Source organism: Carlito syrichta, unplaced genomic scaffold (genome assembly GCF_000164805.1).
Source record: "Carlito syrichta isolate Samal-C Ts95f unplaced genomic scaffold, Tarsius_syrichta-2.0.1 Scaffold316501, whole genome shotgun sequence".
Classification (NCBI taxonomy): domain Eukaryota; kingdom Metazoa; phylum Chordata; class Mammalia; order Primates; family Tarsiidae; genus Carlito; species Carlito syrichta.
Window position 1 is genome coordinate 1,078,480 of NW_007260597.1, and position 72,089 is coordinate 1,150,568.

The window sequence follows — 72,089 nt, forward strand, 5'->3', positions numbered from 1 at the left end:
ACACAACTCCTATATTACAACAACACTAGATAAAAATTAAGAAAGGAATAAGGCAGATGTAGTGGCATGAGCCCGTAGTTCCGGCTACTTGAGAGGCTGAGGTGGGAGAGGCTTGAGGTCAGGAGTTTGAGGCTGTAGCACGCTATAATCCTGTGAATAGCCCCAGCACTTCAGCCTGGGCAATATAGTGAGAACCTGTCTCTAAAAAAGAAAAAAAATATTAACAAAGGTAAGTTTATGGTAACACACACATACACACAGTGGCAAACTCTTACAGACTATTCTAGTGTACTAACTGCCACTATTACAATGCTCCCAAACTTTTAATCTTTTCAGAGCCATCTGTTATAAATCTGACCTTTTACTTGAAGCCCTGACCCTTTCATTTGCTCTCTCTAGGTGGAGATAAAACAATAAGTCATTGATTAGATCATACACACCAAAAATAACCTTTTCATTCCTGTTTAGTAGCCTTGCTTAGCAGATTATATTCAGCAAGTGCTTGAAGACTTGGAGTTTAAAACTGAGAAATCTGAAATTAAAACCAAAAATTGAACAGAATTGACTTTGTAAATTTGATTGTGTGCTATTTCAACATTCTGATTTTTGGAATCTTTGTACTATGATACAAACTTCTCCCTATGAATTTCAGACTTACTGCCCTGAACCATTGGTTGTGATTGGTATTCTGGCAGCATCAACTGTCATGTTATAGAACTGCTACAAAGATTTTATAAATCTAATATCAGGTTTAATTTCTTTGGCATGTTCACAAAGATTTCATTCATTAGGTTCCTGAGAAGTTTAGGTATACTTACATTTCAAAAGCCTTCAAGCTTCTTTAAGTAAGAGAAGAAAAACCTTTCCAAATTATTTTCACCTTCATGAGAGTGAAGTGATGGAGAAAATACTTATAAAACAAAAACTCAATTCTGCCACTTCTGGTACCATCATAATAAGGTTGCTTAAGAATATATATATATTCTTAATATATATATATTGCCAACATGATGGCTCATGCTTGTAACCTCAGCACTTTGGGAAGTGGAGGCAAGAGGATTGACTGAGCCCAAGGGTGCAAAACCAGCCTGGCAACTTGGTGAGACCTCATTTCTACAATAAATTTAAAAAATTAGCCAGACATGGTGGTGCACACCTGTGGTTCCAGCTACTTGGAAGGCTGAGGTGGAAGGATCACCTGAGTCCAGCAGGTCAGGGCTGTGGTGGCCATGAGTATGCTATTGCACTCCAGCCTGGGTGATAAGTGAGACTTCAACTAAAAAAAAAAAAAAGAATTTTTTTTTTACTCAAATTAAATATTTGAACCAAATCACATAAATAATCTGAAATGAATATAAATAAACAATGTTTGTCACTATTTTGATAAGAATGAGCACCACACAAAATATTTTTCATGCATTCTACACTACATTACTGTGGGTTAGTGCATTCTCCATCCTCAACAATGAGCCAATCAAAGTCCTTTTCTGCCCAAGCAGAACTTGCTATATTAGAGCAGAGGAGCAGAAATAAATAAGTAATCGAGTAAATCTATAATACCAGATAGTAGCAATTACCATAGAGCAAAGTATGGTAAGGGATAGAGTGGGTGGCAGGAGAAGGTTGCTATATTATGTTAGTTGGTCAGAAAATGTTCCTTTCATTGATGATAATTTATTGTCACTAATAGATTCTCTGCCTCTTTTCCAGTTATCTAATGCTGTGAAACAAGCCTTCCTAAAACTAGATGTCTTAAAGTGATGACAATATTGATTTTGCTCATGAATCTGCAATTTCTGTAGGGTACTAGGGGACAGCTCCTCTCTGTTTCATTTTGGGACAGCTGGAGCAGCATGAAGACTGGGGCTGGAATCATCCAGAGCTCATTCACCCACATATCTGATGCCTGAGCTGAGAGAACTCAAACACCTGGAGACTGGAACAGCTGGGACTCCTCAGGCATCTCTCTTCATCTTCATGGAGTCTTTCCACGTAATCTCCCCAGTATGGTGTCTTCAGGATAACCAAATATCTTGAATGTCATTCAGGGAGAAGTTTTAACCTAGTCTGCAAAGTCACATGGTATCCTAGTCTGCAAACTCTGCCATTCTCTATTGGTCATGGCAGTCACAAGCATGACCAGGTCCAAGAAAAGAGGAAATAAACTACTTAGGAAGGTTTTAAAACAGTATACAGGACAAAAATTTTGCTGTGGCCTTTTTAAACAATGCCACCGGATCTCTCGTTACTTAACATGAAAAATAGTGAAAACAGCTTTAATTGAGCACAGACTCCTAGACCTCTTCTCAAAGGACAGAAGGGAGGCTTCAGGTGTCAGTTCTGCCTTCAAACGTCTGGGTTATACCATCTAAATAGTAATTGCTACTCTCACCCTTAACAGATTCATGATGCCAGCATTACACAGAATTCTTTTAAAATGCATTCCTTTTAGCACATTTATGAGAAAAATGAACAACAGTAAATGTGTATAACCTTCATGTGGACTATACATGAGGAAACCAGGTTTGTAGTGACTCACCTCATTTAGCTCAACTTGAAAAATATACCACACTGACACACCACCACTTTTAGACTGGAAAACACCTCAACAAGTGGTTACAAAAAGGATATAATAAATGGTAACAGCCCAGTGTTCAAAAACATTAAGTATGGATCCCATCTGGTCTGTGGAGTCACTCAAGGTTTTTAGAATCTTTGTACTATGATACAAACTTATGCCTATGAATTTCGGACTTAATGCCCCAAACCATTTGCTGTGATTGGTATTCTGGTAGCATCAACTGTCATGTTATAGAACCCCTACAAAGATTTTATAAATCTAATACCAGGTTTAATTTCTTTGACATGTAGAAGAATAAAATGACTGCCAGACATTCTTCCCATGAGGTCTCCAGTTCATTCAGAAAGGATGGTGGTAGCACACAGGACCCTGCCCCTTCAGAAACTGGAATCCCAACCTTTTTTTGGCATCAGGGCCTGGTTTTCTCCCAGACAATTTTTCCAATTTGGAGGAAGCAGGTGAGTGGATGGAGGAATGTACATTAGCCTCATTGTTAATGTTAATCTGTATTTGCAGCCGTCCCCCACCCAGTGCTGATGTCACTGCCTCAGCTTCACCTCAGGTCATCAGGCATTAGCTTCTCATAAAGAGTACGCAAACTAAATTCCCTCGCATGTACAGTTCACAATAGGGTTCGTGCTCTTATGAGAATCTAATGTCACTGCTGATCTGACAGAAGACAGAACTCTGCTCTCCCACTGCTCATCTGCTTTACAGCCAGCTCCTAACAGGCCACAGACCACTACCACATTCTTTCCTTATTAAACTTTGTGTAACAGAAGTTCTCCTGTGGGAAACTTCTGTTCCTATATCTCTCCATACTTGAATGGTCCTCAACAACGTGACGTCAGCCCCTCAAAGACAGCCTTTGCCAAAGCTCATCAAAGAAAAATAAATACTTTACTGAAGATCTCATGAGCACATGGGGAAAAGAATGGGTATACAACATAACAATGAAAACTGCTTTACCTACCAAGAGACAACTATCATCTCTCTCCTTCCCTCTACAGTCATACACCCTTTAAAAAATTCCCTTTACAACTTAGATTAGCTGAGATTTCTTCCTGTTTACAAATTCAAACACATCCCAACAAAACTATAAGAGATGTCTAACACAATATCTATCATTCCTTGAGCAGTACCTTGGAGAGTCCCATTCACACTGAATCAATCCAGACTGAGTCCCCGGGTCCCCTGATACAGTGGTTCTCAAGCTGGGCTGCACACTAGCATCACCTGGGATGCTCAGGCTCCACCCAAGATACACGGAATCCAAAGTTTGTGGTGGTAGATACCAGGCCCCATACAATCCTGATGCAAAGAGCGGGAAGTCAACAACTCCTACCTGTGGGGACCTCTGCTGCTTTCTAATACTTCTACCACTACTTCTTTCTCATGTTCCTTTTACTTGGTTCCACTCTCCCTGCCCATTCACCCATATTGTCTCTCCATCCCAGGTAGCAGCCAGAATAATTCTGTGGTTAGAATTTTGTGGTATTGGTTTTGAAAAGCATTTTTTTCACTGGCGGCCCAATGATTTCTACAATTAATAGGACTAATACAACTTCAGCATGCTTCACATAAAAAGTAGGGGAACACTGCAAAGAAATATGAATGAATCATTCAGAACACATGGAATTGTGCCTTTGTGCACGATTGCTGTTACAAACAGAAACAAGCATGTTAGATTTAGTTGATATTTCCTCTTCCCTAAATATGAGAGGTTATTTGAATGTCTGTGTATTTTTGAATACTTGTATATATTTTCAAACACAAAGTTATTTCCTGCATTAAAAGCACCCAATTTGCATACCCAAAAAATTGTGTACTTTACAGGCTGCAGTGATTCCTTAAGATAATTAATGTAAAGCCTTTAGCACAGTGCAGGACTAAGACTCAGATGAGATGAGGATGTGCCTGCTTCAGGGACAAAATTTAAGAACTAAAAGCCCAGTTATTAAGACAAGTGATCTTTCTTTGTGCAATATTTTTTGAAATCAAAATTAATATAAAAGCTCCCCAAAGAATAAAATATTTCTAATAAAGACCAATACAATCAATAACAGCACCATGCTGAACCATTCCGGAGCTTGAAACAAGAAAAAATAAATAAAATAGATCCTGCTTATATTTGGACTATTGCTAGCTTCTTATCATGAATTTCTTGCATTTATGTGATTTTTTTTTAATATTGCTTTAAGACATTGTCCTGATTACTGAGCCTGTCTGTCTCTTTTTATAGTGTCCTCTTTAATTTTGCACCTGAGACAGGTGACTCCCTCCCCTCACCTTGGTCACCCCCAAAACAGTGTCTGGCACCTAATTGCTCCTCACTAAATGGTTGATTTGTCAAGAACAAGTCATACTTTCCCACCTCTTGCTCAGTCTCAGATGTTCCATGCCTTTCAGGCCTAATGGCAACTAGCTGCCACACCTAAACATATCCTTTTTTCCCTTTCTTCTCCTGCAGGAGGACTGGGCACTCATAACTTAGAGTGCAGTTAACTTCACCTACATAATCTCTTTCCACACTTAGATTTCCTCTTTAACTCTTGCAAAATGTCCAAAAGTTTCCTTCCACTTTCCAGAAAACTCCGTCTGCTTCTTTTTTTCTCTAATTCAATCTAATTTTCATCAAATGCCAGAAAATTTTAAGAAAATATCATTTTGCCTAGTCACTATTATTGTGTTACTATTACTTGTGTTGTTGTTGAATATTTAAAGTGCTTCATTTACAGTGTAGGTAGTTTTGATACTATGAGAAAAACACTGATCTTGGTGTCAAAAGTTCTGGATTGAAACTATGACTTTCCACTCAATACTAATTGTATGATCCTGGACAAGATATTTGGGTCCATTATGTTTTCCTTTTGAAAGCTATTTGTTAAACTAAAGGATTATACATTTGTGTGCTTTATTATCATAATCAGAAATAATATTAGAAATTTAATGAGACTCCCTGGTCTAGTTTTAGAATCTGGACATTGATATTTAAATAAATTCTATACAAAATACATCTTGAGTTACATAAAAATAAGTTATGAATTCTGAAAAATAATTTTTACGATGTGAAGATTTAAAAATTGTGTATATTATATAAAGCAAGTACATAGATTATATATTGCATGATTGTAAGTTATATGGTATTGTATCATAGATATTATTTTCTACAGACAACGTTTTCCATGCCCCCTCTGCTTTAGTGGCTCTCAAACTTTAGTGCTTGTTTTACTAAAATGCAAAATAAATTGCTGGGCCCTGTTCTCAGAAATTCTAATTCAGGAGTCTAGACTGAGGTTTGAGAATTTCAATTTCTAGCAAGTTAAAATTTCTTTAACTATCATTTCTAAATGATATAGATGCTGTTGACCAGGAACCACACTGTGAAAACCATGGCTCTAGTACAATGAGATTGCAAAAGAGAGAGAAATGCAAATAAGGCAGAGAGTTTAATCCTGCATTACAGTAACCAGCAGCAACAATCACCCGTAACAAAATATCATCTTATAGTTTTATGAGTTGGTAGCCAGATTTTAATTGAATTGATTTTTTTAAACTTGTATAAATAATTCTCACCATCATATAACTCTTTGGGCACCATTACATTATATGAGATCATGAGACACAATTAAATAAGCAGCTTTCTTTTTTTATTCCTTTCTATTGCAGATTCCAAACTTTGATTCTGAGTTCTGATTCCAGAAACTTTCTTGGCTTTGGCATTGGCCATTATCTTTATCTTCTTACTCTGCCAACCTGCTCTTAAGCTGGCCCAGTTTCAATCTGGGCAAAATGCCCTGATGAAGCCAGGAAGCAGAGTTGATTGTTACCAAGAAAACCTTGCCCTCTTTGTCTATTCCTGTAATCAGGCTGGAAGGCAATAGCTGGAAACTTCATTTTTCTCACAGAGTTAGAATATTCAAAGTTATGCCTGAAGTTTCTTCATTTGAAACCAATGAGTATCCAGTCACACGCATTAGTGTTTTCTTGGAGCTCAGTAATATTTGTCCAGCATTGCCCTCTAGTGCTTGTGGGCATGTTTCTAATGATGCCTCTCATCTTCTGACTAGGACAGTTGGAACCAAGTTAAATTATTTAGAGGAACATGTCCTTCCATAGAGGAAAAGTTGAAAAGCTAAAACCTAAGCGGTATGTATACTTCTGACTTGGTCAACAAAGAAAGACTATATATATATTACACACACACACACACACACACACACACACACACACACACACACACACGATGCCTATCATCAGCGTCCAGACACTTCTGATTACGATGAACTAAAAGTTATACATAGATAACATCTCTTAAAATGTGTATACATTTTTCACTTTTTTTGGCACCTCTGGTATATATATGGGATATTCAGCTTCCCTTGATTTTTATCCATTTTGACAGACTTTTGACCCATCTGAGAAGAAGTATAGGACAGGTTATTCAAATGAAACGATTAAGCCACATGTTTTTTCTTTGTGCGACAAGTTCCTTGGGCTATGCAAACTTGTTTTTATATATGTATTCTAAACTCAAGATAAGGCAAGTTGCGTTTTCAGGATATGCTGAAAAATTGTCTTTCAGGATCAGCTAAAAAACTTTTCGATGGTTATTTAATTGGGTGTGAGAAGCTTGTTATTAATTTTAGAAATGTCTGAGATGTACTCTGAAGCTTTTCTACCTGGAAAAAAAAAAGAAAAGAAAATGAAAGAAAGACAAAAACAACAACAACAATCTTATGTGTTTCCTTTTTAATGCTTTTCTTACTAGACTGTGCAGGTAGCTCCCTGCACAGCATGGCTGCCAAAGGTCACGGACAGTGTCTGCCATACTCATCTGTTCATGTGACAGGAAAAATGCCCTCTTTGTTCTGGCCTGAAAAGCCAAAATTCAAGTGTATGACCTCCCTGATCTCCTGAGTTGTTGTGGTTTTTTTTTGGAGACAGAGCTTTTTTGTGTTTCTAATTGGGTTAGAAGTACAGCTATGGCTTCTGCTTTGCTTGAGAGCAAACAGACAGTGAGATTTTCCAGTTTGCTCTGATCAGCAGTCACATCACAGGGGACTAGTAGTAGATGCTATAAAAGGATGGTCATTTCTCTGAATAAAATTCTCAAGGAATAAACCCTAACTTGTCAACTCTCCAATTTAATATACATCAACAAAGAAAGCACATTTCTTAAAGACTTCTCTTGACTTTAAAATTAAAATCCATAGGAAATGATAAAGCCTGAAAGAAAACACACCCAAATGTATTTTAAGTGATGAAATTACTAGTTATTTTCTCTTTATATTTTTCTTTATAACCTAAATTTTATATAAAAACATGTTTAATGGCTTTATTGAGGTACAAATCATACACTCTAAAATTAATTCATTTTAAGAAGACAATTGGATGTTTTTTAGTAAATTATAAAGTTGTGCATTCATCCCCACAATTTAATTTAGAACATTTCCATCAGTCCCAAAAGTTACCTTGCCCATATTGGCAGCCAATCTTTGTTCTCATTCCCAACCCCTGGGAACCAACAATTTTTTTTTTTTTTTTTTTGAGTTGGAGTCTCACTCTGTCGCCCAGACTGGAGTGCAGTGGCCACTCCCAGCCACCACGGCCTCGACCTGCTGGGCTCCGGCGATCCTTCCGCCTCAGCCTTCCAAGTAGCCGGAATTATAGGCATGCGCTACCACGCCCGGCTGATTTTTTGATTTATTGTAGAGATGAGGTCTCGTTGCCCAGGCGGGTCTCGAACCCGCAGGCTCAGGCAATCCAGGGAACCAACAATTTTATATTTGCCTTTTCTGTGTGAAATCACACAGTTGGTGGTCTTTTGTGTCTGGTTTATTTCACCAAACACAATATTTTCAAGATATATGTATGGTGTAGCATGTCATACTTCTTTCTTTTTTTGTGACTGGATAATATTCCATTGTTAGGACATCATATATTTTGTATGTTAGTTCATCTGTTGATGGACATTTGGGTTGCTTTCATTCTTTGGCTGTTATGAACAATGCTGCTATGAATATATATTTTCATTTCTCTTAGAGTAGAATTGCTCAATCACACTGCAACTTTATGTTTACAAGTGTAAGAAACCGTTGGACTATTTGTTGTAGTGGTTTTATCATCTTACATGAGTAGCTGTATGAATGATCTAGTTTCTCTACATCCTCAGTAGCATTTGATGTTGTCACTATTTTTTCATTTTAGTTTTTCTGATAAGTGTGCAGTGATATTTAATTGTGGCTTTAGTTTGTGTCTCCTAAATGTCTGAAGTTGTTGTGCATTTTCTCCTACTTTAGATCATTAGTGTATCTTCTTTGGGAAAATGTTTATTTAAATATTTTTTTCATTTCAAAAACATAAACTTTATTTGGGGACAATTTTAGATTTACAAAAAGTTACAAAGATAGTACAGAGATTTCCTGTATACCTTTTACCCAGTTTCCCCCATTATTTACATCTTATATAAAGTTGATACATTTGTCACAACCATGAAACTGACACTGATATTCTACAATTAACTAAACTCTAGACGTTATTGGTATCGCAAGAGTTTTTCCATTAATTTTGTCTTTTTGTTCAGGGCTCAACCTAGGGTACCACAATGCTTGGTGCTGTCATGTTCACTAAGTCTCCTTTGGTCTATGTCAGTTTCTCAGTCTTTTATTGTTTTGTATAGCCTATAAAACCTACATAGTTTTTTTCTAAGGTTCACTAAATTTATTTTAAAAATCATAAAACATTTCTTACAAAAGAGCATTACATTCTGCACACTGCTCTGAACAGATGCCAGGGACATGTGAACTATTGTTATTTTTCTTCTCTGTCCCACCCTCCAAATGTTACAGTGACCACAAAGCAAGATGTTCACAATAATTACTTGAGGGGAGTTTTTTCAAACCACCAACAATGATCAAAAATAAAATCCACTCATTCTGCTGCTGTTTCAAAATTTCAGTATTAGTTTTTGCACACCCTTCCCTTCCCCACCAAACCTGTTTGTAAAGAACTAAAATGTTACATCTGATGAACAGCAAAGATTTCACTACATCTCAAATGCAGAACACCTATGAAGCAGAGGAATGCTGGCATTTTAAACAGAAGCAGATTAAAAAAAAAAAAAAAGACGCAGGACTCCTTCAGTTCTCCACTAGTCTTAGAAAAGCTTTCCAGAATACTGCTTCATACTATAAAAGAGAAAAAATATCTTGCTTTAGAATCCTTCAACATCTGCACACTGCTCAGCAGCAAACACTGTGCATTCTATATCCAGTACTGTGTTCCTGTAACGGCAATGATCCAATCTTCAGATCCTTCTAAAGGTTCATCCATTTTGACCAAAGTTGTCGACTCCTGATAGATTTGTTTAATCCACTGGCCACATTTGCCAATTATAGATCCAGCCAAATCTTTGCGAATAGTTACTTGAGTAGTAATAATAGGCCCACCAAGATCACCATATGAGCCACGACCCCCTGCATAGGGATAATCATATTCAGAGTCACCTGTGGTTCATAACCCATCTGCCATTCTGATGGGCTCTGTGTATTTACTGCACAGTCCCAAGTTTCATCAGCACTGAATGAACAGTAACGGTCTCCTGGTCGTCCTCTTCTATCACAGGCCATTAGATCTCCTCCTCTAGGTGGTGGTGGTAGAAGAGAAAGATTCTGAGATCTGCTACCACCCTGGCCAACTCGTCCAGGAGGAAGGAGGTGGTGGTGGTCCTCGATGAGGACTCATATCATCATAATCTCTAGATTATTCTAGAAGGAGGCATAGGATGCCCACCCTGACCAGGAGGCATTCTGTCAAAATTACGGCTTCCCCGCATCGGAAATCACACTGGACACCCACAGCGACCATCTAATATTATTGTAAAACCAGTATAGTCATAGGTTTCATCATAAAAAATGGTATCATAAAGTTGTGCACATTCTTTGATGGGAGACTCAGATATAAGATCAAATATGATCTTTATGCACTTTACAACCCTATCAGGTTTTACTCTAATAAGAACAACTCTGTCAGTGGAACGAGGACAGCATTCCTGAAAAAGCTTGATTATTTGAGTGTTCTCTCGAAGTTCTTTGATTTTAGCACCTTTGACCCTAATAACTCCTCCTGCCAGTCTCTGATGAATCAACAGTCTCAACTCGCAGTCAAAATCACTTCCTTTATAGTGTTGGTAATTTAAGCATTCCACAGTATCAGATTCGAGGGGAACCTGGCTGGTTGCATTGGGTGATGGCAACTGCAGACCCTCTTTCAAGGTAGGGATGATTTTCTTCAGAATTTCTCCCATTGTTTCAATATCAGCACTGATACTCAATATGTGCTCAGGGCCACTGCTGTCTGGGACTGAAACACTGGCATTGTAGTCTGTATGGAGAACCTTAATATTCTTGCCTCCTTTTCCAGTCACTATCTCAACACACTTGCTCTGAAGTAGAATGTGCGATTCAACCATCTCATCAGTGTTTCTAGATCTTTTCAATGCTTGTTCCTCTTCCGTATCCTCTGCAGGGTGTTTCACCATTAGTCTCAGTGTTGGGGAAGGTTTTCTCTGGCTCTTCATTTCCATTTTCTTCTGTTAAATGGACACACCAATAGGATGAGGCCGCTGTCCTTTTGCTGCTGAACCACCTCAGCTGATCAGATATAGACCGTAGATAGCCTTAAGGGGTACTAGCCAGGAATCCTGTAGAATATTTCCGCTGTCTGGGTGTGTCTGATGTTTTTCTCTCATGATTAAATTTGAGCTATGAGATTTTAGAAAGAACATCAAAGATGAATTTTTTATTCATTTCTAAATTGGATATTTGTTTTATAATTATTGCATTGTAAGTGTTCTTTGCATATTATACACAAGTCCTTTATTAGATATATAATTTGCGAATGCTTTAAAATTATAATTTTGCTATGCAGTTAAAACACATAATATAAACCCACTAAAAAAAGCAAACGCAGAAAGTTTGTATCAACCAACTCAAAAGAGTGAGGTGAATAAGATGAAAATAAAGTATTTATTCTATAGTCAGTTAGGATGCAACTACCACCTTAAAAAACATTATCTTCCACAAACCCTTAGAAAGTCATATATTTCATCTCATGGTATATTCAATCCACTCAGATTTTCCTGCCAGCATTGAAATTGTTTTCTCTTTCTTTAGCTGGGACTCAGATAAAATTTAATTGCCTCTGGGGGTCACTTTGTACCAAAATATGTATCTTAAATACTTTAATATCACTTAATGTGACATAATATTTGCACCAAGAAAGCTTGGAAATTGGGAGGTTTAGAAAGGCTATAGGGTTTGCATGTCACACCTCTCAAATATTCCATTCATTGTTCATTGACTCGCCCCTTCCCTCTCCCTCTCCCTCCAACAGAATTTAAGACATACACTTGAATTTGTCCAAGTTAAATACTGCAACCATCCGCAAGAAAATTTTATAAAATTGTTTAAGGGGGAAAAATACCTATAAAGTTCAACCATGCTTATAGCAGCAATCATTAAGTCAGCTTGCCCTTTGGGACCTTCTTGTACCTAGTGGCTGCTTCCAGGATAGCATAGGCCTTGTCACAAGACTCTTGTACTTTTTCTATTTGGTAGATAAAATCTAAGATACTATGAGATGATAAGCTTTCTGTTTGAGCCTATCTATGTTCTGTATATAAACAAGACTATGGACACGAGCAGGTCTGTAGGCCTAGGAAGAAGCTGGACTCATGAAAGAATGCAGTTGCCACATTCTGATGATTTCATTCCCCATGCGCCAACCAGTCAATGACCCCCAATTTTCCAGCTGCTTGCCCTTCATAATTCCCCTTAAAGACTCTTGCCCAGAACCCCTCCGTGAAACAAACTTGAAGCTTGAGAACTCCTCCCATGTCTTCACTTTGTGCTTTGTGATGATTAAACTCTTTCTCTGCTGCAAACCTGCTGTCCGTGTATTGGTCTGTTGCTGCTCACTGGACATACCAAACTGGCAGTCCTATAACAATTCTGCATATATGAGGCTATATGAGAATGATTTGTAATCTAGAAAATGCTACACACTAATACAAGAATGTTTTAATATTTATTACCATTTTCTGTAGGTTTTATGGATTGAATTGTGCTCTCTGTTCCAAATACATATATTAAAATTCAAATCCCAGGTACCTCAGAATGTGACCATATTTGGAGATAATGTCGTTACAGAGGGAATCAAGTTAACGTAAATTCGTTAGGATGAGACCTAATCCAAATTGACTGGAGTCTTTATAGGAAGACGAAGATTGGACACAGAAATGTACAGAAGGAAAACGATGTAGAAAGATGGGGAGAAGTCATTTACCTACAAGCCAAAAAGAGAGGACTGGAACAGATCTCTTCCTCATAGGACCAACCCTGCTAATACCTTGATCTTGGACTTTTGGCCTCCATAACTGTGAGACATAAATATATTTTGTCTAAGCCACACAATCTGTGGTACTTTGTTTCAGCAGCCCTAGTACACTGATACAGTAGGAGAATGACTTCCTCAGTGAAAGTGTTGACATCTACACAAGCTAGAATGGTGGGTAGGGGCAGAATGCATAGAGCAGAATCTCTGAGGACACTGACTCAACCAGCATTTTCTCAAATTCGATGTTCAGAAAGTTGGTGAATAATCCTATCTGGGTAGTGGCAGAAGGGATGGTTTGGGAAATATCCTTGTTTTCTCCGTGGAAATGATTTCACTCCCCTACAGTCAGAACAGTGTCTCCCTCTTTCCTTTTTTCCTTCCCAGTTTCCTTTTTTAATTCATTGTCTCCATGAATATATCAAGATCTTCTGTGATGCACTAAGTGATTGCCATTAAGAGAAATAGGAAGGTAAGGAAGGCCCTTATGGTATAACTGAGAGAATTTAGTAGTTAGTGGGGAGGTATGGAGAGCACACATTAATACTTACAAATACTGCCTTCCTACATTTTAATATATGATTCCTTGATAGCACAAATTCTTGAAAACTGCTGCAGAATCGTGTGCACAATACACATAGTTGCTTATTCCCTTTTTTAATGTTCTAATCATTTGTTATTTTTATTACACGTTATTACCACCAGTTAATGGAAATGTTGAGATGAAATCCACTTAGAGTATTATGACAGTAAATGTCAAAAACACTTTTAACAAGTTCACATTTCCCTATATAGAGTCTCCAGCGCTGTACCAATACACCAAATCAACTTTTAATAGACAAGAACATTTAAAATGTATCCCGCTGTAAGGAAATCTCAATAAGTATACACAAAAAGAACAAAAAATCAGTTTTCCAAAAATAAAAGTGTGGCAGATGGCCATTCGCTCTAAGATAGAGCTAGCTGACAGATTCTTCTAAATATTAAGCACACTATAATATTTAAATATTCAATTTAAGATTAAAATCTCACTCAACTTTTCGGGAACTGGCATATTTTGTTAGGCTAGAATCACCTCATTTGGGAATATCTTGTTTTAATCATTCAACAGATAATGTATTGAGATGATTTGGGCACTAACACCGCCAGAATAGGCCTTTTGGGATTTGATGGGAAAAAGATAATTACTACACAGTTCTTGCCCTGTAGTAGTCTACAGACAATGAAGAGATGACCCAATAAAGGAAAGCTAACTAGTAGCATAATGTGGTGCTAAGTAGTGATGGCCAGTAAGACATAGTGGATAAAGCAAAGGTTTGAAATTTGAAAGTCTAGATTTGACATTCTAGTCCCCTTTTACAAGCAAATGTATTCATACAGAGTTCACATACCATATAATTTGTCCATTTAGAAGAGTCGGTTCAACGGTTTTTGTATATTCTCAGAGTTGTGCAACCATGCCATAATCAATTTGAGAACATTTTCTTTACCACCCAAAAAAGCTCAAGCCTGTTAGTAGTCACTCCCTATTTCACTTCAACCCCTTTTCCTCCTCAGCCCTAGTAACCACTAATTTGCTTTCTATCTTTACATATTTGCCTTTCCTGAACATTTCATATAAATGCATTCAAACAATGTGTGGTCCTCTGTGACTGGCTTCTCTCACTTAGATATGCTAGCGTATAGCAATGATTTCTTTTTATTTCTGGGTAATATTCTACTGTATGGATACACCACATTTTGTTTATCCATTTTCCTTTGATGGACATTTGGATTGTTTCTCTATTACTATTTTTTTGTATCTGCTGTGTGATCCTGGACACTTAATTATAGCAATTAAGAGCCAAGCTCTGTCTCTTACTGCCTGTCTTCAAAACCTGATGCCAATATTTGTTAAATAAATGTTTGTCCTCAAACATGTTTCTTGAGCTGCTTGTACCACATTTTTCTTATCTATAAATTAGAGATGATACTAGTATTACCTTGTGGAGTTGTCTGGAAATTTCATTAGTTAATACATAAAAAAACCTTTGGCAAGGTCTTTGTTCCATTGTATATTCCCAAGAAATGGTAATGACTATAACTGTGGTCTTTTTAATATTATGACCCTTTCTAATTTTGTTATCTCTGCATCTGAAAACTTTCTTCAATGGACTGTTGGGAGAATAAGTAGATTAGGGTATACAGAAACATTTGGCTCAATATCTGGCATATAGCAAATATTCATTAAACAGGGTTTGGAAAAGAAATAGCTCATAGTAGACTGGAAAGTCAGGATGAAAACCTTAAATTTGGGGTCTGGGTATTGAATTATATGTTCATCTACTGAAGAATGACAATGTGAAGACACAGGGAGAAAAAGAGTCTTCCGTAGAAGTTGAGCCCCTCAAGGATTATAACAATTCCCAGAGTGGTGAATTTAGTTTTGCCCTTTTTTTCCAAGTTCTGATAGTGATCTGATGCATTATACAATGACCAAAGGACAAGGAGCAGGACAGCAAGCAGAGATGAGTCAAGTACAACTGGGTTGGCAAGTCATTAAAGAAAAAGAAAGCACATGCAAACATCCCAAGTTCCAAAGACACCATAGCAGCCAGAAGGGATAACAGAATCTCATATTGCTTGGAATATTGTGAATTTTGGAGGTAAGTTTTCTGTGTTTCTTTCCTGCTCCACCCAAAACAATAAAAATAGCATAATAGGAACAGCCTGGGTGGCCAGGTTGTGGTCTAGATGCTATTTCAAATTCGATGCAAATCTTGGTAAGTTCTTTTTGGATCTTAAATCTTTTTCTAATTTGTAAAAACACAGGGTTGAGGAAGAAGGTATAAAAACCCTCTCTTTTAGCCCCTAAAATTGAACTGTTGATCTATTTTCTATTTCTAAGTGTCCAAAAGGCTTTTAGAAGTGGAGTGTCAATTTATAGGCCCAACTGTGGTGGTGGTAGTGATAGCAATAGTGGTGGCGGTGATGGTGGTGGCTGCTGTGAACATGGTGAGGTAGTAGAACAGACACTTGATGGTAGGAAAGCCTCCAGCTAAGGGTTTGTGGGCAAGTTATCTAGTGTATGGAGCCTTGGTTACTTCTGTTAAATGGAGGAATACTACTGTTTACCTTATGAGGTTGTTAGGTGGTGGGGCATGTATTAAGTGTTCCATGTTATTTAACATTATGAGCCATTGACATGGAGAGATCCAAAGATAAAGCTCCCAAGTTTTAGAGAGTTTCTGTCACCAGTCTTTTTCCTTAATAATTTTCTCCTTTTTCTTAATATTTCATGGGATTGACAAGGAATTTTAAACATTAAAAAAATGTGTTGGTTTATATGTTGCAGTTTTAAATCACAGTCGAATTTTGAGGTGATCACATTTAGCCAATTGCTATCATTCTTTCATTTTTACCATGTTACTAAATTTTATTTGCTAATGCTTTTAGTTATTAATATTGTATTAATATTCAAAAATGAGACTAGTCTATAACTTATTTTATGTTTTTTGGTGGTGATACGGTGGGATAAACAGTAGCTTCTGCAAAAATATCCAAATCTCTAGAATCTTTGAATACGTTATTTTACATGGGAAAAAGAGCTTTGCATAGTTATGCAAAGGTGGTTAAGGTTATTTTTCTTGAGATGGAGAGATAAACCTGGTTTAGCTGAGTGGGCCCAATCTAATCACACAAGCCTTTCAAGGCAGAGTCCCTTTCTTGACTAAATTCAGAGTGAGGTTGAAGAAAGTGGTTGGAGAGATTTAAAATATAAGAGAGATTTGACACAATTACTGGCTTTACATATAGAGGAAGGAAGCCACCAACCAAAGCATGCAGGTAGTAGGCAGTTTCTAGATGCTCAGCTGCCAGCTAGCAAGGAAATGGAAGCTTCAGCTCTATAACTACAGGAAATTGAATTCTGCCATCAACCCAAATGAGCAAGGAAATGGACTACCTCCTAAAACCTTTAAAAAGAAATAGCACTCTGCCAACATCTTGATTTACCCTGATTTTTAAGACTTCTGAGCAGAACAGTGAGATAATAAATTTATATTGTTTAAAGTCACTAAATCTGTGGTAATTTGTCATGGCAGTAATTAAGAACTAATACAGGAAGCTATCTCTGTTAGGTTTTGAAACAAAGGATTTGGATATTTTACTTCTTGTATCACTCTCTGCAACAGTTTAAAAAGTATCAGACATATGTTCTCTGATAATTTAAAATAATGTACTGGGATATTTTCTGGTATCTCTGGAATAAGCTTCTAGAGAGTGTTTTCAAAATTATTATTTTCTTTTCTATAATGTTTGAATCAATATTGTTACCTCATGTTTACAAAAAAAAATGAACTCCGTTAAGTTTTTTAAGTGTTCTTTGAGTTTAAAAAATCACTCTCATATTTATTTTAATTTCATCCTTACGTGTGATCATTTCCACTTTTCCCTCTTGATTTTTTCTTTTATTCTTGATTGGTATAGTTAGAGATTGATTTGACTATTTTATTGGTATATGAAAAGACTGAGTTCCTGATCTTTCAATCTATTTACTTCATTGCATTTCTAATTCAATATTTTCTGCTTTTATCTCTATTTACTTCCCTTTTTCAAAAGGCTTATTTGCCCCTCTTGAGTTAAATGCTTAATTCACTAACTTTCATATTAGTCTGTATATTTATATATGTTTGGTGCATAAAATTTTCCTCTGAATGTCACTTTAGCCATATGTCTTAACTTTGATATGAAGTACTTTTATTATCATTTTAAAGTACCGATTTGGTATTTTTTAGCTTTGAATTCTTCTGTAATTTAACAGTTATATAAAAGAGATGAACTCCAAGGGTTGATTTTTTTTTTTTTTTTTTTGCTTACTTCTATTTTCTTACTTATTTCTAGTTTTATTATATTTTGATGGTCATATTATATAGGCATTAAATGCAGATCTGTGCTTTGTTAAAATTATATATGTATGTATATAAATTCAGTCATTAACGATATTACTCTAATCCTCTGAAACCTACATTAGATTTTGTACGCTTTGTTTTTCATGGGCTTTCAGAGTTGAGTGAATTTTTCCTGTAATCCCGCACCTTTGAGAGGCGGAGGTGAGTGGATTGCCTGAGCCCGAGGGTTCGCGACCCGCCGGGGCTACTTGGTGAGGCTTCATCTCTACAATAAATCAAAAAATCAGCCGGGCGTGGTAGCGCGCGCCTGTAGTTCCAGCTACTTGGAAGACTGAGACGGAGGGATCGCCGGAGCCCAGCGGGTCGAGGCTGCGGTGGCCGGGAGAGGCCACTGCACTCCGGTCTGGGCGACAGAGTGAGACTGGTTTTTTTCTTCTATTTCTTTCAGTGAGTGCTTTTATTTCTTTTGTTCCCTCATTACCTGGTCCATGAAATGGGGGATGACTTCTGGAATGGTGGATTAAAGAGCGCGATGGACCCTCTCCTCAGAGAAACAATTACAACTGGTTAAAATATTAAAATTTACTTTTAAAAAGTTATTTAAAATTTTTTTTTTTTTTTTTTTTTTGAGTTGGAGTCTCATTCGGTCGCCCAGACTGGAGTGCAGTGGCCACTGGGCTCCGCTCTCCTTCCGCCTCAGCCTTCGAGTAGCCAGAATTACAGGCATGCGCTACCACGCCCGGCTGATTTTTTGATTTATTGTAGAGATGAAAACCCGCGGGCTCAGGCAATCCACTCACCTCAGCTTCCCAAAGGCGCGGGATTAAAAGTTCTAAAAATTGTTCTAAGTGCATACAGCAAATTAAGACACAATTAGGAAAAACTGCGAAATTTTGAGAAGATGAAAAACTAACAGCAACCAAAACAGTAGGGAACTGGAATAATGATATACATAGAGATCAATGGGCTAGAATTTAAAGTACAGAAATAAAACCTCACATTTACATTGCCAAATGATTTCGACAAGGTTCCAGGGCAATTCCATGGAAAAAGAATGGTCACTCAACAAATAGTGCTGGAACTACTGGTTATCCACATGTGAAAAAAAATGAAATTGGAACCCTTTCTCACACCACAGTAAAAATTAACAGAAAATGAATCATAGCCCTAAATATAAAATCTAAAATGATAAAACTCTTAGAAGAAAATATAGGTGCACATCTTTGTGACCTTAGGTAGACAAAGTCTTCCTAGATACCAAAAGCATAAGCTACTCCCCCAAAAGATACATTGGACTCTATCAAAACTAAAAACTTCTGTGTTTCAAAGCATACCATCAAGGAAGTGAAAAGCAACCCACAGAATGGGAGAAATGATTTACAAATCATATGGCTTGATTTTCTTGCCCTCTTCAGAGAAAATCTCAAGGCTTCTGAAAGTCCTTTATAAACTTTCAAGAACACCCACAATAATTTCCAAAATTATCTAGTTTTATCCACTTTATTTGTTCTGTATGGATATTTCCAGAGAAATGAAATACTCCCCAGACAGACTACTAGTGTTTTACACCCCAGTGCTTCTCCAGCGTCGTCATGCAGACCAGGCTTCTTCTGTGCCTTCCTTGTGGTGTGGCCCCTTCTGTTTCTAGAGTGTGTGCGGTCTGTTTCTGGTTGCTGTCCTGTGGGACCTCTACAGTTTGACTCTTTCTCTACTCTTCATTGAGAAGTCAAAGAAACCTCAAAATCGAAAAGGAAGTCATCTTTTAAAGAAAGATGAAACATAAGACAGAAAGAGATGAATTCTACAGGAAGAGGAAAGAAAAGATAAAGGAAAGAAAAGAAAAAAAATGATGTGAGTTCATGTTACATCTTCAAGCTGCAAAATTTCAAGCAAACCTGTTAACTAGAAAAATGTATTTCTGATGTTTTCTGAAAGAACATGCCATACAAAGCAAGAGATCTTAATAAGAAATTCACATATGCATATGTGGACTTTGAGCCATGTCAAAAAGTAGTTTATTAATTTCCTTCAGCCAGTTGGTGGAGACTGTGGGACCAGATTCAACTGTCCTTGGCTTAGACAAAACTACCACCACAAGGAACAACAAAGCTAGCCTGTCTATTTTGTGTGTGAGATATTAAAACTGCTCTTTAAATTCCAACACCAAGCCAACCTGAATGTCCCTCCCCTACCCTAAAGAGAACAATCAGCCATTTCAAGCGCTAGGAATTTAGAAACTATCTTACCTGTATCCACAGGGAAAACTTCCACACCGCTGCGGCTTGAAACAATAATTACTGTGAAAAAAAATTACCTAGGAAGTCATTTCTTGCAGAAAAAGTATTTTGATACACGAATGCTCAGGATTTGGGTACACTGGTCCTAATCTCTCATTCATATGAAGAGGTCTTTCTGAGAGAATTACTTTTCAAAATAATATTACAAGAGGCCTGGTTAATGAATAAAGTGCTAAAGTTTAAATGACAGAAGACAGTGATTTTTAAAATCTCTTTCCTCCTTTGCATGTGATCCCTTGTTGCTCCTCAAGGGTAAACAAGGATTAGTACTAGCATATGACCGCTTTGCTCCTAGAGTCAGGATATTTACAGTTTTATCCCAGCTCATAAATGTTGACTTACATCTGTTTACACTTCCAGGATCTTGTGCCAAAGACAGTCATATCCTGGACTTGGTTTCCTTTTTTTTTTCCTCAAAAATGAGACATTAAAATACAATATTGGCTCTTTGCTCCTTTCTGAGAATGATAAGGGGTGGTTTTAAAAATGAAGTTTCATTAAATAAAAACATAAGTAGTCTGATATGAAGACTTTCCTTCTTTCCATTTTTTCCCTCTCCTTCCCAAATTTCCCCTTTACCTCCTTCCTTCCTTCCTTCCTCGGCTATTTATAGCAATCCAGAGGGTAGCTAACATTATTTGAGCCAAGTGCTATATATAGACACTTTAAAAACAGTTTCATTATTGGTCCATAACATGTCCAGGGGACGTTATTATTCTAGCCATGTTTGCATCAGGATATAGACTCAGAGTTTAGGTAACTTGCCCAAGTCCCTTTGGCAGTGCTGAGATTCGAACAGTCTGTCTGACCTCACTTTGTTCTACATTTGTCCCATTTCCAAATCAACATTTTTTTGAGTTGGAATCTCACTCCGTCACCCAGGCTGGAGTTCAGTGGCATGCTCAGAGGCCACCGCAGCCTCAACCTACTGGGCTCCAGCGATCCTTCCACCTCAGCCTTCCAAGTAACTGGAACTACAGGCATGTGCTACCACGCCCAGCTTATTTATTTATTTATTCATTTATTTATTTATTTATTTTAGAGACAAGGTCTCACCAAGTTGCCCAAGCTGGTCTTGAACCCCTGTGCTCAGGCAATTTTCTTGCCTTGGCTTCCCAAAGTGCTGAGATTATAGACTTGAGCCACCGCGCCCAGTCCCAAATCATTATTTGCAACACATCCTAGACTCTCCTTATCACACACTGTATTCCAAAATGAAAAAAAGAAAAAATAATAATAATTAGGACATTGCTTATACACTACCTTAACTTAGGAGTGTTGTCTTATTGTATGTATGAGAAAGATTTTCTTCCTTATCTATGCAATAAATCCCTTGAGAATAGAGATTATGCCTTAAACATTTTAGTGCTGATTACCACACCTTGCAGAGGTCTTTACACATAGTGGGATCTTATCAGGCAACTGATAAGATCCACTATGTTAAGATGGTAGATATGAAAATACGAAATTATTTCACATTCTCCTGACAAACCATGAGAATGTTAATAAATTATCTTAATAAAAATAAAATACACAGAAACAAAAACAAGAGGAGAACATAGCAATAAAATACACAGGTTTAGAAAGTGGAAAGCAGATAAACGAACAGTGACTACTTTAGCAGACAAGTGAAGGCTGAATCCAAAGCTGGCAAAGAAGTGAGTTGAGAGCCACACCAGTTCATACCACATACTCTTTTTAAAAAGCAGATCTCTGGGAAGTATGGATGAAACAGAGTGGAGAAGGGAATAGGATTAATGAATAAAATGAGGAGAAAAAAGTGGGTAAAATCTGTTTGAGAAGCAGATGAATACCTGCATTTCCTCTCTACTTCATCCCTGGGAGATAGCAATTTTCCCATTCTAGCAAAATACTAGAGATTTGTCACTTAGAGATGTTAAAACAGAGGGTAACAAAAATTCAACTGAGAGCAATAGGTAGATCCCAAGCAAGAAGATTAAGCAGCCACATGGCCAGCATATACTAAAATGTTGAATGCTGAGAACCCCAATCTCTTCCTGCACTGAACTCTAGGAAAATTAGCAGCCATAACCCTGCGAATAATAGACTATTGAATCTGAACCGCTCAGGAAGAACAATTTAAAGATTCTTATGTTGGACCCACTCACCACCATATAATAAAGCTCAATGTTGAAATGCCCCACTCATATTGCTCAAAACCTCCAACCAGCTTTCTAAGTTCTAAATCTTATCTTAGAACAGATCCCAAAGATTTCAGATATTTGAGGAGAACTTCTAAAATTGACACTAGATACCAGAGCAATAAACAAACAAACAAAACAGAAAAAAAAAAAATAAAGTAGTGTGGAGGAAACAGACAACATAGAAAAAAATTAAAATGTTTTTAAAAATAAATGAGGATATTGTATTCATGAAACAAGAAGAGAATCATTTCAAAAAAGAACATTCTGAACACCAAAAAAGCACATATAGACAATTATTCTTGAATGATATGTTATCTGGATGTCCAGTTCCTGGACCGTCCTATGGTTCTGCCTGGGTGAGTATTACATCTCCCAAACCGCTCCTTATTTCATCCACTGCTCCACACTGAGCTCTTCTAAACTTAGGAAAAATAAAAGCAGATTCCTTACTCAAAATTTTCCTGCACCTTATATTCTCCAGGAAGCCTTAACCTAACAGTGGCAATATTGCCTTTCCTTGAACATGGATAGACTTGTATTTGCAAGTCAACTTTCCAAAATGAAGCATATTATATTTAGGAATTCATATGTAAGTGGTAAAACTATTTGGTCAACCCAACTCAGGCAGCACTTACCTCAAATTGGTTGCATGAGAGACACATGAATAAGAAGAAGTACAAGGGACTTTTAAGTATGAGTAATATTCTATTTCTTCACCAGGTGATGTAGACCTGTGTCTGTTTTATTATTCTTTAAACTACATGAATGCTTTGTGTAGTCTCTGTATGTACAACACATTTCACAACTTAAAAAGTGAAAAAGTGAAGAGGAGAAATACTAGAGGTAGGAAAATTAGAAGTCTTTCCAAATGCAGTTTTATAACTTTAAATAATGATCATTTTAAGCCTCCATTCTCTAAAGTGGAGTTAGGGCCTACTTTTCAAAAGCAATGTGATAATAATTAGCTCAGACCATGTTGCCCAGTAGGTTCCTAAAAAATGTTACCTGAATTTGCTTTCAGAAGTTATTGGGTTTTGGTTTATCCCATTGCTAATATCAATTTGTTGAATCTAATGGCATTGTGCATTTTTGTTTTAATTTATTTGTTTGTTTAAAATAATAAGAAGAAATGCATAATGTTCGTCATTATTTTTTATAAGTTTTCTTTTCCCCCCAGTGTTATATTTAAAGCACCTAGGAAAGTGCCTGACTTAGAACACATTGTAAAAAAAAAAAAAAAATCCTGAATAAGTAAATTAATCAATATTCAATTTTTAATACATTAGCATAGCACATACTTATAAGTACTGAAAGGACGTTGGACTTACAGGAACAACATCAAATCAACTTTAGTTCCTTGTTTTTATTTTTATTTTTTGTCTGTTTACTTTGCTCATTTTTGTTTGTTTTTAGTTTTAGTTTTTTTCTCTTTCTTTCTGTTTTTGAACTGTTTTGAACATTACTTTTGAACTGAGGCTAATGCTCTGAGTTTAGAAAATGAAAAACTTTGTTTTTTAATACATACTTGTAAGTACTTAAAAAATAATTATGAACCAAATGATTTTATTTTTATAAAATGATCAGACACTAATAGCATTACCATGAAAGCAGTATTATATGCTTTCTAAAATATACCTCTTTGGCATCACACTTCTAGACTTAAAAGATTATTGTAAGACTGTAGTAACCAAGACAGCATCAAATTGGTACAGGGATCAACACAAATACCAATGAAACAGGATGGAGAATCCAGAAATAAAACCACAGTTCCTCAACCAACTCATTTTCAACAAAGTCTTTGATAACAAACACTGGGGAAAGAAATTCATATTTAGCAAATGATGCTGGGAAAACTAGCTACACATGCAGAATAATGAAACTGAACTCCTAACTATCACCATATACAGTGTTCTCACCACAACAAAATTATAAACTGGTGAGGTGATGGATAAGTTAATTAACCTGATTGACTCTCCACATTGTACCCCATAATATATACAATTATCATTTGCCAAAAAAAAGAAAACTGACATTAAAAAAGAAATATACCTCCTCTTGGATGTTTATTCATATGTACTTTATAACATGAATTTTGGCAGACATTAGCAGGAAGTGGTGGCGGTAGCCTTCCCCGGGGCCTGAGACGGCCCTGAGACAGGAATACTGCACGTACAAGACCATCTGCTGCTTGCAGGACTCTCCTGAGAAGAGCCTGCAGAATCCAGCTGATTCTCATTGCCTGACACCAGGCCCACACTATCACCTGTTATAGTGGATCAGCTGGAGCCCCAGATCTGATCAGTGGAGAGAGAAGATCCAGGAAAGCCAGAGAGGTGCCCCATGTCTAGTGAGGAGATGCCAACCACAGCCATTTTCTCTGTCCCAGGACCAGGCAGAGACCTGCATTGCCCCGCCCACCTCCACCCACCCTACAACTTGGGGCCTAAGGTAATCTCATTAAACTGGGAGAGACAGAACCCCCTCCCCCATGCTGGATCAGACACAGACAGGTCAGATCTGAGTGGCAGATTTGACAGGCAGCAAGCTGAAATAGGCCTAGGGCATCTGACTGTGTTGAGAGCAGAGGGGTAGGGTTAGAGATCAGAACTGAAAGGACGTTGGACTTACAGGAACAACCTCAAATCAAGTTTGGTTCCTTGTTTTTATTTTTATTTTTTGTCTTTTTACTTTGCTCATTTTTGTTTGGTTTTTGTTTTAGTTTTTTTCTCTTTCTTTCTGTTTTTGATAATGTTTTCATGGTTACATTGTTTCTGTTATTTTACTGATTTTTTTCCTATTCTTTAGATTTCCTGTTTGTGTATGGGAAGAGAACATCAATAGACAGGGTTTTCTTGGACTGTGTGCTTGTATGATTATCTGTATGTTTTAGGTTTTTTTTTTTTCCACTCCTTTCTGTTTTTGTGTCTCTTTTCATTTGTTAGTTGGTACATCTGTCTGTTTTCCCTCTTACTCTTCTCTCTCTCCACCTTCCTCTGCCCCACTCCTTCCTTTTTCCATTTTTTTCCCTTTTCTTACCTAATTTGGCTTCCAGGGAGCAAACCTATACACCCTCACTGCATGGACAGATTATAAGGCAGGGGGAAGTGGGTTCCAGGGTGCCAATATAACTGTCAGTGGATACTGGGATCTGCAGATAGATTTTGAATCACAGCTCCTCCCTCAACTAAATCTCAAAACTACAAAAAGTACAACTCCCAACCCACAGTCCAGCTTCAGAATTGAACAAAGTCAGAGGATCCACATAAGGAAGAATAGGAGATTGAGCAAACAGAAGTAAAAGCAACCCTGCCATCACTGAACAACAGAATTTAAAAAGGGGAGAAAAAAGGTGGGAGGGAGGAAAATCTACACAAATGAAGAGAAACCAAAAGAAGAATATGGGTCTCGCACAGACCACTGGGAGTTCAGACACTGAGAAAACAAACTTCGGAATGCAAACAATGAAGACCCCAGACTACAAAAACAGATATCAACACATCAATAGAGAGAATAAAAAGAATTGAAGAGAGATAAAAGGAAAATAGGAAGGAGTTGATAACTGAGATAACAGCAGTGACGAATACTGTGAATGAAGTAAATAGCAAACTGATAAGCATGGAAAGCAGAATTAACCAAGCAGAAGAAAGAATCTCAGAGCTTGAGAACCAAAATATAGAACTAACCCAAACTGTCAAAAACATAGAAAAGAAGCGTAAAAAGACAGAACAAAACCTTCAAGAGATGAGCAATTATTTCAAGAGGCTGAACCTAAGATTAATTGGAATTTCTGAGGCAGATAAAGAGACAGAGACCACCCTGAAACAAACATTCTTTGAAATTATCCAAGAAAACTTCCCTCATCTTATTAGGGATGTGACCATTCAAACACAAGAGATTCAGAGAACCTCTGCAAGACAACAAATAAGAAGACCAACTCCTAGACACATAGTAATTCACCTAAACGAAGTAGGTATAAAAAAAAATCCTAAAGGCAGCACAAGAAAAAGATCAGACTACCTACCAGAGAAGACCAATTAGAATAGCAGCAGATTTATCTACAGATACACTTCAGGCTAGGAGAGCTTGGAGTCCAATCTTCAAAGTTCTCAAAGATAAACAATTTTAAACAAGAATAACCTACCCAGCTAAACCAAACTTCATCAGTGAGGGAGAATTAAAATCTTTCCCAGACATTCAATCCCTAAGAACTTAAGCTGCCTCTAGACCAGCTCTATAAGAAACACTTAAGACATTATTAAGCACAGAAGAAAGGGGGAAATAAATGACAACATTTTTCACAAGAATGCAGGTAAAAAAATTGAAAACACGCATGAATCAACCCAAAAATCAAAATAAAGACAACAAACAAACAGGAACAACAACAACTCTATGAGAAACTCATGACAGGGATAAACTCTCACATTTCAGTAATTAGCCTGAATGTGAATGGACTAAATGCACCACTGAAAAGACATAGAATGGCAAAATGGATAAAATATCATGAGGCAACAATATATTGTCTCCAAGAGATTCATCTCACCAGAAAAGACACTCACAGACTCAAAGAGGATGAGAAGCAAAATTTCAGGTAAACAGAACACAAAAGAAAGCAGGAGTTGCAATCTTAATATCAGACAAAATACCCTTTAAGCTATCAAAACTTTAAGAAGATACAGAAGGTCACTATTTAATGATAATATGTTCAATCCATCAATGCAAAATATCCATCCTAAACATATATGCACCCAACATATGAGCACCTACTTTCATAAAGCAGCTTCTAAGCAAACTTAAAAAAGATATTGACTCTAACACTATCATAGCTGGGACTTTAATACCCCACTCACAACTCTTGATAGATCATCAAGACAAAATATCAACAAGCAGATCTGGAACCTAAAGGTGACACTTGACCAAATGGACTTAATTGATACCTGCAGGACACTCTACCCAATGACCACAGAATATACTTTCTACTCATCATCACATGGAATGTACTCTAAGATCGACCACATCCTTGGCCATAAATAAAGCATAAACAAATTTCATAAGATTAAAATTCTGCCACTCAGACCACAGTGGAATAAAAATACATATCAACACCAACAAAATTCCCCCAAAACCCACAAAAACATGAACACTAAACAGTATGATGCTAAGCAATTCCAGAATCAACATGGAAATGAAAACAGAGATTAAAAGATACCTGGAAACAAATGAAAATGAAGAAACATCTTACCAAAACCTCTGAGATGCCATGAAAGTAGTAGTAAGAGGGGACTTCATATCTCTACAAACACAGATGAAGAAAATGGAAAGATCACAAATTAACAGCCTAATAAGACAGCTAAGGAAGCTGGAAAAGCAAGACCACCAAAACCCTAACTTCAGCAGAAGAATCCAGATCACCAAAATAAAAGCCCAAATCCAGGACATAGGAGACAAAAAGATAATACAAAAAAATTAACGAGACAAAAAACTGGTTCTTTGAAAGGATAAACAAGATTGATGGTCCCCTAGCTAGACTGACCAAGAAAAAGAGAGAAAAAGCCCAAATAAACTCAATCAGAGACACAAAAGATGAAGTCACAACTGACCTTGAAGAAATACAAAAGATTATCAGAGACTACTATGTACACTTGTATGGAAATAAACTTGAAAACCTAAAGGAAATGGAGGACTTTCTGACATCACACAACCTCCCAAGGTTGAGACAAGAAGAAATTGAGACCCTAAATAGATGAATAACAATTCAGGAAATTGACTATGTCATAAGAAAACTACCTACAAATAAAAGCCCTGGACCAGATGGTTTTCCAGCAGAATTCTACAAAACATACAAGGAGGAAATGATATCAATCCTATTGAAAGTATTCCAGGCTATTGAGAAAGATGGAACTCTCCCCAAATCATTTCATGAAGATAATATCACGTTAATACCCAAGCAAGGTAAAGATCCTACAATGAAAGAGGATTACCAGCCAATATCCTTGATGAACATAGATGCTAAAATTCTCAACAAGATCCTAGCAAACTGGATTCAATAATACATATCAAAAATCATCCACTATGACCAGGTAGGCTTCATCCCTGGAATACAAGGCTGATTCAACATTCGTAAGAACATAAACATAATTAAATACATCAACAGACGTAAAAACAAAAAATACATGATTATATCATTAAATGCAGAAAAAGCTTTTGATAAAATCCAGCACCACTTCTTGATAAAAACCCTTGAACATCTAGGCATAGATGGAACATACCTCAAAACAATAAGAGCCATCTACAAGAAATCCACAGCCAGCATACTGCTAAACAGACAGAAATTGAAACTATTTCCCCTGAAAACTGGAACAAGACAAGAATTCCCACTCTCACTGCCTCCTGTTCAACATAGTTTTGAAAGTTCTAGCTAGAGGAATCAGAGAAGACAAGGCATATAAGAATAAGAAAAGAGGAAATCAAGTTTCCCCTCTTTGCAGATGACATGATTGTATACCACAAAAATCTAAGAGAATCTGTCAAAAACCTCCTTGCACTAATGAAGGACTTTGGGAAAGATCAGGGTATAAAATAAATGTACAAAAGACAATTGTATTTCTATACACCAATAATAAAGAAACAGAAACCCAAATAAAAAGCACAATTCCATTCACAATAGCCACACACAAAAAAAATGAAATACCTTGGCATCTTCTTAACCAGAGACATGAAAGACCTTTACAATGAAAACTACAAATCACTGCTCAAAGAAATCAAAGATGACACAAACACTTGGAAAAATATTCCATGCTCATGGACTGGAAGAATCAACATTGTTAAGATGTCCATTCTACCTAAAGCAATTACAGGTTCAAGGCAATACCCATCAAATTACCAGCAACATTCTTCTCGAACCTAGAAACAACAACACAGGAATTCATATGGAAACATAAACGACCGCAAATAGCCAAAACAATCCTTAGCAAAAGAAACAAAGCAGGAGGTATCACACTTCCAGACTAAACTTTACTATAAGGCTACAATAATCAAAACAGCCTGGTATTGGTACAAGAACAGGCATATAGACCAATGGAATAGAATTGAGACTCCAGAAGCAAAACCTGAATTTCTCAACCAACTCATCTTCAACAAAACCTCCACCACCAAACGCTGGGGAGAGGAGAACCTTTTCAGTAAATGGTGCTGGGAAAACTGACTGACCATATGCAGAAGATTGAAACAGGACCCCTATCTATTCCCATACACAAAAATTAATGCTAAATGGATCAGAGACCTAAACATAAAACCTCAAACTATAAGAACTTTAGAAAATGCAAGAGACACTCTTAAGGAAATTGGAACTGGCAACCAATTCCTGATCAAAACCCCAAGTGGCCATGCCATAAGATCATAAGATAGGCAAATGGGACCTTATCAAATTGACAAACTTCTGCAAAGCCAAAGAAACCATCAAGAGAGCAGGGAGACAGCCCACAGACTGGGAAAAATTATTTGCCAAATCTATGTCTGACAAAGACCTAACATCTAGTATCTACAGGGAACTCAAATGTGCTTTAAAGAAAAAAACAAACAGCCCCATTACAAAGTGGGCAAGAGATATAATAGACACTTCTCAAAAGAAGACATATGAGCAGCCAACAGATACATGAAAAAATGTTCAGACTCACTAGTCATCAAAGAAATGCAAATTAAAACTATACTGAGATACCACCTAACTCCAATCAGAATGGCCATCATCAATAACTCAAAAAATAACAATGCTAGAGAGAATGTGGTGAAAAGGGAACACTTCTACACTGTTGGTAGGAGTGTAAACTAGTACAACCTCTGTAAAAATCAGTGTGACAATTCCTAAAAGATCTTAAATCAACCTTCATTTTGACCCAGCAATTCCCCTTTTGGGAATATACTCAGAGGAACTCAAATCACTCTATGAAAAAGTTACCTGCACACATATGTTTATCACAGTATTGTTCACAATAGCAAGAATGTGGAACCAACTGTGCTGCCCATCAAAAGAAGACTGGATAAAAAATAAATGTGGTACATATACACAATGGAATATTATGCAGCCATAAAGAACAAAATCTCAAACTTCATAGCAACCTGGATGGAATTAGGGTCTATAATACTGAGTGATCTTTCACAGAAACAAAGAGCTGAGTATCACGTGTTCTCACTCATAAGTGGACCTTGAACAACTATCGCAATACTATAAGAAAAGGATTGACAGTAGCGGAAAACTGCAGAGGGTGGAGGTGTAGGGGGATGGGGGAGATGGGATTGACAGTAGTGGGAAACTGCCTGGGAAATGGGGGCACACCTCATCAACAAGGGTACCTGCACAATGAAGATTTTATACCTAACCCTGAATTGTACTCCACAATTTTAAAATAAAATAAAAAATTTAAAAAATGGATTTTATGGTTGTATGTTTGACAATAGGTACTTTATGTCTGATCTTGAAATTTATGACACTTTATGTACTATAATTTACTTGCATAGCTCTAAGGTTCTGATTAGCTTATTTTTTTTCTCAGGATTAGACTGGTTTCACAAATTATGAAAACTCATAAGCCTGAAGAATCTATATTTTGAAAAGCTAAACTTGAATGAACAAATATAAACAAATGATCAATCTTACTAATTGCTCTACAATTTAGATGCTTATAAATAGTTTTGATGAGGCCGTTTACACAGTGTTATGATTGATAATAACCAAGGTATTGTGCTTACTGTTCAAAGTTCTTCCTTATTGGTTTGAAAGTACCCACAGAAATCGTAGACATTCCAGAAAGAGTAAAAGTAATATCCTAAGGATGATCAAGAATCTCTGGTCAAGATATTTAGAGGTGGGCATCTGAAGAGTTTATTTACTAAAGACGGACATAAAAGTGAGCTGCTTCAGAAATTTTATGTGCAGGTATTTTTTCTGTTATCTGGAGCTAATCACCAAGGAACCAGCGACTGCAAAAGCCATCAGATTCAATGGCAGATACATGAGGAAAATTGGCGGAAAGAGCCGGAAGACGTGCTTCTGTTTCCAAGCAGTCCTGAGAATTTCATTATCAGAGCATATCTGTTACTGTTAAGATGTTAAGAGGGAGATTATCATTTGCAAACTAAGAGCTTTCTGTGTTGCCCCACAATAATTGATTTTCTTTTTCATTAAAATTCCGATACCTGGCACTCCAAAAAAGGTAAAAGGTCTTTGTGAAGCATTATTAACAGATAATATATAAACACACAAAAAAACCAATGCTAACTTCATATATTCATATATATATAAAATAATGACAATTCAATAGATCTTGGCTCTCCAAGTATGGCTAAAAGATGCTACATTTAGGCAGCATTGCCAGGTTATACAAGGGAACCTATTAAAAGAAGTAGCTCCTTACAAGTATCTCACTGTATATAAAAGAAAGGAACGAGCAAGATATGTTCAATAAAAGCACCATTTTGCAGAGTACACTATAAATCAACCTCTGAGACTCTGATTACATTCCAAAATGTATGTGAAATTTTGGAACTGAAACTCAAATAGTGCCAAATGTATTAAAATTTGTTTGAATCTGAATTCCTATGAAAGTCCTTTAACACCCTACAGTAAAGCTATACACTTCAAAGTAATACAGTGCTATAGATCTGTTTGCACACTGGCAGAACTGAGTGGTTAGTAAAAACGATTTCAGGAGTATAAGAAGCCATGTTTGGTAACTGAGATTCTACCATAAAAGTCAATGTTATAAAAGTGTTGCATAGGAAATACTCTCAATTTGTGGAAGGAAGAACAGAGCAGGAAAAGACAAGCAATGAGTAATTTTTTTTTTTCGATTTTAAGGATCTTTTCCCCTCCCATAAAATGTTCCTAAATCTTTTGCATCTGTCTATGTTTTAATTGTAGTAAATTTTGGCAGAAGAATTGGAAATTGATGCATCTAATGTACAGTGGTTTTGTTTTTAGGGAGGTGTTTGCTCACCATTGTGATCTTTTTTAAGAGTTGGTTTCTTGCATGAATATTTAATTAAATTGAACATCCCCAAGTTCCATAAACTTAACTAAATTATATAAGTTTGTGCTAGCTATATACATTAATGTAATGATCTTTCATTATGCTCTGAAGGGAACACTACAACTTCCAGGTGGTTCAACACTTAAACAACTTCAAGAACCACTAAACTATAAAAATGCCACTTCTTTACATTAAGACTTTTGACCCAATTAAAAAGCACACATCTCGGGAACTATTATTATTCCTAGTGCCAGTCATTTACAACTGAATGGATTTATGAATTACCTTTCTATTACTTCCTAGCACCCTGTTTATTTTATAACATTTTCCACTAAATACAGATAGTTATTATTACTTAAACATTTTTTTTCTTCTCTTTCTCCCACATTAGACAGTAAGTTCTCAATTATATTTCCAGGCCCAGCAAGTCACAAAGTGAGACCTCAGTAAATATTTGTTGATTGATTAAGTTTATTTGATAGAGGTAATTGTGTGCCAACTTCTAGTCTGTTTGTTTTCTTTTTTAAATGAATTGATCCATTCCTTGACAAATTGACTAAGTAGCTACATGATGAAACAAATTCAGTCTAGGGATGACCTGAGCATGAATGAATATCAGAACCACAATGCTACTAATTATGAACACTTGCTGCAAGGCGCTGGTGATTCCCTAAATCCAAGGCAGATGTACAGAAAAACAATAAACACTTTGAAATTCATGGCCATTCAGACATCAGAGGAGAAAGCAAACTATGCGTAAAGGGAAAGTAAGTAAATCCTTCTCATAATAATTGCTGATTTCACTTGGTAACAGACTCTGTAACACAAAGGCGGCCTTTAAAGAGATAATTTTTTCTTTTCTTTTTAACTCCAGTTTCAGTAATATCAATATTTTGTAGCTTATAGAGATAATATAAATCCTACCATTCATGTACTAGAATTACTTTCTTTCACTTCACAACACTAAATTACATCCTGATTTACTTTTTAAGGACATCATATTCCCACCTTTTTGCCAAAGAGTTAGTATCACAAGAAGCTATTAAGGGCAGCTCTGTTTGGTTTTAATGGATCATTAAGACCAACTGTTTGATGTGTTGGTATCTATACCCCCTGGATGCTTCAATGTGGCTAATTCTACTGTCAGCAAGCTTTTTTCTTCTGCATTTAATTCTAGGTACAAAGCCTCCTGTGATTTTGACAGAAGCTACTTTTTGGTCCCATGTGAAAATCCATATGACTTCTTTTTTCTTCTTCTTTTTTTTTTTAAATCTAGATGAGTGGTATGGACAGATGTTGCCCCTGTCCATTCCCACCCTCCAAACACACTATACTGTGTTGGAATCATGGCTTGGTTAACAGCATGCCTGGGGTAGCCATACTGTTATGGCCCTCAAACCAAGACCCTAAGAACAGCTTGGTGCATTAGCTTTTCCCAATGTACTCGATGAGTAGGTTGTTTCCCAGGCAACCACTGTATCCTTCAACTTTGAAAGTTAAAAATCCAGTCAGATTTTGAGGAACCAGGACATGGAGCTATCCCCAAAAGTTCAACGCTTGCTAATGGAAACCCTACATGATAGCAGATTCGCCGCTTCACATAGTTTGCCTATGGAAACATATGAAGCCTCTTCATTTCACATGCTATCCTTCCCTCTGTTTTCTGTCACAATCTTGTCTTAAGCTCCTTCAATTTTTCTTCATGTTCACTTTTGAAATAGATTTTGTTCTGAGGCGATTTGCAGTATACAGCACTTCCTCGAGGGTTTTTTGTTTGTTTCTTTGTATTCCTTTTCCTTCTTCTCATCTTAGACTCTCAGATCTTGTCAGCTTGTCTCATAACTCATTATTAGAGTTCACCTCTTCTGCTCCCTTTCACAATTTATATCTTCTATATCCATGCTCTTTTAACTTTCTTCACCCTGAGAAATCCTAAAGTACCTTCTTTCTGTTCCTTGTAAGGTCCTTTGGTTAAAAGAACTGAAGGAGAAGCATGGAGATGCTAATTGCTTAGGGCATTTACTACCCTCCACCACCTGGCTTTCATTTCTTCTACAGAGAGCCACTCCTCCTCCATTCACGGCCATACCTGTAGGATGAGGATAATCATAGCCTGTGATACAGAGTTAAATGATTTCAAAAATACTTTCCAGGGTAGGAAAAGAATAAGCGCTCAATTGATAATGCTTTCCTATATCCATGGTGTAAATACTCCTGTCAAGGCGATTTCAGGCTGGAGAAGCCACTAAATATAGAAATGGGAAGAGATTTGCAGTCATACACCATTTAATAATATCTCCACCAGACAAATACCCTAGCCATAAACAGCCTAATGAGCATCTTGAGTTAGCAAATGCATCAGGAGTCAGCAAATATTCTTCTGTTAGGGACCAGAGAGTAAATATTTTGGACTTTGCAGGCCGTAAGGCCTTAGTCACAATTACTCCACTCTACTGTTGTATATAAAAGCAGATATAGTTAATACATAAATTAATGGACATGGCTGTGTTCCAATAAAACTTTACTTACAAAAGTAGGCAACAGGCTGGATTTAGTCTAAAGTTCAGTTTCCTGAGTCTGGCATTGGTAATAGTGAAATATAGTAAAATCATTAAACTGTGATGAGTTTTTAGTATTTATTAGTTGTGTTTTTAATATAATTTATTTAATTTAATATTCAATATATCTGTGTTGAACAACCAGCTTGCAAAATTCCTGATAATTTAACAGTAAACCCTTGTAAGCCCATACAAACCAGCTCCAGCTCAACACTGAATCTATTCTTGCTCCAGGGGTAGTCACTGACAGACTGAGACCAATCAACATATCCAAAATCTCTGAAGATTTTTATTGGTTCATAAGATAGAAAAGTGACCCAATGCAGAGATTCAGAGAGATATTTATGCTTAGTGCAGCTTCTAGAAAATAATAATTGCCCCTGCCCATTCCATCTCTCCAGGCACACTATACTGTACTGGAATTATGGCCTGGTTAACAGCATGCCTGGGATAACCATGCTGAAAGGCCCTCAAACCAAGGCCCTTATGAAGAGCTTGGTGGATTAGCTTTTTCCAATGTACTCGATGAGTAGGGTATTTCCCAGGCAACCCCTGTATCCTTCAAATTGAAGTAAAAAATCCAATCAGATTTTTACTTCAAAAGTAACTAACAGCAATTAGACAACCAAGAGTTGCTCATATTCTTCAAGAGAAATTTTGTTTAATATGTAAGTACGAATAACCAGTTACCTCCATGAGGGAAAAGCCTGAATACTTCTGAAGGGCATCCACTGTGTGAAGCCTGAGGACTAAATTACTTCCATAGAGGAAGAAAAAGAGGCAGAAAGAAAAAAATGCTTCCCTAGTGACATAATTCAAGTGATTGAATTAGGTCTTACCTGAAACCAGGACCACTTTCCATTTTTGAATTAAGTACCATTTATTGTTTATGCCGGTTTGTTAGGACTCATTGTCACTTGTAACCAAAAGATTGTCAGTGAGGCATCTGTCCATTCCACGTTCTGCAACTTTCTTTCTCCATTACTCCAGGTTGCAAGTAAATATTACTCCCAATAAAGGAAAACTTGGTGCAATTCAAATGTAAGTACTTTATGTATATCCTAACTATTTATCTTTTTCTCATTAGTTTGTGGTTTTGTGGGCACATTATTTTCCTCTTGAATGATGTGGTATAAGAATGTGTGGTGTGACTGGCTATTCATAGATCAGTAGTGCTCTAACCTAACAATTTATCCAAATCATCTAGATTTTTAAAAAAATACAGAGACATTGAATTGCTAGTTCTAGGGATTCTTCTTCCGTAGGTCTGAGGGGGAGTGTGGGCATGAAAATTCCTGATTTTTATGAGCAAGTGAGCCTGATGTTCTTTTCAGTTGAAAGCCCCTGTCAGTTCCTAGCATTGTGCTTTCATTTCACTGCTTGTTTTAGAAAATCCAGAACATATAAAGAGGAAATAATTCACTGGAAAAAATGGTTCTTATGAGCTCTATATAAAGTCAAGCATATTATGAGGAAAATGTATTAAGTAAATTTATACATGTTTCTATCCATTTTTTCCCACAATTATTAGTTGATGCCTGCTATCTGCCAGGAAAATTGAAATGGGTAACTTTTGGATATAGGAGGTATAGGACAGGTAAAGATAGACAAGGTCCCTGCCCTCATAGGGGTAATAGTCTAATGTTGGAAGCAGATATTAAAGAAGTAAACTTCTTAATAGATAGTTATAGAGTGATAGGTGCTGTGATGAAATAATTATGGTTATAGGAGGGGACATTACCAGCAGTGTCTGGAGTGAGGTCCCATGCCCTTGCACAACTCTGAGAATGCATGCTTTCTTTGGATGAGATGGCCATTCAAAACACTAATGGAAGAAGGCTAGATATTTATTCATGCATTCAGCAAATAGTGATGGATTGCCCACTCCGTGCTGTGTGGGACATGGTGAAGTCAATTCCTTTATAAAAGACACAGGGCTTTCTGAGAATAGAAATGGAACTAGTAAGCTAGTGGATAAAGTCCTTTATTCTCTTTGACTAGGTTATAAAGGCAAAGAGGTATGACATTCAAAAGGTACAAGAGATGAACAGTGGTAAGTCAATATATTTCTCCTGTCCCCACCAGCAACTTAGTTCCCTCCTGTTACCTATTTATAATATATTCTTCAAGAGAGGCTTCAGACACATGAGGGGGGAGCCAAAAAACCCAGAATTTATTCATAAACAATTGTGTATTCTTACAGGTTTAAACTCCAGTCGTCTCCAAAGTACTCTCAGTTTGATGCAATATACCTATTAAGATGCTTTTTCCACGACTCAAAATAGTTTTTGAACCCATCAATTTTAATGCCTTTTAGTACTTCTGTCATTTTTTGTTACACTTCTTCCTCATGGGCAAAATGTTTCTCTTTGAGGATGTTTTTCATCTGGAGAAACAACAAAAAAAGTCACTTGGGGTGAGATTGGGCGAATAGGGAGATTGGGGCCCGGGGTAATGCCATTTTTGGTCAAAAACTGCTGAGCACTCAGCAGGTGTGGCTGGTGTGCTCATAAATCACCCATCATAAAATAGGCCAAAGCGTTGCAAGAATCTCCAAAAAAAAAGTTCAGTGAAGTCAAACTCTGCCTCTTACAACGCTAGTTTGTACACTGATGCAGATAGGTTCCTGGAACACTTACCTAGCAGGGGAATCCTGTACTCGAAGGGGCCCACTCTCAAAAAATAATGCCAGGTTTTTTGTCCCCCCTTGTGTGTGTACTGTTTATGTCTGGTGGAGGGGGTGGGGTGTTTCATAAATGGAAGTATACTGTACATTCTGTTCTGTAGCTTGCTTTCTTTTAATTCAGTAACAGATATATTGGGTATTTTCTCATATTATTAACATATAACTGGACTTTTTCATTGTTATACTTATCTTTAATTTGACTACACCATAAATTATTTAATGAGTTCCATATTGGAAGATGGGCAGGTTGTTTTCAAACTTATGCTTTTATGATTTCTGCAAGAAATTCCTACATAGTCATCTGTAACACATTTGTGACTTTCTGGAAAATAAATTCTTAGAACTGGAATTGCTGGGCCAAAGACTTTAAACATTTGCAATCTCTTAAGATACCTCTAAGTTGTCCTCAATACCAATTGTGCAAATTCACATTCTCACCAAAACCTCATGAGATTATCTCTGCCTACATACTCTCCAGTTTACTTGGTGATGAGACAATTCTTTAATTTTTATTTGTATATTTTCCTATGAGTGAAATTGCTTTATTTTTAAAAATATGTTTAAATGCCATTATTTCCTTGTCTGTAAGTCACCTCTTCGTGTCTCTTGCAAATATTTTTCTATTGGGGATGCTGCATTTTTCTTTTTATTTGCAATTGTTACTTTTATATTAAGGAAAATTGAAAATTTTAAAATAATTTCTATTGCAAATAATGTTTATAAACTATTGTCTTTTGACTTCATTCATAATTTTCCCCAAATAAAATATTATTATTACTTGATAGATAAATGTAACCAATTTTTTTGTACTAAATATTCCTCCATGTTTTATTTTAGAACATTTGTACATCTTTTTTATGTTTAATATTTTTATTCTTCTGAAATTTATTTTGTTATAGAGAACAACTGAGTGATGCAACAATTATTTCCAGGAAAGATATCCATTTCCCCTTGCTGACATGCTATACCCACTTTATCAAATACTAATGCCAACCTACCAGCGATGTTTGGGTCTAATTCTGGACTGTGTTTTCTGATGACCTAAGACAGTTTTGAGAGAGATCCAAAAGGTCCAGCATAATTGGCAGCAGAACTTGATGAATTACCAGAGCAAAGGGGCTAGTTATTATATACTGAGAATACCAAGTACCAAAGATGGTGAACCACTGAAAGAAGGGAAAAATACATCAGAATAGTAATTGGGGGTAAGGGCGAGGTTGGTATCTGTAAATAGCCTGCCCTACCACACAGTTTTTTTTCTAAGACTTGATGTAAGTTTTACTTTTTTCTGTTTTTTGGTTTTATGTAGGCATAAGTAACCTAAAAGCATAAACTGTGTTAAGTATAACTGTGGTGACGTCAACATCTTTAGCATCCACCCTGAATAACACCAGATCCAAGTTTATGACTGGAGGATGTCAGACCTCCCACTTTTTAATTCCTTTCTGAGTCTTATCTCCATAAACCTTATTCAGGGCGGTCTTTAGGGCTGTCTGTCATACTCAAGAAATCTACTCATGTTCTTCCACTCCAGGGAAGCTAGTTGGCTGGAGGGTTTGAGGGGAGCCACGGGAACATGTAAACAGAACTCACACAGATTTCTGGCCACACTGCATTCTCAGCCAGCTGAAGCTATTCTCCTACTGCTGCACAGTTCCCAAGGGCTGCCTCTGGGCACTCTAACAGAAATGAGTAAAATCCCCTTCTTCCCACTCTTTATTGGCCCTGATCATTTGGATCCTGAAATCTCACAAAGACCTCACTGAATGTGTCCACTAGAGCTTCTTCTGGTTCAACATATCCATTAGGAGGACAAAGAAACAAGAGCTAAGCAGTTTACAGTATTTTTCATATTATCATTTCTGCCTTCCTCTGAACTAGTTTTTTTTTAAAAAGCAAAATCCAAGCAAACAAAACAATATTTTTAAATGCTTTTTCTTCTGCTTACTCCAAAATACCTGGAAAAAAAAAAACAACCCCAAAACAAAGCTTACATTGCAACCTATAGAAATACAATGCATACTTGGGGGCAGGGCAGTGCTGAGTATTAGGCATTAATTAAGTCTGATGTCCAGGCATATGGAGAGATGATGTTAGGTGGTGTGAGCTATAGTTGTTCTGTGTTCTTGACTTTGTCACAGAAAAAAGTTTCAGAGCGAATTCAAAGTATAGTTTAAGACAGAATTTACGCCGGGCTTGGTGGCTCAGCCTATAATCCCACTCTTTGGGAGGCTGAGGTGAGTGGACTGCCTGAGCCCACGGGTTCGAGACCCACCTGGGCAACTTGGCAAGACCTCATCTCTACAATAAATCAAAAAATTAGCCGGGCGTAGTAGCGCGTGCCTGTAGTTCCAGCTATTTGGAAGGCTGAGGTGGAAGGATCACTGGAGCCCAGCAGGTGGAGGCCGGGAGCGGCCACTGCACTCCAGTCTGGGTGACAGAGTGAGACTCAAACTCAAAGAAAAAAAAAAAGACAGAATTTACTAGAAAGAAAAAAAATTCTCAACAGAGAGCATGAGTACCTTAAGAGAAAGGGCACATGCTTGCCTTTGACAAGAAGGTTTATATAATTTTACAACAATAAATAAGCAAACTATGGGCTAAGAATGGAAGGCTGTAGGTATCTGGTCACAAGTTTTGATTACCGTCTCTCAACCTTTTGAGGTCACAAGGACCTTCTAAATAATGAAAGTTACTGTCTAATTAGATTTGGAATTTTTTTAGACCATCATGTCTGTGTTTTGGGTAATTCTTTCTTTTTTTTCCTTTTTTTTTTACTGTACTGGTAAGTCATTCCAACCCACAAGGTAGTCAGGTCTAATATGCCTGGCCAGTCAGGTGGAGGACATGTACTAATAAGAAAGGCACTGGAATACTTAACCACTGTTTCTCAGCTATCTAAATTAGACCTAGATAACTTGCCTACCTACATCTAAACTATGTACTATGCTTACTATACATATCCCAGAACCAGGGTTTGTCCAGTCAGGACAAAATGTGCAGCAAATGTAATGGTGGCATTGTTCACAGAGTGCTACCTTTTAAGTTTTTCACAGCTGGAGTAATAATTTTAAGCTGCTATAATTTAACTATGCCTGCAAGCACACAAAATCAATGCTCTATCTACAGAAAGTGGCCAAATACTCATTTAGATTTCCTCTCTCAAATAAGAATATAATTTGTCTGGTTTTCTTTCTCTAGAAATTACACATATAAAGGATATTTTTATTTTAAATCATCAACTTTATAAACAATAGTAAAGCCTACATAAGCAACAGGATCGATAGTATTTTCCATGAAATGGCAGCTCTTCTTCCCCACTTTCTGTATTTTATACTTACAGTGAAATCATTAATGCTGTAGCTGAATTAACAGGAAAAGGACATTAGTTCCATCTTTTAGGAGAATCTATTCTATTTCCTTTGCTTTTACCATGGGATAAATATCCATAACATAATCCACAAGCAGTTCAGCAATGATAGACAACAAATAAGGACAGAAATAAGAGCAGCAGAAAAGTTTACTCTTTCTATTTCTCTTATGTATTTATTCCATTGCCAACCCACATATTGCATTCTTAGGACTGTTTATCAAGGAGACTAGGGAAAAGATAGAAAATACCTTATCTGCCCAAACAAATAAACTATTGAGAATAAATAAAGCATTGAATTTCCAAAACAGTCAAGTGAGTTTTCTGGGTCTTATTTATTTTGGCATCCCTGTAGCATTCTTTCGTCTGGCTATAAATCCTTATATTAGGTTAGGGCTTTCTGTGTCTAGGGTGTGAGTCTGTTTAAGATATAAAAGGAATGAACAACCTACCAACCAGGAGCATGAGTAAAATTATACTGTGAATAGGAAGACAGAACAGTGGCAGGGCACATAGATAAGGACACGAAAAGGGTATCCTTATCCAATATAGGGCTAAGGAAAGGCCAATAATTTGACATACCCTGCTCAAAAATATGTTTTGTTCTCTTACAGAAATCCTTCTGCCTTATAAATATGCAGGAGAAGGAAGTCACTTAGACTTCATTCTCTATTCTCCTTTGGTTACTTTGATTGCTAAAAAAGACTCAACTGTGCTCCTCCAGGGATAGCAGAGGAGGACAGACTGAGGTAGAACCTGAAACTTAGTATCAGGAACACAGAAAGCTCAGTGTTTCCTACTAACAACCTAGCTTATATTTATTGCTGGTGAAAGTAAACTCCAGAACTTTAGAAAGTCACAATACGTAAACACTGTAGACTAAAGTCTCAAGAGAGGCCAATCTTGACTTTATAGTCTGCAAATATCCCTTCTCCGTCTCAGAATTTTTCCATTCTGATATTTGCTCCTGGATACTTTCAACTCATACCTGATCCATGATGTCTTCTCAGTCTAGACTGCTTAGTCTTGGTCTCACTGTATAATCTGTCACATTATCTTGGTATTTTCTAGGTTAGGTTCTCAGAAGAAGAAAATATGTGGCTCCATGTCTTTCTCATGCCTTGGCATGAGTCTTCCTGTCTCTTCTGATACATATAAAGAGTCCCTGCCTTGTGAATGCTCCAAGACATCTATACGTTTTGACTATTCTCATTGGTTTTGTAAGGAACATATATTAAGTGCATGTCAACAGAGTGATTCAATGAAAGTCATTTGTTTAAAAATACCAACTGTAGTATAATAGGAACAAAAATATTAACATGTGAATACTCAGTATCTTCACCCACTTGGTTTCCAAGGAGGAGAGGCTATTATATATTTATTTAATATAAATTAGGAAAATATGTGATTCTTCTATTGAGTCAAAATTTGTCTCCCTTGAGACTTCAGCTTATTATTACTTTTGATTTCTAAGTCCCTAGCATTTACTCCTACCTATAATGATTAATATAGTTCTTATCCAGACAGGTAAGTACGCTTAAAAACACATATAAATGCAACCCTAAATGTAAGCCAACATTCTAGTCAATTAATGTTTCTGTGAAGTAGTATCATCAACTTTCCATTACCAAAAATGGTAGAGAATCTTTTAATTCATTCAACAGATATTTGTGAAATATCTGCTGTAACTATAATTATCTACTAATATAACTATTTTAAATGCTGGAAATACCAGTGAACCACACTGAAAAAGTCCCTACATTTATTTAGCTTCCAGTGTAAGAGAGAAAAACAGACAATAAGTATCTAATTTAAAACAGAGCAGTGTAAAAACAAAACCAAGTGAACTTAATTCTTTGACATGAATTACTGAAGAATAAACTGAATTACTGAAATATGACCCTGATTTGTAGTACTGAGATCTTTATTGAGCTCAGCACTTTTGAAAAGACATAAAATGATAGTTTTATATATTTCAATTATACAGTTCTGCAGGCTCACAGTTGTAATGAGAATGTTGCTGTCAGTGATATTAATGACAGAAATGAATATCAGTGACTCTGGACTTGCAAATAAATTCATTTTAACTATTGTTCATGAGCTCGTGTGCAGTCTGAGTCATCTTTGTGTATTCTCTATGGAGTTAATTGTCCTATACATATCATCCTAATCTGGGAATGAGTGGGTTAAAGGATTGTGGCTGGAGTAGAAATTAAAGGAGGGAGGAAATGAGGAGAAAAGGAAGTAGGGGGAAAAGTGATGAATTTCTGATGCAAGATTGAAGTTTTAGAATAATGAGGATTTTGATGTGAAGGCTATAGAAAAGAATTTTGTTGTAGTTGTTGAGTCAGAATCTCACTCTATTGTCCTGGCTAAAGTGCACTGCAGTGGCAATATCAGGGCTCACCACAGTCTCAACCTCCTAGGCTCAGGAAATCCTTCTACCTCAGCCTTCAGAGTAAATAGGACTATAGGCACAGGTCACCATGCCTGGCTAATTTTGTATTTTTTACTTTCTGATAGAGTTGAGGTCTAACTATTTGCTTTGGCTGGTCTTGATCTCCTGGGCTCAATCAATCCTCCCACTTCAACCTCCAAAAATGCTGGGATTACAGGCATGAGCCACCATGCCCAGCTAGAATTTTAAAGTCTCAATCAAAATGGTGAGTCTAGGTCCCTGAAATATAGCAAGAAGGTACTGATGTTGTTGTGTTCAGCTCAAGAGGGAAGGTACTATTTTACTTCATTGAGACAGAGGAAGAGTCAGGCATTAGTCTTTGGGGTTTTTTTTGTTGTTGTTTGTTTGTTTTTTGAGTTGGAATCTCACTCTGTCGCCCAGACTGGAGTGCAGTGGCCTCTCCCGGCCACCGCAGCCTCAACCCGCTGCGCTTCAGCCATCCTTCCGCCTCAGCCTTCCAAGCAGCTGGAACTACAGGCGCGTGCTACCACACCCGGCTCTTTTTTTTGATTTATTGTAGAGATGAGGTCTCACCAAGTTGCCCAGGTGGGTCTCGAACCTGCGGGCTCAGGCAATCCACTCACCTCAGCCTCCCAAGCTGCGGATTTACAGGCTGAGCCATCGAGCCCGGCTAGGTATTAGTCTTTGTATTAGTGTTCTTAGGCTGCCATAACAAAGTACCTCAGACTAGGTGGCTTTAACCATAGAAATTTATTTTCTCACAGTTCTGGAGGTTAGAAATCCAAGATCAAGGAGTCAGTACAGTTGGTTCCTTTGAGGGCTGTGGGGGAAGGATCTATTGAAGACCTCTCTTCTTCTTGTGTTGCTGGTCATATTTTCCCTGTCTTTACATTGTCTTCCCTCTGTCATTCACAGACATGTATCTGCATCCAAATTTCCTCTTCTCATAAGTCATATTGAGTGAAAGTCCTCTCATATGAATTTTTTTGGGAGATACAATTTAGCTCATAACAGTCCTCATATCAAATATCTAGGCAGCAAGCCTGGTCCTGTCTGCAATTCATTTTCAACATTGCGATAGGCCGAGTTTGGTAGCTCAGCCTGTAATCTCAGCAGTTTGGTAGGCCAAGGCAAGTGGATTGCCTGAGTCCACTGGTTTGAGTCCAGCCCTGGCAACTTGGCAAGACCTCGTCTCTACCATAAAACTAAGAAGTTAGCCGGGCGTGGTAGCACACACCTGTAGTTCCAGCTACCTGGAAGACTGAGGCAGAAGGATCGCTGGAGCCCAGCAGGTTGAAGCTGGGGTGGCTGTGAGTGTGCCACTGTACTCCAGCCTAAGCAACAGAGTGAAACGCCAACTCAAAAATAATAATAATGATAATATTGCCATAATGTGTAAGCTTTATCTTCCTTGAAGTCATATAGAATACACCACTCTATGCTTCAAAAACATGCATTCAATGCTTTTCATGTTCTGACCTTAGTCTACTTTTTTTTTTTTTTTTTGAGTTGGAGTCTCACTCTGTTGCCCAGACTGGAGTGCAGCGGCCGCTCCCGGCCACCGCAGCCTCTCCTGCTGGGCTCTGGCAATCCTTCCTCTTCAACCTTCCGAGTAGCCGGAATTACAGGCATGCACTACCACGCCCAGCTGCTTTTTTGATTTATTGTAGAGATGAGGTCTCGCTGCCCAGGCGGGTCTCGAACCCGCGGGCTCAGGCAATCCACTCACCTCAGCCTCCCACAGGCGCGGGATTACAGGCTGAGCCACCGAGCCCGGCTTACTTTTTCAACTCTATGCCATACCCTCCTTATACCCTTGTTCTCTGAACAAATCTTGAAACAAACACACACTTTCTTGCCTACTTAAGTTCAGCCCTTCTTTCAAGGACTTGGAAAATTTCTGAGACTTTCTTAGAACTCTAATAGAAGTAAATTTGCCTTGGGTAGCTTCTCATAGAGTAGAATGATGGTGAGTATTAGGGTCAATGATGTGGGCTCTTGTCCTGGCATGACCACTCCCTAGCCATGACCCTTCAAACAAATCAATTAACTACTCTGAGCCTCAGAGTGGCTATAACATAATACACATCTCATACAGTTATGCTAAAGACTAAGTTAAATCACATTGGTTAAAGGTCTAACGTAGAGTAAGATATATATTAGTTGTTTAGGCAAAAAATTATAACCCTTACTTTCCTGCTTTCCCATGATGCTTCCTATTCTACAGTTTTCTTTTATGTGTGTGTTTTTCTTATAGTACTTATTAATTTGATTTATTTATAATTGTGTGTGTGTGTGTGTGTGTGTGTGTGTGTGTGTGTGTGTGTGTGTGTGGTGTTGGTCAAATCAATAACTGTGATTTACTTTGGCTTCCAAGCTAACATTCAAAAGCATATGAAGGCAAAATTCAAGCACATAGAAGACAGAGAAAAACTGTATGTCAAGTGGCAAGGCAAAGCGATTGGATTGAAAGAAAAGATGTGGAGTTTCATCTCATCCTCATTATCCCATCTATATTCTCATAAATTGCCATTGCATGGTGAAGAGTGTAAAAGCCAATTAAGTTTATTAAAAAGGATAGAAGACCTGAGTCATCCTCAGCCTGGGTTATTTATCTCTGAATAATTGAAAACTGATGTATTTGATTATTTTTCTTTAAAGCTAAGTTGACTATTTTATGTTTCAAATATGAAAAGATAGATTAATAACCAGACAATATCATACTTTTATAATCTAGCTCCTATTTTATCAATTACTGCCCTCCACTATCAAAAAAAACAAGAAACAATCCATTCTATACTGTCCAGCTATCAATAAAGCAATTCTTAAAATATATATATAGCAAGACTAATTGTCGAGGCTTTTTATAAACATTGGCTAATTAGTTAATCAATAATACTTAAGGAGCTTTCTTTTCCCACCACAGTCCCTCCTATGACTTTATTTTGTGTGGGGTTTTTTTATTAGGATTTCAACTTCTCATGCTACTACCACATTAAGTCTATTAATGGTAGTCATAAGTCAGAGCATTCAAAGGGATTAAGTCAGAGCCACAGAAGCAACTGATACAGCCTTTAAGCTTTTAGACTGACGAATGCACCAGCAACAGTATCTTAGTGAAATGGACTTGCAGGCACGTGATAGCGTTTAGATTCATCCAGAGGCATAATTTCTCTTCTTTGGGGACTGCAGGGTGCTCTTAAATTTAGCATTACCATATGCCAGCGAAAGAGAAACATGTGGAAAAGTTTGTAGACAAAATCTTATAAACATTGCTGCATTACCCTCCTAAACTCAAGAGTTAATCATTTCATTTTAACAGGAACATCCGGAGAAATTGATAATTTTGTTTTTGTTCTTTTAACTAAGATGTTAACTAGAAACTTGAAAGACCAGTCAAGCTTGGGCTTTTTGTTTGTTTGTTTGTTTTTTATTTTTATGAAGCAGTTCTGCAAAATGGTTAAGAGATATTGCTCTGTAATCAGCAAGACCAAGGTTCAAATTTGGACCCCAGCACTTAGTAATTACACATCTTTGGGTAAGTTGTAGGTGCCTGCAATCCTCAGTTTCCTAGCCTATTAGAGAATAGTACTGTCTACCTAATAGAATTACATACATGTGATAAGTCAGAATTCGAATGACAAAATAAAACACATATACATAGTATAATCCCCAAATATGGTAACCAATAAATGCTGGCCATTACTGTTTCCAGAAGATAGTTTTCACATCAACTTATTCATTAAGTTACTCCTAAATATTCAATACAATAGGATGCTTGAGTCAAAAAAAAGAATTAAAAGCTAAAGTTGAAGGGAAAATGATTATTATGGTCCCTTATAGAACCCCAAATCTTCACGACACAAGTTTGTCAGTTCAATTAGTAGTTCACAATTACTTACCACTATTGCTTGTCCTTTTCTTTTTTTATTCAGTTGAAATGTATAATAAGCATTTGATGAGATAAAAAGGAAAAGGACACTCTCCCTTATCATGCTGCAGTTGAGCTGATACAGCTTAGGTTTTATATCTTGAGACAGGGTAGAGTAAGTGAAGAACTTGACTTTTATAATGCCTGTCTTCAGGGTTTCTCTAGAAGTGAAGAAAATGATGACCAATTGGTATGATCCATCAGAATGAATGAAAATAGTCCTAAAAGCCCATTGCTGTGCTAGGTGTAAACCTTTTAGTTACTGGATCAAGTGAGATCCTGGCAGAGATCGCAAATCTTGAGGAAGTCTCTAGGAAGTCATTACAGTAGCATTTGAATCTTTCATTACTAGTACAACCATTCTGCAGGGTATGAGTTGAATGTCAGCCCTGCATGTTTTTATATGATTGCTTGTGATCTTCATGCCCCACTTCATTGGAGATCCATTTCTCTCAACGTGAATGATCAATGAAAGTTGGTATATATAAAGCTCCACAGAGAAACAGTGTAGGATAGTGATTAAAAATTTAAGTTCTGGAATTAGGATAACCTGGGTTTGAATCCTATCTCCATCACTTAATAGCCATATGGCCTTCAATGAGTCATCTGTATTCCCCAAAGCTCACACATTCATTTATACGTGAACTTATTCAGCAGATATTTATTTTGCCCCTAAACTAAACTATTCAAGTGAGTGAATAAAAAGTGGTGAACAAATCCAAGGTATCTGACCCAGAGCTTACATTCTAATGGAACAGGCATAATATAAAAATATAAAAATCTTTTAAAATTTTATAAATTTTTAAAAATTTTTAATAAAAAATAAAGTTAACAAGGTAACTTTATATGTTAACACATGCTATTAAAGAAAACATATGTGAAATGAATAGATGGGGAGAACTTTAGAAAGGTGGCAAGGGAAGGACTTGTCATGTGTGTGACATTAGACCTGAGACCCAAATAAGAAGAAGCCAGTTGTGAAGGGCTGGCCAAAGATCATTTTAAGCAAAGGAAACAGCCAGTGAAGAAGGTCATGAAGCAGACATATACCTGGAGAGATCAAGAAATACAATATATGAAGTGTGGGAAGATGAGCATATCATAAGCAATGTCAGAAGGGTAGGCAGGGACCAGACCATGCAGGACCACGCCAGCCACCGGAATTGACATTTTATTGTAAGCACACTGGAAGGCTATTGCTATGTTTTCAATAGTAAAATTGCATGATCTCAGTCTCCTCATCTAAAACAAAGGACAGCATTATTGGTGGTTGAAGATCAAATGAAGTAATGTGCATAAACTGCTCAGCAAAGTCTCTAGAACATTTGAAGCCTTGAGTAACCAGTAGATTCAGGAGTTTTGACTGCTATTACTTAACCAGGAGACATCCTGCCTCTCTTGTGTGAAAGAAAAGAGAACAACAGGTTAAGCCAAATGGATCTTGGCAAAGAACAGCATGAGAATTCTGGACTCTACAGCCCACAGAGGCTTACGTTGGATAGCTGTTGACCAAGATTCAAGATAACAAACGTCTTTTCATTTCACAGATCTGTGGCATGCTGGGACTATCTTGTTTATGAGCTTGATGAATCAGATAAAAGGCTATCCCAGTGTTGCCTGATACTAATTATCCTTTAATGAAACCATCTTGATTGGTATAAAAAATACCCTGAAGTCTGTTTTCCAGGCAACAGGCCAGTGCCACACAGTCAGCACCAACTAAAGTTACTAGTATGTTGGCATCCCTGGAGATTCTCTGCTTACCTTTCCTGAAATATGGAATTTCAGGATTCATGTTCTAATTTCTATATGTCTTTTAGTAAACATTTTCCTTAGAAATGATATATACTACATTGGAAATTAAGAGCAACAAAATAAAATAATTCTTTCCTTTCCTGAAACTAAAGTCCTTCTGATGATATCTGTTTTCAATATATTTGCACTCATCTCTCAACAAACTGTGTTCTGAAAAAGATAGTCTCTTAGCTTAAATTTATAGTTATTTGCTAGTTCTTCAAGAGGGAAGATGTTCTCCACCCTTTCTATTCCCTCTTGAATAACGCTTCATAAAAGAAAATATTCCCTTTTTTGTTTGTTTGTTTTTTTGAGTTGGAGTCTCACTCTGTCGCCCAGACTGGAATGCAGTGGCCGCTCCCGGCCACCGCAGCCTCGACCTTCTGCCTCAGCCTTCCAAGTAGCTGGAACTACAGGCGCGTGCTACCACACCCGGCTCATTTTGATTTATTGTAGAGATGAGGTCTCGCCAAGTTGCCCAGGCGGGTTTCAAACCCGCGGGCTCAGGCAATCCACTCACCTCAGCCTCCCAAAGGCATGGGATTACAACGTGAGCCACCGAGTCTGGCTAAATATTCCCTTTTTAAAGGAGTAGTAAAAGAGAGGAGTTAAGCACCAATAAATGTATCTTCTAAAATACTTACTTGCCTTGACATTGTTTTTGGATTTATTCAAGTTGTCAAAACCCCTCTGCCTCAAGACCCAAGTCAGTCATTGTCTGACCAGAGGACATGGCCTTTGTGTGAATGTATGATGGATGAACACATCTAGCCAGAGACCAATGAGAAGAAATCCAACAGGCTGGCAGGCAAGATGAGTCTTGTTAAGAAGGTTGAACGGCGCTAATGTCAAGAGATAGAAGTAGATTGTCCTGGCAGCTGCCAGAGCAGCTATTGATGTAGCCCTCTTCTCGTTGCTATGACCACAATCTCCAGAAAGTAATTTTGTGTTAACCTTTCCACCTCAGTCCCTGAAGTGTCATTGAGACATCTGAAAATCAGTAAAGGATGATGAGAGTTTGTATCTGGTATTTGGTCTTCAGTGACTGATGGGGTCTAAAAGTAGTTGACCGGGCTTGGCCTTCCACTTTGAGGTTTCAGAGACAAGCTCTGAAAACTCTGAAAGTGACTACGAGTAATCATGCTAGTGGCAGTGCAGAAGACTAAGGTAAACAGCAGGATGCCAATTTATGAGTGTGCAAGGGAAAATATAACAGCCTCCAGTAAACTGAAATCCCTGTATTTACATGATCATTGAACTCTCTTTCTATGATAGAGGATGCAAAAATCATGGTCAAAATAAAATGTTGTTGAATCATTGTAAAGAGCTAATAAGCGTTAAAAGGTCCAAATCGCCTGCATTTTTTCTACCTATGATCAAAATGCTTCGTTGCAGTTTCTTTGGCTGTAAGCAACAGAAATAAACACTAACTGGCTTATATTATATATGAAGTTAATAAAAGGGTATGGGGAAACTCACTTGAAGGAAATACTGAAGAACAGCTATATTTTGGAAAAAGCAAAACCAAAGCAGCTACAGAAATCAGTTTTCTAGCTAATGGGTTGACATGCTAGGGTATGCTTATCTTGATGAATCAGCTCTAACAGTTTTCTATTCTTTTATTACTTCATGCAAGATTCAGCTTTTGGGTAAATAGGGTTTAGTATAGCTTCCATCAAATGCCTATAGCTTTATCAGGGTAGAGCAGAGAATCTTGATGGTCCCATAGATGCAGTATGCACAAGAGGTGGGAGTCTGGACTCTAGGGAGACCAGAATACAAATGTACTGACAGAAAAGGTTATTTGATAGTTAGGGAATCAAAATAAGACGGTGTGTGTGTGTGTGTGTGTGTGTGTGTGTGTGTGTGTGTGTGATGTGTGTTTATTTATTCATTTATTTAATGACCTTTATTTTGTATTTTTGATGCTTTGACATCTTGGGGCCTTGCTGACCCTTCTAGGATTAGCTAATTCCTAAAGAGAGTAAATTGATGTGCCTGTAAGAATGTTTTTCATGTGTAGATCATCCAATCCAGAGATCATACCCCCAACCACCTATTTTATTGAATTCTCACTCTAGGCCACTATCTGCCTGGCCTAATCACCCTAGAACCAGGTTGCCAGAAAACTAGGGACAGCCCCTAAACCCCAAGTCCTGCTGAATTAGTCAAACTATCCAATCCTAAACCTGCTTACAGTATTTCATCTGTTTCTTCTTGTGGAAATCACATTTTTTCCCTGGCTCCCTCACTCCCTCTGCCTCCTAATCACCTCGCTACTTCCCTGTGTTGCCCTGTGTGGTGTTGCGTGTCTCTTGTTTCTAGGGTACTGCGAGTAAACTTCTTGTATGACAGTCATTTTTGTATCTGTGTGTCTTACCATACCATAACTGATTAAAATAAATCCTGAGTGTAATTAAAGCTACACATAGAGATACACTGATACAAGTGCCCTGAATATAAGCCTATTGTTTCCTCTAGTGCTCAGGTGACAATCAGTTATTTGTTATAAAGTTGACTTGAACGGTTCCAGAGAAGGTAGGTGAGAATCTTCAGTGTAGCATCTTCCTAAGAATTCTTCAAGAGTAATTTTAAGGGGATTCTATGAGGGCTTGACCTAGCTATACACTTCATATGGTTTTAAAATATTCTCTGTGCTTTCTCACATTGTTTTCTGGAACCAACCTCCAATCCAAAAGCAAAAGCCTCTCCTCAGTTCTTTGAGGAAAGAGATTTTCTCAGACAGCCAAGAAATAATTTTAGAAGAAAAATAACATGCTGCATCTCAAATGCCACTGAGAATAACACAAACAGAAACCTTAAATATCCTCGTGACCTTTTCAAATCTCAGTGTTACCTATAAACACCGACATCTGATTAAGCTAACACAGCAGCATGAAGGTCAGTGTCCAAGCCTCGCCCGAAAGAGTTAATGCAATTTCCAAAGAACCATCTACTTGTTCCCAGGGAAGAGTTTAGGCACTAGTAGTCCGTTTAGTAAATAGGTTCAATTCCTAATACTTTTAAAGAGACACAGGCTGTATCTGTGTGCGCAGTGGCTGCCTTTTAGGGATTATTTAACTTTAAAAAATTCCTATTACACATTTAGAAAGTGTGATCAGGTGGGGTGCCAAATGAAAAATGGCATAAAGGGCTTGAGGGGAGTCTGTACATTCTGAAGTTTGAGGTTTTTAAGTTCCTTCTGAGGGTGATTCTAAAGCAGAAGAAATAGTTAATTAAAACAAAAAGGACCTTGAATTGTGTGAAGGTGATTCAGGTTGGGGGGGGGCTGAAGACATTCAGCTTCTCTCTCCTTCTCTTTCTCCCCACATTGAGTGCATATATTCTGCACATTATTCTGCCTTCCTACTTGATGTGTATGGGATGGAGGGGACAGAGAAGCAGCAATAGGAGTCACAAAATGACCACAGTCCAGGTTCCTGTGGATACTTAACACTGAGGCTACCGTTCCACTGAGTCCCTCTACCAGTGTGACATATAGAAAGAAAGAAGTTTGTACCTTCAAAGTGATATTTATTGCTCTAGGCAGTTTTCCATTTTCTGTTCATTGTTGTACACTCCTTCAGAATTCTTCTGCAGCTAAAATTGTTAGGGGAAAGCTTTCTGAATACTTCACGTTAGTAAGACGGAAGTCCTCGGCTCTCCCTCCAGACACCGGCACTAAAGTGAACTGGCCAGTAGCTATTAGATCTAATACCATCACTTTTTAGAGTTCACTCAGAGGTCTGACTTAGGAGAATTTTCCTGGGGCTATTAGGCTTTTGGTAAATTGCTATGCATCTAAAGTTTCCATATGGCCACTAAGCCTTTTTCAAGATCTAGAATCATCCCTCAAGGAGGTTCAAAATTAATGTCTGTGATAATGGCAGAAATCTATATAAAGGAAGTTTCTGAAATGTGGGAGAGAGAGGGTACAAAATATTTGTGAGTGAAAGCCATTGATTTATTCATTCATTTATTCATTCAACAAACATTTACTGAGTAGACATTAAGGGTAAATATCATGAGAAGCACTAGAAGGAGTACCTTTGAAGGAAGAACAATTTCAGATAATTTTGTCTGGATCTTCATTAGGAAGAAAAATATAAGCTAACTGTACATGACATGTAACTATAGTAGGGCCCAAATATATGGGCATGTTTGGCAGACAAGTGGTTGTTGGGGTTCAGAAACTGATACCTCCAAAATATGGTATTTCGACATGCCGAACTGAAGAAGAATCCTCAAGGTCTCTCTGATCAACTGCCCTCTGCTGCATTTCAAGCTTTCATTTCTTTCTTTCTTTTTTTTTTTTTTTTTTGAGTTGGAATCTCACTCTGTCGCCCAGACTAGAGTGCAGTGGCCACTCCTAGTCACCGCAGCCTCAACCTGCTGGGCTCCGGTGATCCTTCCGCCTCTGCCTTCCAAGTAGCTGGAACTACAGGTGCGTGCTACCTTGCCCAGCTATAATCCTTCATTTCTACCAAAGCACAAAATTAAGTTGTTCTCTGAAGTTTCCTTATCTACCCAAAATCTGGACCCACCAAAGAAGAGAACAATTACCTTTGGTCCCTTCCCTGAGTTTTCATTGACTAATTTCATATCAAAGAAAGACTGATGTCTGTCAACACACCTGGACTTTTGTCACAAACCACTGTCTGCTCTGTGGGCCCAGCAGACTTTGTCCCAGGTCATTGAGGCCCATTGTGTTCCCCTAAAAACGATCCATACTTCCTCATCTCTCTCTTCCCTAAGAAGAAGGGTATATAACCATTAATACTCCACCGCATAGTGAGGCACTTTGTGATTGTTCTCTCATGCACATTAATGAATTTCTATGCCTTTTCTCCTGTTAATCTGTATTTTGTTAGTTGCTTTTCAGTGAACATTCAAAGGGCAAAGGGAAAGTATTTTCTTGGCCCCATACATGGCCAAAGCCTGAAATCAATTTGCAGAGGGACTGTAGAGCATTCTGGCACAAACTGCTAAGTGTTTGCTATGTCTAGGAACTTCATGTGTTCACTCATATTTTTTTCTCACACGTACACAGTGCAGTAAATTTTATTGTCCCCCTCCATGTTTTAATTATAAGGAAAGTGGAATCCAAAGAGATCACGTGATTTTCATTCACTCTATTCAACAATGCCAAGTCCCATGCTTTTCCTTTGTTCTAGGGATGGAGCCATGAGCAAGAGAGACCAGGTCTCTGTCTGTTAGGAGCTTACATTCAAAAAATGGGTGAGAATCAGTTATAAATATAAATAAAACTAGCCCGTGTTCACATAGCTACGTGGATTAGAGTTATAATTTCACACCAGATTTCCCATGTCTATTTGCCATACTGCCAGAAACTTCTGAGACTCCAGGGTTATTCTACTATGCCAGAATAGTTTATCAAAGAAATTCAGAAAAATTTGTTGGTGCCTTGGTTTTTCACTTTTTTACTCTTTTGGGGTAACTTTGACATTGCTTTCAACTTCATTTCACCCATAGTTCAACGCTGGGAAAACCAGACAGTAGAAGTCATGTGTGACTTGCCCCAGATAAAACTAGAAATTGGGTTTCTGAAACTCTAACCTTTTACTACTTTCATAACACCTCAGCATACTTTATCTCTAATTTTATTCAGTACAATTACCTTAATTCTGTACACCCTTGAAAATGCACGTGTACATACTACTTTAGAAATGAGGGGCTATGAAGAGCATTTCATACACCTCCAGTAGTGCAGCAATGATTTGATTTGATTTGGTAACAGAGCTGTAAAAGTATGCTACTAATAAAAAGAACAATTTCACCCTAAAGTACTCAGGAATATATAGAATATGTGTACTGGTTCATGTAGTGGGAAGGGAGTCCAAAATTCATTGTTCTAATGTCAGCCCAGTTAGGATATTTTAAATATACCTTTAGAAATCTATTTTGAAATATTATCACTTGAGAAGTGTTAAAGAACAATTTTTCTATTTTTATTTGTTTATTATTATTTTTTATTGTACAGACAATTTCTCGCCAGGTTGCCCAGGCTGATCTTGAACTCCCTGGACTCAGGCAATCCTCTCGCCTTAGCCTCCCGACGTGGCAATATTTCAAAAAGAGATTTTCATAGGTTGAATTGTGTCCTCCCCTCAACTCTCACACCCTCCCCAAATTCATATGTTGGAAGTTCTAACCTCCAGCACCTCAGAATGTGACTGTGTTTAGAAACAGGCTTTTAAGGTAAAATGAACTTATATGAGGGAGCCATAATCCTTGTGACTGGTATCCTATAAGAAATGGAGATTAGGACACAAATACACACTGGGGAAAGACCATGTGAAGGTGAAGAGAAGACAGCTAACTAGAAGCCAAGGAGAGAGACTGTGAAAGGGGGCTTAAAAAGACATCTACAATGTCAAAAATTAGGCTAAGCATGTACTCAGTCTTTGCACAGTTAAAAAAAAGTTCCCTTCCTGGAAACTGGCAACAGCACCTGCTGGCTAGGTTAAAGTGTTTAACAGCTTTTTTTTCCCGCTTCTGTGAACCCTGCTAGCATTGCTTGAAAAATACCTAGGCCTCCAGGATGTTACGGTTTGTCCCACTTGGAAAGTCCCAATGTGGTTTTGCCCCATTTAAGCAACCCCCTACAGCAAATGGGGGCCCTTGCTGTGGGACTGGCATGTCCAGCAGTCAAGTGGCCACCGGCCCGGCTTTTGGCTAATAAACCTCTCCTTTTTATAACTTGTACTTTTGGTGTCGGTGTCTGTGAATTAAGCGCTCGGTCCCTATTTTAAGGCCTCAGAAGAAACCAACACAGTTAATACCTTATTCTAGGATTTCTAGTTTCCAGAATCATGAGGAATAAATTTGTATTGATTATGCCACCTATTCTACGGTACTTTATTTATAGCAGCCCTGGCAAATTAATACAGAAGAATAATCATGACTTTGATAGAAATGTAAAATGAGCATGTAATAGCCAGTTCTACAGAAAATCCAAAAGGATAGATACACTTCTAGGCTATCAGGAAGACCTAATGGAATTTACAAATATTTATCAAATTGATCATTATCCACATCTCCACATCATAATAGGTGACTCATCTGACTGGATACGATTTGCATTTCTATGGACAAGAATTATTTGCTTTACTACCACCATTCTATAATTTATAGAGCTACAAAATAGCTCAAAGACAATGAAAGACAGAGATAATCCAGAAAAAAATTTTAATAGGATCCCTGGCAATCTTTTGTTATCCATTCAAAATGTTTCTCAGTTTTTGCTGATAGAACAAAGCACTGGGAACAGAGGGACCTTGAGGTTTTACTGCTTCCCCTTAAAATAATAAAGGAGACACAAGTCTCCTCTGCTTTGAGCAATCTCAGATTCATGGGGTGGGGGGGGTGGTCCATAGTTCTTCCAGTCTTTGGGATTTGACTTGCCTACAGTGCAGAGGATACTAATGACAGACGGTTAGGTCCTCTTCTTAGGCACTGCACACCAGAATCTGCCAAGGGACTTCTCTTCCTTCTCCTGGCTGGGCCATAGGTAAAAGAAAAAGAGGAGACTTTTTTCTCTGACACTTTTCTCAGCTTCCAGAGACTGGCCTCAGGGCAGAGCCTTTTGAAACACAAATTCCCTAACCTTTTAAAATGCAAAAGTCAAGAGTTGTTTTTTTTCTATTTTCTATGCATTTCTTTTCTGACAGCCCTTCTGGATATACTGAAGATAAAATGCAAAGAAGTAAAGAGGAAATATTGGGGTGGGGGAAAACAACTGGTGGTATTTCAAAATACTATCTAGGTGCCTCATTGTACATTAGCATATGCAAATCTCTGTGCTAAGCAATTTCACATACTCTCTTGTTTAATCCTCATAATTTATTCCCTATGTGGGGACTATTATTAGCACTATGTCTTAGGTGAGAAGAGCTTGTCTTGGGGAAGGAAAACATTTAAGTCAGGGAACTTGGCTAGGAGCCCAGTTTTGTGTGACTTTTAAACTCAACATTTTAACCCAATGTTAAACTATGCACTTCCTTCCTGACGAGAGGAAGAAATTGAGCATAAGTAAGCCCCAGTCTTTTTACCCAGGCCACGTTCTCATTATCTCAGGTTAACCTTCCTGAAATATCATTCTAATTGGCTTCCATGCCTCCAATTCGCTGAATCTTTCCTGAGTTTGATGATGAGAAAAACATCTTGCAAGCTGCTATTTCAGTTTTCTATTGCTATGCAATAAACTCCCTCAAAACTTAAAAGCTCAAAATGGCAAAGATGTATCATTTCTCAAGATTCTGTGGGTAGACTGAATGATTCATCTGCTGGTCTTCTGGGGTCACTTGTATGACTGTGTTCAGCTGGCAGGTGGCCTGAGATAAGGGGCCCAAGAGAGCTTCTCTCACATGTCTAGAGCCTGGCGTTGCTGTTTTCTGGGGCACCTCAGTTCTCCCCTACATCTCAAACCCATTCCTTAGCCTTTCTTTCCACTGGCACTTCACTCATGGTGAAGGATAGTATTTATTTCCTTACTGCATGGCAGCTGGGCTTCAAGAGAGCGTCAGAGGAAACTTCCAGGCCTCTCAAATAGCAGCATTTCTACAGTGCCTATTGACCAAAGAAAGTCACACTGCCAACCCAGAGTCAAGGGAAGAGGAAGTAGATTCCATCTTTTGCTGGATGGAATTTGTGGAAGTCATATTTGCACTGCCAAAGTAAAAGCACCTCCTTTTACAGGCCTCTCATGCTGACTCTGGTCACATAAGTCATTCTGAAAAGTCCATTTCATTAAGTTATTCCTACAATTAAAAAGCTTAGTGGCTCACATGTTCTCACTCATAAGCAGGTCCTGAGCATTCATCACAATACTATAAGAGAGGGATCAGCAGTAGTGAGTCACTGCCAGAGTCAGGGGTCGGACACGTAGGGTCCTGATCCTAAACCAGGGGAAGTGAGGAACAGTTGGAGGCCCAAACTTCACCTGCATGCAGACTACCTATGTACCTAATCCTGACTAGTACCCCACATCTTTACAATAAAATAAAGAAAAAACAAACAAACAAACCTCAGAGGCTCCTCATTTTCACAAAGATAAAGTCCTAACTTGTCCTCTGATATTTAGGGTCTTTTGTTATCTGTCCCTACCTTATCACTATGTTTTCATGATCTCTCTTCTTAGCTTTAAGTAGTCCTCCTCCAACCTTCTAACCACTCCAGACTTGTTCCTGATCCTACAAACTAGAGACATCATTTATGATAACTTTCAAAAATTCAACAAAGAGGAAGATAATTTTCAGTGTCACAAACCTAATGATTGGAAAGTTATAAAACTAAACTAGTCACTTCAGTGGGGCCATCAACCAATTATTGAGAACTACGCAGACGGATAGAGGTTTGTCTAAACGTGTCCCCTTGCAATCAGTTGTTGAGTTGACTAATGTGTCAATATATCCTATGATAGTTTGATTCTAGATTCTGTTTAAATATTTATTCACGTTTCAGGTCATTTTAGTCAAAGTTATGAGGTGAAACACACAAAGACATTTCTTACATTTAAAAGGGTGTTTTCCAATGTTTTGATTCACATAATGAACTTACCCAGAATTCACTATTCATGGACACAGTACCTGGAAATATATTTAATGATCACAGGTTTTATTTAATAAATAAGTCAGATTTGTCAAAATGATGTATGTTAGACAGTATACTTAAGAACATAAAAAAGGACGAAGACCATATTTCACTCTTTTCATTCTTGTCTTTGCTGCCTTAGTATTTTTAGCAAGTTTTCCCAAAACAGTCATAGAACTTCCAGAAAGGACACTTGAAATTGGGCCATTTTTCTTTCAAATTGTAAATGTTATCATTCATCATCTCTTTGGGACATTGAATATACTATCATATATATCTGCTTTCATTGTTCTCACACAATAGTTATCAAACACTGGTGAAAAATGATGAGGGGAAGGGCTTACATTTTTTAGTTATTATTAAGCACTAAAAATCACCCAGCTTATCCATTTTAGGCAGTGTTCACTTAATGTAGAGTTTAAGTCGAAGAAAACAATGCCTAATTTAGCTTTATCCTTCTCAAAAAAGTTTAATTCTATGAACTTTGGCATGATTTAATGAAACACTTCTGTTTTCCCACCCGAAAAGAACAAAATTTCAAACAGCAGGTAGGTTTCACCAGGTGAACCATTTAGGATTGAAATATGTAAGTACTGAGATTCTTAAAATTCTAATCTAAGGTATCAAAAGATTTTGAAGGAAACTAATCATGAGTTTATGATGTGTCTATTCAATATTTTTTCATTAAACCCATGCCAGAATAGTATGACTTGATTAAAATTACAATAGACCAGGTCTTGGTTCTTAGACTTTTTTGGGTCACAGACTATTTTGAAAATGCACAGACACAGAGCATAGAAAATTTTACTCTAAATATTAAGAGTTCTATAGATCTTTGTAATCTTTGGACTTTTTGTGTCTGAAAAACCCTTGTCAGAACTAAACTGTATCTGATCTAAGTTCTGCTCATGTTTCCACCTTTATTTTGTACCACACTTTGCAAGCCTCTCTTTGCTTCATTCACCTTGTGTTTCTTTTGGCTCCTTAACATGCCAATCTCATTCCTGTCCCAGGTCTTTTTGCTTGTTCTTCCTCCCAACTGGAATAATCTTTCCTTAGATCAATGCACAACTGGCTTCTTATTCAGGTATTAGTTCTACTGTCACCCACATAGAGAATCCTACTTTTAGTGTTATGCTCTGAAAAACTTGGAAATTCACTGTGACTTTACTGTGCACCTCACACACATATAGATGTGTATACACATGTGCATGCATGCACACACACACAGAGGCACATAGTGTATCGTACTAACCTGTGTCAATTTCTTCATAACCTTATCATCCTGACAGCATGTAGCATGGTTATTTTGCTTACCACTAGATCACTAATATCTGGTACCTAACATGAACATGTCCTGAATATATGTTTATAGAGTAAGCATATGGATAAAAGGATGAATGGGTGAATAAACAAAGACTCCTTTGAATTCAAACTGCATCTCCCATTAAATTAATTGAAAACAATTTATTACTAAACATGGCATACTATATAAGACTTGTTTATAGTGAATGTTCACATATGCAATTTTAATATCTTGCTTAACCTGTGACAAGCTTGAGTAAAAATATAACATGAAAAAAATTTCTAAACAGGTGTAATCAACAAAAAGATCAGTTGGTTGGGAAAGTTTTAAATAGCTCCCCTTTGTTCTTACCTGGAGCAATCACACACGTGTTGGCACTGATCAGAGGCACTGTGTTTATCAGGAGGAAATTCTTGAGAGGGAAGTGTTTTGACAAAGACCATACCAAAAGACAAACAAAGCGAATAGTAAATGAGTTGCTTGGATTAAGGGATGGGAAAGACACATTTTGTTGGGGAAATTGCTCCGTAGTGATGAAATGAATCATTCGAGACTTCCAGCAAGCAAGGCATATAAATCACAAGATTTATCATTTCATACCTGCTGTTCTCCACATGTCCATTTTTGGCACTGGAGTTGGCATCTGGGAATTTTATGTGCTGGATACAAAATAAATGATTAACATCCTATTATTAAAATTCAGTGCTCTAAGCTCAACTGTTGTTTTACTAAATTATTGTCTGTGGATGTTGCTATCTAGTGTTCTTTCTGAGAGTCTTTATTCTGATAAGAACTATCGTAAAATCTAACAACTTGGTCCTGGTCTCCAGGAGTTGATTTTTCTCTCCAAAGAATAACACTCTCTAAGGGCAACACACTCTAGGCAGAACACACAGCCATTTTCAAAGTTAACTGGCAATTTTTGAAGGATCCACTCACTCAGCAACTAGCAGAATGCTATGCAACTAATACATAGTGAATTGAATTGACTCTTTCAGTTATTTGGAGCATTGTACTGATAAGCCCACATTTGTTTATCTGTCCATTCTTCATGGGGCCAATTCATGTTGCTCTCTTATGTCCACAGATTAAATTCCTTGAAACAACCAGTCATTTTGAAACTGAATTGATTTAATAAGAATAGCAATCTATCTTTTTATTTCCAGCCCTTAACGCAAAAGTTGATTCTGCATTTATGCACATATCCTTCTATTTAATATCTGACACTGACTAAAATGTTGGTTTCATAAGGACGTTGGTCACGGCTGTTCTATTTCCTTTTACATACGTTGTATAGAGCACCTGGCAAAAAGAAGGCTCTCGGCACACATAATTTTTGTTCTTCTCGTCATTTACATATTCAACCTTTTACTGAGCCAGATCCTACCCATAAGTAGCTTATTGCCTAGTGGGTGAAATAAGCACAACTTCTGTCAATTACAATGTAATCTGGTAGGAGCTACTCTAAAAGTATAAGCAGAATAGTGTGAGGGTACAAAGCTAGTAAAATATAAATATGAATAAGCAAGATTAGGACTAAGCAGGGAAGACAAACTAGGGAGCTTAGATTTCATCATCTTGTAATAGGAGTCAACAGAACTTTCTGAACAGAGCAGTAGTCAATAAGCCTAGTGCGCTAGAAACATGACATGCCAAGCACTGCAGAAGATAGCAGAGGAGTGAGAGTTATGACTCTGCCGCTGGTAAGAAACATGGCTCTTGGTATGGTCTTAGAATCTGGAAAGTCCAGGTGAGGAGACGGATAGGTGCAAATTGTTGTTGCCTAACAGAAAGTGGCCTCTGGTGAGAGTCAGACTGTTGTTTAGTGTGAGCATCATTATTTTAAAATATAATAAACTAGCCATTGTTGAGAATATAAATTATGTCTACAACCATACCACCTTGAACGTGCTCATCTGAGCATATAAGGTAGATATCTCTTCTCTGGCTTTGTACTTTGTCAGTATATTTACCTAATCTGAAGTGACTTTTCCCAGAATTCCCTTTCTCATATTGAGATCTTCAGCAGCAGTCACAAGGAAATTTTACCCAATATTTAGAAGGCAGGAGGAAGCAGCAGCTGCATCTTTATACTCTGAATATTGGAGTTGGGTACCAGATGCTGTGGAACTGGTATACATTGTCGCTAGTGTACTCTTGACCTGGGGTAGCACCTGGACGACAGCTTTTCTGAGTCCTTGACCAAGTGTGGATGCAGCCAAGTGTGGAGGGAACCGGCTTCTTCCACATGTCGACTGCCACATTAAAGTTGGAGGCACTAAGAGACAAACATGAGTACTAGCTGCCCACCTGGGTTCATTGTCATCCTCTTGCTCATCTACAGCTGGCTCTCCTTCCTGAGTGTCAATCCAACTGACCTGCAGTGATGCCAAACTCAACACTAGACACAGAGACAACAGCCTGCATGAATTTCTCCACTAGCTCCCACAATTTTGTACAAGAGCTAAACCTGTTTTAAATCCCTTATTCCACAGCATTCCCAATAGCTGAGCTTCTCTGACCACATCATGATGATACACGACCTCTTTGCTATTCATATTATTGACATTATCAGGGATTTATTGAAAACATACTATGTAGAAATCCTTCTGTCGGATAGCACCTTACATGGAGATCTCATTTAATCTTCATAACTACACCTTGAGTTCTAGGTACTGTTGTTATTCTCAAGTTATGGATAAGAATATTGAGGTTGAATAAGGTCAACAAGTGACCAAAGTCATATAATTAATGAGTAGCAAATCTGGGATTTAAACCCAGGAGTGTCTTTGTATTCTCAGTCACTGCCTAAACCACCTCTTCCCAGTGAGACAGTGGATAAGGGCATGAAATATGTAATTGGACTCTTAGGGAGGAATCCCAGTGGTGCCACTTCTTAGAGATGACTCTGGACAACTTAATTAACCTCCCTCCTTCAGTGCCTCCACAGGTAAAATGGGGATGAGTGCTCTTACAGCACAGGTTTGTTTGGGGGACTGAGTTTGTATGGCTAAAGTGCTTAGAAAAATGTCTGGCAAATGGTACTGTTAATGCTGCTGCTTTTCCTCATCTCTGGTACCCTCTCTGGCTTTCAGCATCTCAGGGCCTTCAGGTTTCAGTGCCATGTGTCTGTTCTTTCACTATTAGGTATCACACATTTAATCTAATTCAATCTGTTATTTTGGCTCCCAACAAAACTACCCTATTTCATGTCTCATTTCCTTAGAGCCCAGTTGACTGCTAGATACCTGAAAGTGCTAAAACAACTTCAACAGACTCATCTTTGCTATCCCATGAAGTTGGGTGCTTGTCAAGAAACCTAACACCTTACTCTTTAACCAGGTGAAAAAGTAAATGACTTCAAAAAGTCTACCTGAAGAGCAATGCTTATGGTGAAAATTTCAAATAGGGATACAGATTGGGGTCATTATGTTGTGTGTGTGAGTCATTTGACTGTTTTCAGTCCATTAGTCTGTGTTCCCGTTAGCTGAATTGGCTTATAAAGAGTAGCTAAGGAATGTATATGTAGCTTGATCCTTTCAATTTCCCTCCTTTCTTCATAACTCTACTGAAGTTCTACCAGGTCTTCAATAAATCTTTCCTTGTGGCATTTATGAAAAAGTCTCACATATAATAGGTACCTTTCTTCTCCCTTCTTTTTCTTTGTCTCTCAGTTAGGCATTCCTTTCGATTGTTGTAATTATATTTTACAGTTTTTTGATTCCTGCCCTTTTAATATCAATTTGCACTTTAAATTATACTGCCTATTATCATGTGGTAGCAATTAATCAGGAACAAATGGACAAAGTGCATTTCTTTTTATAATGTAGGCCAAAGATCAATAGTCATTATTCTTATGTCTTAGACATAAGAAACCTGAAAAAATATCATCTGTCAAAATTTCAGTTTGTTTAATTTTAAATTAGCCCTGACATTAATCAATCAGTATAAATGAGGATAATGTATGTGTGTGTATATGTGGATATACCTATATTTTGCACATAAGTGATCTGTGTATGAGCATTCCCTTTCATATGCTTGACCTTGTGCAATAACTCTGAAAATTGCATAAAATTGAAGGGCAATTTGCAATTCACAAGAAAGAAAAATAAGAAATTGATTTTAAAATAGAGAAAATTAGAGTGCAAATGTAACTGTTTTGCTTTCTTCCAAAGTACAAAGGTTTCCAATTAGAATTTGAATTGTCCCTCCATTTTTACATACACAGATATTCCACTATTTCTCTTGACCCTCCTAAGAATGATTGTAAAGGGTTGTAATGCTGAGTTTCTCTCTGATCCTCATTATTGCCTCACAGCAATGTTACACTTTTGGAAATGTAATCACTTCTCTCGTCCAAAGTCTATCTTCTCAAAGCCAGTGAAAATGTATTTAAGAGGAGAGAAGGGAAATGCATTTTAATTTTCATCAACAAGTGATATTTGTCAAGTTCCTCAACTGCTGAGATTTTGCTTTCCAAGGAATCAAGTTAAATGACTTCAGGGCCAACCCTGGGTAATATGCCATAGAGACAATGTGGTTTTGTTTTTTTTTCATAAGCGGCCTCACAATTTCAAAGATGGCAGTTAAATACATCATTGTATCCATTGAGCAATACAAAAGTTTAGGAACAATCATCAGATGAAATTGTCTGAAAATATTGTAAAACATGTTAACCTAACATGCCTTTTGAAATTCAGCATTAATTTTTGTTGCTACCACTTTCAAGAAGCTTTTCTTGCCTGCACTAAGTAAAAGCCAGTCCTCCCATCCCAGCATTCCCTGTGGCCCCTCATGACACAGGGCCATTTTCCTATTCGGCCACGCCTATCAGAGCTCTCCTGAGGGCAGACACGGAGACTGTTTCTGGATCCCAAGACCCACCCCATCTGTGGCCCATGGTTAGAATTTATCAAACATTAGGGGAGTGAAGGCATTGTTGACACTGACTTGACGCTTCAAAAGATACAAATGTACTTGTGTGTCATCATACAGGGTATGCCAAGTCTGTTTTCTCAATTGGAGGGTAAGCTTCTAAAATCTATATTAATTTTCTAATTTCACTCTGTTTCTGTATTAGTTGGCTGTTGCTTCATGACAAATGACAACTTGGAAGTTTAAGACAACACCCATTTATAATTTCACAGTTTGGTAGATCAGCAATCCTGGTGAGCTAGACTGGACTCTCTGCTTAGGGTCTCATAAAACTGAAACCAATGTGGTGTCTAGGTTATGCTCTTATCTGGAAGCACTGGGGAAGAATCCCCTTCCAAGCTCAATCAGGTTATGGTAGAATCTAGTGCTTAGAGTAATATCTCGTCATATTCACAGGTCCCAACCTACTCAACGGGAGGCGATTATACAGCAACAAAGGTCGTTAGGCATTTGTCTTAGTCTGTTTTCTGTTGTTTATAATAGAGCGCCTGAAACTGATTAATTTATAAAGAAAAATTTATTTCTTACAATTCTGAAGGCTGAAAAATCCAAGGGCGTGGCTTAGCAACTGGTGAGGACCTTCTTCCTAGAGGAGACTTTCTATAGAGTCCTAACACCGTGTAAGGCATCACATGAACAGAGGGATGAGCCCACTAACATGCTTGCTCAGGTCTCTCTTCTTCTTCTTATAAAACCACCAGTTTCTTTCCCATGATAATTCATTTGGGGTTTTTTTGTTGTTGTTTGTTTGTTTTTTTGAGTTGGAGTCTCACTCTGTCGCCCAGACTGGAGTGTAGTGGCCGTTCCCGGCCACCACAGCCTCGACCTGCTGGGCTCCGGCGATCCTTCCTCCTCAGCCTTCCACGTAGCTGGAACTACAGGTGCGCACTACCACGCCCGGCTAATTTTTTGATTTATTGTAGAGATGAGGTCTCGCCTGCCCAGGCAGGTCTCGAACCCGCGGGCTCAGGCAATCCACTCACTTCAGTCTCCCAAAGGCGGGATTACAAGCTGAGCCACCAAGCCCGGCTGATAATCCATTAATTCATGAATCTGTGAACTCACTGTTGCCCTCATGATCTAATTTCCTCTTAAAGGTCCCACCTCTCTCTCTGTGTTTTTTTGTTTCTGTTTTTTTGTTAAAAAAAAAAAAATTGAATGTTTTCCCTTAATTTTTTTTCTTAAGATGTGAGGTACAATTCAGGATTGGGTATACAAGTGGTCATTATACAGGTAGATTTTGGGCCTCCCTTTTGTCCCCACTTTGCCTGGTTTGAGATCAGGTACACTTACTGATGTTCCACCTCTCACTACTGCCACATTGAGGATTATTTTTCTTTATTTTTTTTAATCTTAAAATGTGGGGTACAATTCAGCGTTAGGTATATAAATGGTCATTGTGTAGGTGAAGCTTGGACCTCACTTTGGTACCCACTTCACCTGGGATTATTTTTCATGTCGGATTTGGAAAGGACAAATATTCAAATCCATATCAGGGTTATTCTTAGAATTTTACCTACACAACTTTTTTTTTCAGCAAATGTTATTCACATAGTAAGTGCTTGGTAAATGCTGAGGCATAAATGAGTGACATGAATAACAGTCGAAGCTTTTGTCTCCAATGAAGATGGGACTGTAGTTAGAGAGAAGATGGGCCCCTTCCTCCCAGGCTTGACTTCCCAATTCCTCCTTCCTACACACCCTCAGCTGCTGGTTCTTCTCCAAGTCTTTGTAACATTGATGGTCTTGATTAGAGAGTATCAAGAAAGAAGGGCAGTAATTAATAGATTTTATTGTAGAACATTTTGGTTATAGTGCTATTAAGATGCAAATTAGTCTCTCTTTTTTTTATTTTGGAAGCGTAAGCACTTAGAATACTACCCAGTTCTTAAAAATACTTAAAAGTATTAAAAATATTTGTGTGATTAGTACCCAGATGCTGAGAATATAGGTAAAACTGCATTACATCCAATAATGTGCCTTCCAGAATGTGAAACTGAAAATGCAGGGAAACACAGTCCCAGTTCCTGACAGAGGTATACGTGGGTGTTCAGACTGAGTTTAACAATATATACAAAAGCCATCTTTAGCCTTGAAACTCCAATCCTGGAGATGCTTAAGTTAGTTTTGAGTGAAAGGTTTCAAATTAGAATAATAGCTGTACCAAATGATTCATAAAACTGGTTTTATTGACTCTAAACAGCAGAATCAATAATTCAGTCAAGACTCCTCACAAGCCTTTAGTTCCCCAGCACCTAACTAGGTGGTGTTAGGGCAGCTATCACTTTTCAAAAGTGATATGCTTGCACTGAGCGTAGTCTTGCTCATGGATGCAGACAGAAGGCTGGTTTGTGATATGAACTTTATGCCTGGCCACAAGAAAAACAGTAACTGCTTATGGCACATGCAACTGGTTTTAAATATCATCTCCTTTTAGCACCTTGGCTTAGACAGGACCACTTCATTCCCAGGCTATAACTCCATAGCCCACCTGCTACTAGAATTTTCAATCTTCTCATGATTGTGTTGCTCAGCTTGGTGCTAAGTTTCATAATCTTTGCCCTTTTCACCCATTTTTTGCCTCTGTTTGACACATCATGTGGAGAGCTGATAAGCTCAATCTATAAGGAGAAGGTAATTCTACTTCAAGCATAATATTAAATGGTTTGGCCTTCCAGGATCAAAAGAAATCAGATAATTGGACTAGAGGAATTCAAGAATAAGTATAAAAAATTGGAGTGGTCTTTCTTTTTTTTTTTTTTTTAATGTCATGGGAATACCCAGCAGTGGTCAAAAATGGCTTTGTGCCAGTCACTATATGAGAGGCTGGGGTTACAGTAATAAATTAAATAAAACCCCTACTTCAAGGAGCTTATATTCTAGCAAAGAATACATGATATTAGATTAAAATGTTACATATTTTATCATTGCAGGGGTGCAAAGTACTTTGAAGGAGAGGTACAGGATGCTGTGAAAATGCATAATGGAAGTTCTAAGATAGTTTTGGAGAGTCAAGAAGTGTTCCCTGGGAAGTAATATTTAAGTTAGGGTCTGAAGGGAAAGTAGTCAAGATAAGTCCAGAGACAGGAGAAGAACATTTGAAGCAGAGAAAATTTGTATCTTAAGATCAGAACCTATGTGAAGGCCTCAGTCTAGAAAGGGCGTGGAAAGTCACAGGGTTACTGTGACTAGAGAAGAGGACGAGAGGTGGAAGGGGCACAAAGGAGGGCTGGAGAGATCAATGTGAAATCACACAGATCCTGCTAGTTCCTACAGGAGTTTGAGCTTTACTTTCAGGGCAAGAGAAAGGAATGAGTCACAACAGGTCAGGTTATGCTGCAGTAATAAACTACGCCCCTCAAGTCTTTGTGATTTAACGTAACAAAATTTTTTTTGCTTATTCACACTATATGCATGATTGATATGCAGGAGATATATGGTTATTCAAGGATTAAGGCAGTGATGGCTCTGCCATTTTGTAGCTACACCATATCTGGACCACTAATCACCTTTAACCACTGAGGCTGAGGAAAGAAGAGTGTGTAGAATTATACATGGGATTTTTACTGTTTCATCCAGAGAGTAACACATACCACTTCTATCCATACTTCATTGTCAGAACAAGGTAGAGGGTACTGAAGGAGATCTCCAAAATGAAAGGCACAGGGAACAGTCAGAAGGGAGTCTCCTGAGATGGCGCTAAAACACCATATGGAACCAAACAAAGACAACAAAGGCCCTAAGCTTCTGCTCTTCCTGCGCGCGTGAAACTTAAACCTGTACACAAATATTATCTCCCTATAGGAATACTACCTCATAGCTCCCTCCAATAAAGATCCTAAGATGGCACTGGCTGGCACCGCCAGGCTCCGATAGAGCGCTGGCCCCCCTCCCAAACCGATAAATACAGACCTCTCTCGCCCTCGCTCTCTCACTCTCCCTTCCCTACCAGGCGGTTACAGACCTTCTTCCCTCTCTCTGTAGCCGCTGCTCTAATAAATCTCTTGGCCTCAAAGGGTGTTGACTCTCACTGGCGCCATCGTCCTTCACAAAACATAGGGAAAGAAATGGAATATTTGATGGACATTGGTCTCTGCCAGAGAAAGTATTGAATGCTTGTAGGTAAGGGACAGGCATCGCCTGATTTTCAAAATAATTGCTAGGTAAACAACAAGCCTGATCAGTACAATGTTATTTTCCTTGCAGACCAAGTTAATATCTGATTAATAAAACATAAAATGCTGCAGATGGTATGCACTTAAGAGTAAAGCAGGGAATTTAAAAGATTCCTCAAAATACACTAATGGCCAGAAGGGCAAATTAAAGACTAAAGCATGTAACTTGTGTGAGTTAAAATTGGTTTAATTATCTTTCCAAACAAGATCTTATTAAAGCTTGGGGAGCTATCTAGAGGTACATCACTAGTCTCTGTCTTTAGTCCTGAGATGCTCAATATTTTAAATCAATAAATTGAATAAGGACTTTGAAACTGTGCCATTGAAATTGTCATATGGATTTAAGGTAGCAGCAATAATGGAAGATCGTGAGTTGAAGAAAGACAAACCAAAGCTGATGTAGTAAATTTTAGCAGGGAAAACTATAATAAGGTCCTGTTTTGGGGTCACAAGACCAGCTTATTGTACAAAAGCAAAAGCTGGCACATCCAGCTTAGTAGCGATATGTGTGAAGTGAATTGTTGAAAATATGTTAACCTTCAGTTCAATATGAGTTAAGAGTACAACAAAAACTGAGCTATTAACGTGCTAAGATCAAAACAGGGGAGCCTGAATTCCATCTCAAACACTCATGCTGGTCAAACCAGAGCTGAGGTATTTATAGAAAAAATAAAGAAGAAGAAGAAAAAGAAAAAAGTATTATAGCCAACCAACTGTAGGAATTATGACTGCAGGATAGAATGCACATGCTATAAACTTGGACATGTAGAAATAACAATGTAATTAATTAAATTGGAAGGTAGACAAGGAAAGAAATGTTGGGAAGAAGTGTAAATGCAATTTAAGTTAGATGTAAGATGAGTTGAAGCAAGGGCAAAGGAGAAAAACCAGTGTGGTGAGAGGAAGGAAAATAGAGAGAAATGAGGCATGGCTGAGGGAACAGACAGACTTGAGAGGGATGTAGTGATTACTTCTAATCACTGAAGGGCTTTCAGGTGGTAGATGGATGAAATCTATTTGACCTCAAGGTATAGAACCAGGGCCAGGAAATGCAAATTACAGAGAGGTGGATTTGAGCTCAATACTTAACAACCAGACCTGCCCAAGGAAGCAATGAGCCACCTCAGGAGAGGATAACTCCCCTCACTGGAAAGTTCAAGCTGAGAGCAAACAGAACATGGAAGAATGATAGCTAACCTGTATATAAATGCTTACAAGCATCGTGCTAAGTGCTAACTTACATCATGCCATTCAATGGTCACAAAATTCCTGTGAGATAGGCACTGTTATTCTGTCTATTGATAAGGAAATTGAGGCTCAAAAATGTTCAGTTATTTGGAGAAAAGATGATTTAACTCTAGGCAGTCTGAATGCAGACATTTTACTCATCACCACAGAGGTTTTCTTCTTGGATAGAAATCCTCCTAAAGAGATTTATAGATCAGAGACACAGGAAGTAAAACAGTTGAAGGTTTCCTCAATTTTGAGACTTCAAATAAAAGGGGCAAGGACTGGGATTTGGAAATGTGAGGAGAGCAATCAAATGTGAGGAGAGCAATTTGAGTCTATCAAATGTAATCAATTTAACAGTATTCTTATTTGCCAAAATCAAATGCCCCAAGGGAGTGTCTCCATAATCTGTTAAATTGTGCTTCCCTTCCAAGTAGAGTTTCTGATTAAAACAGAATACTTTCAGTGTGGTGGGATGACCAACCCATTCATTTCCTCCTCTTCATTCCCTGGGGCTTTGTGACTGTTCCTCAAAACCAACAGGTTCACTTCTGCCTCAGGTTCCTTATGCTGGCAATTCTATTTGTCTTGAGCAGTTTTCCCAAGTGATCCCCAAAACCCCTTAAGCACTCTTTTTAGATTTTTGCTTAAAAGTTGCTCTCTCAATGTGTTCTACATGTTATATAAAATGATATACCCCTCCTTTCTCCAAACATTTTCCAAACATGCCCCTTATTCGCTTGCCTTTTCTCCTTCCACAGCACTTAGTTCATATTTTCATGGAGTTATCATCCGTCTCTGCTGCTAGAATGTACATTTTCAAGAGGAAAAGACTTTTGCTTTTGTTGAGTGATAGTTACAGGTTCTTTGAATGCAACTGGCACATAATAGGTGCACAAAAATATTTGTGGAATGAATACAGAATCTGCTCAGAAGTTTGCATCCTGAGGCCTGCTAACTCACCACAACTTATTCCACCATCTATTCACCTCATTGTCTGACCATCTTGGTCAATTATAGCAAGAGAGCTATGGCCACCATTGACAATTTGTATCTGTTAATGCACTGTAGCAGAAACCAGCAGACCTTTTTTTTAAATAAAGGATCAGATGGAAAATATTTTAGTCTTCACATGCTGAACAGTCTCTGTTGCACCTACTCAGCTCTGCCATTGTAACGTGAAAACAGATACAGACAGTACGGGGGATGAGTGTGTTCCAATAAAACTCTTATTTACATAAACAATTTTTGGGCTGAAAGTAGTCCACTGCCAGTAGTTTGCCAGTTCCTACTCAATAGTGTCAGAAATTAAAAGCCAGATTGATTAAAATGTGAATGTCACTTTGAATTAATTAAGTCAACCAAACATTTATTGCCGTCCTCTTACATGGCAGAGTTTGTTCTATGGGCTGACAAACAAGACAAGAACAAAGAAAACCATGCTTATCTTACGGTCTAGCAGTGAGTGAGAAAAGCAAGTATATAATTTATTGCAAGGGTAAAATACACTCTGTATCAAATGATATGTTATACAAATATAGCCATTAACAATTTATCAGGTGATACACACTATGAAGAAACCAGGCAAGGCGAGAGGACACAGAGGGACAGAATGGAATATGCTATTTTAAATAGGTCATGAGAGAAGATTGCTCTGATAAAGTGATATTTAAGCATGGAGACATGGAAGAAGTAAGAGTGGGCCATGGGAACACTTAAGGGAG

General features: G+C 37.7%; 1 pseudogene; it reads right to left on the minus strand.

The window, feature by feature from the left end:
- Positions 1–9,766: 9,766 nt before the first annotated feature.
- On the minus strand, positions 9,767–34,426 carry LOC103277180 (annotated as a pseudogene).
- Between the last annotated feature and the right edge of the window lie 37,663 nt (positions 34,427–72,089).